The sequence below is a fragment of the Phyllostomus hastatus genome, unplaced genomic scaffold (genome assembly GCF_019186645.2).
Source record: "Phyllostomus hastatus isolate PE091 unplaced genomic scaffold, TTU_PhHast_1.1 phas_contig_34, whole genome shotgun sequence".
Lineage (NCBI taxonomy): Eukaryota > Metazoa > Chordata > Mammalia > Chiroptera > Phyllostomidae > Phyllostomus > Phyllostomus hastatus.
The window spans coordinates 46,103,666-46,166,630 of NW_025333857.1; the positions used below are offsets into that span (position 1 = coordinate 46,103,666).

At 45.4% G+C, this 62,965-nt stretch overlaps 2 protein-coding genes, 1 non-coding gene and 2 pseudogenes across 9 annotated transcripts; 3 read left to right on the top strand and 2 right to left on the bottom strand.

Annotated features, from left to right (window-relative positions):
• The first annotated feature begins 18,642 nt into the window (after positions 1-18,642).
• Positions 18,643-41,892, top strand: PHF24 (PHD finger protein 24). Of its 5 annotated transcripts, none has more exons than XM_045840895.1 (9): positions 18,643-18,698; positions 18,814-19,053; positions 32,032-32,417; positions 33,285-33,470; positions 35,373-35,451; positions 35,744-35,949; positions 36,286-36,446; positions 36,764-36,859; positions 37,441-41,892. In XM_045840895.1, exons 3-9 carry the CDS (start codon positions 32,043-32,045, stop codon positions 37,535-37,537), a joined length of 1,200 nt encoding a protein of 399 aa, XP_045696851.1. In that variant the 5' UTR covers positions 18,643-18,698; positions 18,814-19,053; positions 32,032-32,042; the 3' UTR covers positions 37,538-41,892. The 5 variants fall into 5 exon arrangements, with proteins under 5 accessions (XP_045696851.1, XP_045696848.1, XP_045696850.1 ...); XM_045840892.1 differs by lacking the exons at positions 18,643-18,698; positions 18,814-19,053 and adding exons at positions 19,161-19,336; positions 31,480-31,566; XM_045840894.1 differs by lacking the exons at positions 18,643-18,698; positions 18,814-19,053 and adding exons at positions 19,161-19,336; positions 31,483-31,566.
• Positions 22,131-22,245, bottom strand: LOC123820326 (annotated as a pseudogene).
• A 2,019-nt stretch (positions 41,893-43,911) lies between the features above and the next one.
• Positions 43,912-44,014, bottom strand: LOC123820344. The gene has a single exon (XR_006785960.1). It is a non-coding gene; the product is annotated as a U6 spliceosomal RNA (small nuclear RNA).
• An 871-nt stretch (positions 44,015-44,885) lies between these two features.
• Positions 44,886-45,076, top strand: LOC123820354 (annotated as a pseudogene).
• A 4,776-nt stretch (positions 45,077-49,852) lies between these two features.
• On the top strand, positions 49,853-58,635 carry DNAJB5 (DnaJ heat shock protein family (Hsp40) member B5). Of its 3 annotated transcripts, XM_045840869.1 has the most exons (5): positions 49,875-49,988; positions 50,869-51,010; positions 53,357-53,601; positions 56,471-57,072; positions 57,204-58,635. In XM_045840869.1, the coding sequence occupies exons 2-5, from the start codon at positions 50,943-50,945 to the stop codon at positions 57,435-57,437; spliced, it is 1,149 nt and encodes a 382-aa protein (XP_045696825.1). In that variant the 5' UTR covers positions 49,875-49,988; positions 50,869-50,942; the 3' UTR covers positions 57,438-58,635. The 3 variants fall into 3 exon arrangements, with proteins under 3 accessions (XP_045696826.1, XP_045696825.1, XP_045696824.1); XM_045840870.1 differs by lacking the exon at positions 50,869-51,010 and having other exon boundaries at positions 49,853-49,988; XM_045840868.1 differs by lacking the exon at positions 49,875-49,988 and having other exon boundaries at positions 50,829-51,010.
• Positions 58,636-62,965: the final 4,330 nt, after the last annotated feature.

A 62,965-nucleotide genomic window follows, 5' to 3' on the forward strand; every position in this document is an offset into this window, starting at 1 on the left:
TTGTGCAGCCATTTTAATATTGAAGATAGAAGAAAATACACAACACCTTTGGCATATTATGCTTATTTCAAGAAAGGTAAAAACACACTGACATGCAAAAAAAGATTTGATCGAACATGTCAAAAGTGGTTTGTGAAGTTTTGTGTTGGAGATTTCTCACTGAATAATGCTCCATGGTCAGGTAGACCAGCTGAAGTTGACAACAATGAAATTAAGACATTAACTGAGAACAAGCAATGTTCTACCACACAGGAGATAGCCAACATACTCAAAATATCCAAGTCAATAAAGTTATTGGTGAAAAAGAAAACTGTGTCTTTCATTTTGTGGAAAAAAACATATAGACTTATTGGCCAACCAATACACTTACACAATGGAATGCTACTGGGCCATAAAAAAGAAGGAAATCTTACCTTTTGTGACAGCATGGATGGATGTGGAAAGTATTATGCTAAGTGAAATAAGCCAGTCAGACAAAGACAATTACCATGTGATTTCATTTATATTGTGGAATCTAATGAACGAAATAAACTAACAAACAAAAATAGAAACAAGCTCATAGATACAGACAATAGACAGAGGGCTGTCAGAGGGGAGAGGGGAGGAGGTTGAGCAAAAAAAGTGAAGGGATTAAGGAAAAAATGAAAAAATAAAACAAGAACAAAAACCCTCATAGACAACAGTATGGTGATTACCAGAGGAAAATGGGGTGGGGGAGATAAGAAAGGGTAAAGGGGAGATAAATGGTAATGGAAGGAAACTTGGCTTGGGATGGTAAACACACAATACACTATGTAGATGATGTATTATAGAATTATACCCCTAGGACCTATATAATTTTATCAATAAATTTCACCCCAATAAATTCAATTGTTTGAATTTCTAGCTATATTTAATACCTTTGAGGGCTAGAATATGGAGCTTCTACTCCCTCTTAAATCTAATATTGATGATTTTACATTGGCAATGAAAACTATTTGATATAAATGGTAAATCTTGTACAGAGGAACACAAAAATCTGTAGGTATCCTCTCTTTTTCATCAGAATCCCCACCCAGAAGCCTGGAAAATAGTTCTCCTTTCCCTGCCCTTTGCAATCATTTGTCCAAGGTATCTAAAGGAAATTTGCATAAAACAAAAAAAAAATCCAGAAACCAAGTAAGGTCCTCAATAGGCAGAGTAGGATAAGGAAAAGGCTCTTTATTTTTTTCTCTGTTTTTAAGATATTTAGTATAAGTCATCATTGTCATTTGTTATCTCAGTGACAGACATCCATTGGACATGTGGAAAACCTTGGCTGAATGTGATGTGCTCACCAATTCCCTCTAATGTGGACATTTATCTGGCTGCTAAATTTTGGCAGGATATATCACAGAATTCCCATTACCTCCCAGGACTGTTCAGCATGGTTCCTGCCACCAACATCTCCACTGAATTTGCTCTTGCCATCTCCAGCAACACCCATGTTCCCTAATCCAATGAGTACTTTTTAATGCTTACCATTCTAGAATTCAGCAACAGTTCTTGAGTTGATCACCTTTTGCTCTGTTCTCCTGCCTTCCTCTGTCTTCCTTCTAGTTTCATTCTCTCCCAAGACTTCCTTCTTTCTGTCCAGTCACTCCTTCAGTCTCTTTCCAAGGCCTCTTAAGAGAATTGTCCTGGGTTTCTTTCAGTGCTTGGTCTCTACACTCAGCCTTGATGATTTCAGCACTAACCAGGTCTTCAAGAACTTCCTGATAATTCCCAAATCTATGTATCTCCAGTCCTGACCTCTGTCATGAACTCCCAACCCATATATTCTTCATCTCCATCTGGATATCCCACAGGTATTTCAAATCTAACACAGCATAAATGAACACATCTTCTCACCAGTACCTTAACCTTCTATCTATATTTCCATTAATGTCCTTATGGTCCACAGTCATCTCACTCTGGCTTCAAGAACTCATTCCAGAAGCTTTCTTCACTTGTGGAACTTTCATTCATTCTTCTTTTTTCAGCTTGGACATAAATATCCTCAGGAACTTTTTCTCAACCCCACAAGTCTGTGTAAGTCTATATGTTCCTACAACATTTCACACTTTCCCTCTCATAGCACTTATCACAATATAATATTGTAATTGCCAGGTTACTTGTCTGTATCTTTCACAGACTCCAAGCAGAGACCTTATCTAAATTTTCATTGGTATATTCTCAATGTCTAACACAATCCCTGACACTGTAGGCACTCATTAAATATTCATTGAAGCGAACAAAGGAATAACTAAAGTCTTCAGCAGGATTCAACAGTTCAAAAATGTTCACAGTTCATCCTGGCCAGGTGGCTCTGTTGTTCAGCATCATCCTATACACCAAAAGGTGTTGGTTTGATTCTCTGTCAGGGAACATACTTAGGTTGTGGGTTCAATCCTCGTTTGGGGCACAAACGGGAGGCAACTGATCAATGCTTCCCTCTCACATCCATGTTTTTCTCCCTCTTTCTCCCTCCCCTTCCTCCCTTTCTAAAATCAATAGACATATTCTCAGATGAGGATAAAAAAATGTGCACAATTCAATATGCACTGTGACTATCATGTACCATGTTACTTCCTAAATGGTTTATTGGATGTGTTCCCTTATCTATAATGCTATTGTCTTAGCTCAGAATCTAATAATTTCTTGACTGGACTACTGCAAAAGTTTCCTAACTCAAACCTCAACCCCCCTGTTCTGTTCTCTACAGTGCTTCCAGGGCAATATTTCTAAAATCAAATTAGAGCTCTGGTTAGGTGGCTGTTGGTTGGAGCATCATCCCATGCACCAATAGGTCTTGGGTTTGAGTCCTGGTCAGAGCACATACCTAGGTTATGGATTTAATCCCCATTCAGAGCACAGACAGGAGGCAACTGATCAATGTTTCTCTCTCACATCAATGTCTGTGCATATCTGTTCTTTTCTTCTCCCTCCTCCTCCTCCTCCTCCTCTTCTTCTTCTTCTTCTTCCTCTTCTTCTCTCTCTCCCTCTCTCTCTCTCTCTCTCTCCCTCCCTCCCTCATCAATGGCCAGCATGCCCTGGGGTGAGGATTAAAAATTTCAAAATAAAATTAGGAAAAAATCAAATTAGATCATACCATTCCCAAACTTAAATATTTCAGTGGATTCACTATAGCCTGTAGGATAGTCCAAAACTTAAGCACGGTTTAGCAGAAACCTTCATGCTTTGGCTCCTGCTTACCTATCTCCAGCCACATCACTCACCACTCTCAGGCACCTACCTCATCAGGCTGCTAGTCCCTTCACACAGACACTATCCCCAACTGTCTATTCTAAATCATTCATATTTTTTTCAACAGAATGTTTATTGACCACTTCATATTTGCCAGGCAATGTTCCAGGTACTAGTGATGACATAGTGAGTAAAAAGATAAAAATCCTTGCCCTTCCAGTATATAAATTCTCTCTCTACTCATGGCACTTTCAATAGGATGCCTTTTTTCAGTACCTCCATAGAACTATAAGAATATTTTTATATACTTGCCACAACATGCTGTGGCTGTTGATGTAGTTGAACACAAGGGTAGATCTAGGGTTTATAGTCATCTAAGCTCATTTATGTCATTTGGTTTTGTGTGTGTGAGGGGGTATCTTTAAGAAAAAATATTAATATAATAATCCTAAGCCCTTTCCAGGGCCTTGGAAGGAACTGTGCAAGTCACTTCATAAGACACATACTCCTATTTACCTGTCTTTCCCTCTAGACTATGCACTTTTCGTTTCTATACCCCCACTCTATAGTTACACTCAGGCTGGATCAGAGAGTCCTTTATCCCAAGTCTATAATCATTGTTTACTGCTTTCTCAGAAAGGCCACTACATAACAAGCATCTTGCCTAAGAGCTATGTCTACCTGTCTTGTCTTAGGGGTGACAATGCCCTGGGAGTTGCTCCTGAGTTAATCACTAATTCTTGCACTAATTCTAGCACTTCATTCCAATTCTTGCATGCTTTAATTGAAGTAGGAATCCTCTCAAGGAGCCACTCACTGCCTCTCCAGGGCCTTCCAGACATTTGAATTAGTTTTCAGCTTATTCTCATAAGGCACAAGACCTCTTAAATCAGATTGAGAACATGTATAAGAGTGTTCCAAACAATCACCAAAGGATTTCAAAACTGCTTACAACAGGGCCTCTCATATATACAGAAAGCAGACCCAAAGTCCAGACTTAGAAAAACTTCCTGGCTTCTTTACTCAGTCTACATAAAACATTAGGGCTATCTAAATCTGCAGTCTTCTTGGTCCAAAATCACTTTACCTGTTTCTTCTAGAAGTATATATTCAAATATTTCCTGAGCTGCCCAGAATCAGAGAATCAAAAAAATTTAGAGTAATAAGGGACTTAGAGTAAAATTAATTAAAAATATATAGCCACTTCCAGTCAAGATGGCAACATAGGTAAACATGGCTCACCTCCTCACACAACTACATCAAAATTATAACTAAACCATTGAACAACCATGATTCAGAACCATCAGAAATTGAACTGAGTGAAATTAAAGAAGAAACTCATTGAGACTGGTAGGAGGGACTGAGATGTAGAACAGGCTGTTCCCACAATCAAGAGTAGCAGATAAAAACTGGGAGGGATATCTCAGGAGGGATCCCAGTCCCACACCCCAGCCCAGGGATTCTGTGCCAGGAGGATAAATCTCCATTACTTTTGGATGTAAAAACCATCAGGGATTGAGGATTTGGAAGACAGATACTTATGGAGTGCCCTTAAAGGGCCTAATCACAGACTTATTCAGATTCACTCCCTCTGAGCTCCAGCATGGAAGCAGCAGATTGAAAGGTATCAGAAATATACAGGGATGAAATGAGTTGTCTGGCATCAGTACAAGAGCTGGGGGTCAGCTTTCTCCCAGACAGTAATGCTGGCAGAAGCCATTGTTCCTTTTCTGAACCCCCACCCTACCACAGAACTACACAGCCACACAGCCAGCAGGATGGTGCCATAACTCAGACTCCATCAACCTGGTTCATACAATTTGTCCCACTCTGGTGATTCCCTGAGGCCCTGCCCCACACAACTTCTGGGCCCATCCAAGCTGTTCCCAGTGGCTTCTCATACAAATGTCTTGTCTTGGCCCGTGGTTCAGACTTTCCTAAATTCACTCAAACAAGCAACATCTGGCCTCAGGGACCACCATACCTCTCGCTAAGTTGCCCCATGCCTGGCATTAGCAGTAGCCAACCTAGGTTTACAGCTTGGCCTCACCAAGTCCAGCACAAGTAGCAGCTATCTGCAGGTGGCTTTGTAGCTTATGCTGTGTGACTTTGGACAGAACACCAGGTTCTAGCTGACCTGAACATGCCAACAGAAATCAAGTCTCAGTTGGGGAATGTACACAGCTCACACATTGGGCATACCTTGAGTACCCAGCTTGGGCGATATGTCACTCTACCAAACTTGAGAAATGTGGCAGCTCTACCTAATACATAGAAATAAACAAAGGCAGGCTGCCAAAATGAGGAGACAAAGAACATGGCCCAAATTAAAGAACAGATCAAAACTCCAGAAAAAGAACTAAATGGAGACAAACAATCTACTAGGTGCAGAGTTCAAAACACTGGTTATAAGGATTCTCAATAAACTTAGTGAGAGCCTCAACAGCATAAAAAAAGATCTAGTCAGAAATGAAGGACACACTAATTGAAATAAAGAACAATTTATAGGGAAACAAGTAGAGTAGATGAAACCAAAAATCAAATCAGCAATATGGAATATAAGGAGGCATAAAACAGCCAATCAGAATATCAAGAAGAAAAAAGAATTTAAAAAATGAGGATAGTGTAAGGAGCCCCTGGGACAGCTTCAAGCATACCAACATTTGTGCCATGGGGGTGCTGGAAGGAGAAGAGAGAGAACAAGAAATTGGAAACCTATTTGAAAAAATAATGACAGAAAGCTTCTCTAGCTTGGTGAAGGAAATAGAATGCAAGTCCAGGAAGCACAGAGAGTCCCAAATAATATGAACCCAAAGACACACCAAGACACAGCATGATTAAAATGCCAAAGGTTAAAGATAAAGAGAGGAGCATAAAAGCAGCAAGAGAAAAGCAGTTAGTTACCTACAAGGGAGCTCCCAAAAGACTGTCAGATGAATTCTCAAAAGTAACTTTGCAGGCTAAAAGGGAATGGCAAGAAGTATTCAAAGTAATGAAAACCAAGGAACTACAACCAAGATTACTCCACCCAGCAAAACTATCATTTAGAAATGAAGGACAAATAAAGAGCTTCCCAGACAAGAAAAAGCTAAAAGAGTTCATCAACACCAAACCAGTATTATATGAAATGTTAAAGAGTCTTCTTTAAGAAGAAGAATATCAAAAAACATGAACATTAAAATGGCAATAAATACATACCTATCAACAGTTGAATCTAAAAATCAAAATAAATGAACAAGGAGAACGGAAACAGAATCATAGACACAGAGAATGTTTTGATGGTAGCCAGAAGGGAGAGAGACTGGGGGGATAGACAAAAAGGTGAAGGGATTAGGTAGTTACAGAATAGTCATGAGGATGTAAAGTACAGCATAGGAAATAAAGTAGCTTAGAACATATATGCATGACCCATGGTCATGAACAATAGTGTAGGGATTGACTGAGGGAATATAGGGGGTGCTGGGTGGTAGGAGTAAAGAGGGAAACATTGGGACAATGGTTATAGCATAAACGACAAAATACAATTAAAAATAAAATATATACCATATTTTGCCATGTATAATGTGCTCTTTTTGCCCAAATTTTTGTGGGAAAAATAAGGATATGTATTATACATGGGTAGTACTAATGTTGTATGTATATAAATGGGTTTTTTGTTAAAAATTTTATTTATTTATTTTTAGAGAGGAAAGGAAGGAGAAAGAGGGAGAGAAACATCAATGTGTGGTTGCCCCTCACATGCCCCACACTGGGGACCTGGTCTGCAACCCTCTAATGTGTCCTAGACTGGGAATTGAACTGGTGACCCTTGCATTTGCAGGTCAGCACTCAATCCACTGAGCCATACCAGTCAGGACTATAAAAATGTTTTTAATTCTTTTATTTATGTTTATGCATTAAAAGTGTAACTCTAGAAAGCAATAATGATATCTGTATGCAAAATAATACCCTGGAATATGATAACTGGTTGTGTTTCTAAATATAAATAAATAAATAATTGAATTAAAAATTAAAACAAAAGATTGTTTTCTGAAAGTTTGGGCCAAAAACTTGGGTGCACATTATACATGCAAAATACAGTATATTAAATATTAGTATATATATTATATTTGAGCTATTGTGAGGAATATGAAGAATAACATGATTCCAGTTCTCAGTGAGCATATAAACAAGCCTTCAACAGCCAGATTTTTATATCCTGTATTGTTATTTTCCCCCTCTTTTCTACAGCTCTAAACATTTTCTTTTTCTAGGATTTTACTGAACTTTAAACCAGTACCATTAATAATCACATGCTTCTAGCACAAATTAGAAATAACTGCACAAAATATAGCATATTTATCAACCACTCTCCTAAGAGTGGAAGACATACTGAAAAAGAGAAAATTGATTTTTTAATATCCTAGAACCAGTCTACTCTACAAACCCTAGAAATTAGCTACATTTCATTTGCTGAAAATTAAACAACTGAGCTCTAAGGAATGACTAAGGGCTTCCATGGGCTTCTATGGCCTCAGTTAAGTGGCAAATAATAATATTTAAGGACATAAAAAGTAATGTCTAGCCCTATCTGGTATGGCTCAGTTGGTTGGAGAGTCATCCTGTGGACCAAGGGGTCATGAGCTTGATTCCCAGTCAGGGACCATACCCAGGTTGCATGTTTGATCCCTAGTCAGGGTACATATAAGAAGGCAACCAATTGATGTTTCTCTCTCACAACAATGTTTCTCTCTCTCCTCCTCCTCTCCCTTCTTCTCTCTCTAAAAGCAATGAAAAGATGTCCTGGGTGAGAATTTTTTAAAAAAGTAATATCCACCAAACATTTAAGTTAGTACCTCTGAATACTCACTAAATCTGAGACATTGAGAATAAAACATGTTCCCTGCCCTTCAGAAATTCATGTTCTAGTAAGAGGGGCAGAAATGGTAGAAATGTTAATAGGGATAAGCACAGGGTGCTACATAAATCCAGAGGAGGGGTACTAACCTACCTGGTGTGAAGGAAATAATACCTCACCTGATTTTTGAAAAAAGATTAAGTTTTAGGGAGCAAAACTGTGAGGCAAGGTAAGGCAGGGTGCATATACCAGTCAGCTTACTAATCAATCAACAGAAAACAACTTCGGTTTAATTAGAAACAGAGTTTATTGGAGAAGTACTGTGTAGCTCAGACAATCCCTAGAATGACTGAAGACCCGAGATTTAAAAACTGGAACAAGAGGATGCTGCTGAGAGTAAACACAGTCAAAGTCACACAAGAGAACCAATCAAATGAAGATGCTGCTGCTGCTGTCATTGAGCCCTGGTTCCTTCTGCTGAAATTGCCAGTGCTATTGTACTGGACATTGGAATGCTGGTACTAAGCAGTGGGTGCTAGTACTGGATACTGGATGTCCAGAGCAAGACAGTGGCTACCCCCTTGGCAACCTTCAAGACTGATAGAATTGGTGATCCTAAACCATTGGAAGGAGTTTCCAATGTTGATGGTTTAAAACGGAGCACTATAGCAACATTCTAAGGAGATGAGAAGGCAAGAGGAAATGCACAGCTAAATGCCTATAATTGAAAAAGAATGACCCCAAATCAATCACCTAAGCCTTAAACTTTAAAAAAAAATTTAAAAAATGAGTCCTATTTATTTATTTTTAATTCTCACCTGAGGATATGTTTATTGATTTTAAAGAGAGAGGAGGGACAGAGACAAACATTGATATGAGAGAAGAACATCAATTGGATGCCCCCCAAACGTGCTCCAACTGGGGATCAAACCCATAACATAGGCATGTGTTCTGGCCAGGAATCAAACCCTCAGCCTTTTGGTGCATGGGATGATGCTCCAACCAACTGAGCCACCTGGCCAGGGCCTAAGCTTTAAACTTAAAGTAGGAAAAGGTGAACAAACTAAATCCAAACCTCACAGAAATTAAAAGAGTTATAAAGAAATTATATAAACAACTTTATGACAATAATTATGACAACTTATGCAATATAATTCTATATAATCCCTAGAAAGACACAAATTACCAAAATTATCTCAAGAATGAGTGGAAATAGATCCCTAACAAGTAAAGAAATTAAATGTAATTTAAAATCCCTCCACAAATAAAAGCCCAGGCTCAGATAACTTTAGTGGTGAATTTTATCAAAATTTAAAGAATAAGCCCTGGCTGGTGTGGCTCACTGGATTAAATGCCAGCCTGTAAACCAAAGGGTTGTCGGTTCGATTCCCAGGCTAGGGCACATGCCTGGGTTTTGGACCAGGTCCCCAGTAGGGGGTGTCCAAGAGGCAACCACACATTGGTGTTTCCCTCTTTCTCCCTCCCTTCCCCTCTCTAAAAATAAATAAATAAATAACAGTCAAAACAAATATTTTTTAAACATTTAAAGAATAAATAATGCTAATCTTTCACAAACTTTCCAGAAAATAGCAGAGGAAGGATCGATTCCAAACTCATTCTGTTAAGTCAGTATTATTAGGACACAGATGCTGGACCAAGACATCAAAAGAAAAAAATCATAAACCAATATCTTTCACAAATATAAACACAAAAACCCTCAACAAGATAACAGGAAACTGAATCCACCAAAGTATGAAAAGGACTGAATGACAAAATCAAGTTTTGGCAAAGATATGGAGAAAAAGGGACACTTGCGCATTATTGTTGGAAATGTAAATTGGTGCGGCCACAATGGAAAACAATATGGAGGTTCCTCAAAAAATTGAAAGTAAAAGTGCAACATGACCCAGTAATTCCATTTCTGGGTACTTACCCCAAGAAAACAAAAATACTAACTCAAAAAGATACATTCACTGCCATGTTCATTGCAGCATTATTTACAACAGTCAAGATGTGGAAATAACCTAAGAGTACATTGGCAGATGACTGGATAAAGAAAATGTGATATATATATATACACACACACACACACACACACACACACTATATATGTAATATATAAATCCAGCCATTAAAAATATGAAATTGTGGACTTCTGGCAAGATGTAAGCATAGGTGGACGCACCGTACCTCCACGTACAACCAATATTAGAACAACAACAATTTAGAGGCAGAATAACACCCAGAACTGATAGAGAATTTATCTGAATGGAAGGTGGACAGCCAAGAAGTTGAAGTAGACCCATTCATCCAGACCAGTAGGAGGGGCTGAGAGGAAGAGCGGGCGCAGGTGGCGCAGCGCAGAGATCGGGGAGAACTGGGCGCGTGGGGCAACTGGGAGTACGTAGGCCTTCCAGGACACAGCGGTGGACCATGAGTACGCAGGCGGCAGCTGGCGGACCCAGTGAGGTGGCATTGTGGACCAGGGCAGAGCGTGCAACCCAGGATCCCAGAAGGGGGACAGATCCCAGGAGGACAAAGCTACCGCCATTGTTCCCTCCCACCCCCGCACCCGCGCTCGCGCCCACATACAACATCACAATCTAGCGATTGGGGTGCCCAGCCCAGGGGAACACCTAAGGCTCCATCCCTCACCGTAACAAGAGCGACCAGACCTGGAAAAAATTTTTTTTTTAAATTTTAAAAAGGAGGGAGAGAAAGAGATATGTGTCCAACAGAAGAACAGATCAGTCCCCCAGGACTCATCCTTTTGAGCAACCAGGAAATAGCCAATCTATCAGATGCACAGTTTAAAACACTGGTGATCAGGAAGCTCACAGAATTGGTTGATTTTGGGCGCAAATTAGATGAAAAAATGCAGGTTTACCATAAAAGAGATGAAGGAAGATGCATGGAGAAACAAAAGTGAAGGGAAGGAAACTGGGACTCAAAACAATAGAGTGAACCAGAAGGATGAAAAAAACAATCAATCAGGAAAGAATGAAGAAATAAGAATTCAGAAAAATGAGGAGAAGCTTAGGAACCTCCAGGACATCTTTAAACATTCCAACATCCGAATTATAGGGGTACCAGAAGGGTAAGGGGAAAAGCAACAGATTGAGCACGTATTTGAACAAATAATAAAGGAGAACTTCCCCACTCTGGCAAAGGAAATAGACTTCCAAGAAATCGAGGAAGCTCAGAGGGCCCCAAAGAAGTTGGACCCAAGAAGAAACATACCAAGGCACATCATAATTACATTAGCCAAGGTAAAAATGAAGGAGAGAATCTTAGAAGCAGCAAGAGATAAGGAGATAGTAACCTACAAAGGAGTTCCCATCAGACTGTCAGCTGATTTCTCAAAAGAGACCATACAGTCAAGAAGGGGCTGGAAAGAAATACTTCACGTCATGAAATACAAGGACCTACATCCCAAATTGCTCTATCCAGCAAAGCTATCATTTAGAATGGAAGGGCAGATAAAGTGCTTCTCGGATAAAGTCAAGTTAAAGGAGTTCATCATCACCAAGCCCTTATTTTAGGAAATGTTAAAGGGACTTATCTAAGAAAAGAAGATAAAGAAAAAAACATGTATAGTAAAAGGACAGCAAACTCACAATTATTAACAACCACACCTAAAGCAAAACCAAAAAAAACTAAGCAAACAACTAGAACAGGAACAGAACCACAGAAATGGAGATCACATGGAGGGTTAGCAACAGGGGAGTGGGAGGAGGAGAGAGGGGGAAAAGGTACAGAGAATAAGTAGCATAGAATGTAGGTTGAAAATAGATAGGAGGAGGGCAAGAATAGTATGGGAAATGTAGAAGCTAAAGAACTTATAAGTATGACACATGGACATGACTAAAGGGGGGGATATGGGTGGGAGAGGGTATACAGGGTGGAGGGGAGTGAAGGGGGGAAAATGAGACAACTGTAATAGCATAATCAATAAAATATATTAAAAAATAAAAATAAAAATATGAAATTGTGCCATTTGCAACAACATGGATGGACATTGAAGGCATTATGCTAAATGAAATAAATTATACAGAGAAAGACAAATACTCTATGATCTCACTTATATGTGGAATCTAAACAAAAACAAAAACAACTAAGTTCATAAATACAGAGAACAGATTGGTGGTTGCCAGAGGTAGGATTTGGGGGGATGAATAAAATGGGTATAGGGTGTCAAAAGGTACAAATGTCCAGTTACAAAATGAATAAGTCATGAGGATGTAATGTACAGCATGGTGACTACAGATAATAATACCATATTGCATATTTGAAAAATGCTAGAGAGTAAATCTTAAAAGTTCTCATCACAAGAAATAAACCTCTATAACTATACATGAAAACAGAACTTAACTAAACTTATTGTGGTGATCATTTGGAACATATACAAATATTGAATTATTTTGTTGTATACCTGAAACCAACATAATGTTGTATCTCAATTACACCTCAAAAATTTAAAATATAAGGATCTTAAAATGGGGAGATTATTCTGGGTTATGTGGGTGTTTCCAATATAATCACAAGGGTCCTTGTAAAAGACAGGCAGGTAGGTGAGTCAGGAAAGGAGATGTGACAATGGAGGGAAAAGTTAAAGTGATGTGATGTGATGTGAGAAAGATTTGGCTAGCCATTGCTGCTTTGAAGACAGAGAAGAGGCCACAGGCCAAAGAACATGTGGCTTCTAACAGCTAGAAAACGTAAGGAACTGATTCTTCCCCAGAACCTCAAGAAGGAATACAGCCCTGATGATATGTATCAATGTTGATTTTAGCCTTGTAAGATTCATTTTGGACTTCTGAACTTCAGAGTTATGAGATAAATTTGTGTTGTTTTAAACCACTAAGTTTGTGGAAATTTGTTACAACAGCAAAAGGAAACTAATAATCACTGAGGAAGAAGACACTTAAAAGCTCGCTCAGACTGTTGGCAGAACTCATTCCCTGTGGCTGTAAGAACAGAGGCATTGAATTCTTGCTAGCTATTGGCCAGAGGCAATCCTCAGCTTTTAGAGGCTCCCTTAAACTGATAAAAAAAACTTGCCTGATTCACTTAATTTTCTCCAGGCCCATCCATGAATGTTGCAAAAATATAAGAGTTTCCATTGTGTAAATGTACCACAGCTTTTTCATCCACTCATCTACTGATGGGCACTTAGGCCATATACGAAATAATCTCAATTTATACCTCATACCTTATGCAAAAATTCATTTGAAATGGATCATAGACCTAAGTGTATACAAAACTATACAACTTCTTTTCCTATGAAAGATAGGACAAAATCTTTTGTGATTCTGGGTTAGGCAAAGAATTCTGAGATGTGTCACCAAGGGCATAACCCATAAAAGATAACACTGATAAAATTATATCAAATTAAAAACTCTGCTCTGCAAAATACACCATTAAAAGAATGAAAAGACAAGCTATCAAATGGGAGACAATTTTTGTAAATCACATAACTGAAAAGGGACTTGTATCCAGAATATACAAAGAACTCTCAAAAAAAAAGAACTCTCAAAACTCAATAAAATAAATACTCAATTTTTTAAAATGAGCAAAAATCTCAACAGACACTTCAGCAAAAATGTTATGTGGTTGGCAAATAAGCATAGGAAAAGAAGTTCAACATTAGCAACTATAAAAATCCAATGAAAATCATACTAATATATACTTGTTATAATGGCTAAAAACAAAACAAAAAAACTGACAATATCAAGTACTGGAGAGGATGTGGAGTAACTGGAACACTCATACATTGATGATGAGAATGCAAAATGATACACCCATTTTGGAAAACACTTTTAAGTTCTTTATAAAATCAAACATACACTTACCATACCACCTGCAATCAAATGCCATGGTATTCACCCACATGAAACGAAAACTTACCATACAAAACCCCAAAAAGTCACTAGAAACATTTATAGTGATTTTATTCATAATCACCAAAAACTGGAAACAGCCTTAAAGACCTTCAGGTGGCTGGCCGAAGCATAAGAGAAAGGGATGTAAGGGGAAAAAGAAGAACTAAGATTCAGGAATAGCAGGGACCCTCACAGCTCTGGGGTCAGAGCCGCAGCAGCGGGTGGGTCTTCTCTTCAGGATACACTCTCACTAACTCAGGTCCAGCAGTTCCAAAGATCTGTGCTGCTAGTTTCAGAGTTTCAAATTTCTAGGACAGACCATGAGTGCAATTCAAGTTGGATGTCTACCTCTGGATCAACTGGAGGCAGCCTAGGGGCAAGTTGACTAAGTCTGAGACCTTGTTCCTGTGCACTGGAGCCACTCACTGTGAGGGGGAGATGTGTGCTAGGTAGTTGCCCAGAAAGATGTATATTATAATCAAAACCAGTCATTGGTTCTTTTCCACTGAAGGTCACTATCAGGATACGAAAAGAACAAAACAGGGTTCATTGGCATTCTGATTACCTTTTTCCCCAAATCTCTTTAATAGCCCAACAGGTTTTTTGTGTAAGGCCTAAGAAAAATTATCCTCATTCTCATATTAATTTTTTAAATTTTGTTTAAACTCCTGACAAAAGTCCACACATACCCTCATTCAGTCCTTTATCTGAAAGGCAATGCTTAGGATGATTTTTAACAAGCCACAACCATGCTCAAAAACTTGCAGGGGCTCCCTACTACCTACCATATCAAAACATCTACAATGTGAGTTCCTTACCAGATAGTTCTCCTCTGCCTTTCTCAACTCATCCATTAAACGTTTGTTGAATATACAACTACTTTCTAGACACTGACATGGATATGGCCATATTTGTCAATCTTATTGACAGGGATTTATGGGCACATATTTGAACTCAGACCCTTCCAGAATATCTGTGGCATATGTTTGCCATACTGAAGGGTATGCCAAAAAAGAAATAGCATGAACACAGTCTATCTTGCAAAGGCAGTTCTGTGTGGTACAGGCTACTCTACAGCAACTTTTGACCCTGTCCAGAAAGAGTCCTGGCTGCCCCCATACCTACCTTATTCACTCCCAACTTGCTTTTTCTTTGACTTTGGAAATCTTATATTGTGTGTTATCATTCTATTTTGTGCCCTGCCACCTTGAGGAGATAAGGTAAACTATCTTCAGAAAGTTTGTGTGTGTTAACCTCTCCATACTGTGAACAATCATTATAACATACTAAAAAACTGTCTTCTCTGAACATGAGAACTTTGCATGTGATCTTTTAAAGAAAAAAATTTAATAAATTTTATACTGCTTGTAATACTTTAATATCAAAACTAAGTTTAATAATAATTATGCACTTTCCTTAACCCACACACCTCCCTTTATGAAGTAATCTCTCTCTCTCCTCCTTAGAATTTCCATTGCATTATATTCCCCTATTGAGAACAACTCATTTCCTGTTTTGTATTATGGTTCTTTGTCAATGCTTGTTTCCTCTGAGATTATAGCTCCTTGAGGAAAATAAAGTACTGTGTCTTACTATGCCTGGCCTTCTATAGGTGCACGATACACATTTTTTGAATGAAGGAAGAAATTAACCAACAGAGATCTCTATGGTGATGTTATACCCTTGTCTCCCACATAGGCCTCACAAACAGCATAGAAATAAAACACTCATTGAAAACAGTTCAGAGAATCCTGTGAAAATTGTTGATGTGATACAATTTTAAAGAATGTTAGGGTCCTCCAGGCTATATGGAAAGCTGTCTGTGCTTTCGTGTTACTTTTACAAGCAAAAAAAGTATAGTGGTTCCTGAGAAGTATGCACTAATTTTAGAACTCCATATATTTATTATTGGTTAGCAGCCTCACCTTTCTCAGTGGCAGTACAGTAAAATGGTTAGGAACTTGTAGTCTGAAGTCAGAATACCTGGATTTCAATCTCATCTCTATTACGTATTAGCTATGTGACCTCAGGCAAGTTGTTTAATCTCCCTGTGCCTCATTTTAATCACCAGCAAACTGTAGAAACAATACATGCCTTCTGAGGTATGGTGTGAAAAATAATGACTAACTTATTTAAAATGTTTAGACTAGTACCCGGCACTTGGTTTGAAAGTGATAGAATATGTAGTACCATATTTACCTTATATCCCTCATTGCTAAGTTCCATGATGTTAAGGACAAAACCAGATCCTTGTTTTTTGTTTTTTTTTTTGTAAACTCTATAGCACCTAGAACAGTGTGTAACAAATACTTGCTGTTCAAACAATGATGTTGTGATTTGTATTTGATATAGAAACTGAATGCACAAGAAAATGAAGATATGTTTAAAATGTAAATTCAGTTAGACTTCTGGTCAAGATGCAGGTGTAGGTAAACACACTTGGCCTCCTCATGCAATGACAGAGAGAATTACAACTAGACTTCAAACAAATAACACCCAGAACCATCAGAAAATCAAGCTGTATGGAAGTCAGACAACCAAGGATTTAAAGAAGCCACATTCATCCCGATGGATAGGAGGGGTGGAGATGCGAAGACAGGTGAAGAGACATGGAGACACAGTGTAGTGTAGAAAGGTGGCTGTGGTGGAACAGGTGACCCCACATCCACGTGTGGTGTATAAAAATCAGTAGGGATACCTTGGGAGTATGCAATCCCAGCCCCAGGCCAGGCTGCACAGCGCACAGCTCCCGTGCTGGGAAGATAAATCCCCATAACTTCTGGCTGTAACAACCAGTGGCAGTTGGGGTGGTAGAAGAAAGTGCCGGATGTTCAGGAGACTGTGATTAAAGGGCCCACGTGGACTTAGAATGTACGCAGACTCAGCCCCACTGGGATTCAGCACTAGGGCAACAGCTAGAAGGGCTCCAGTCACACAGGGAGAGTGCCCAACAAATCTTCAGAAGCCAGGCCTTTCTGCACCCTCACCCCACATACAGCCACAAAGTGGTGAAGCATATTGCCCCACCCTGGCAATTACCTAAGTCTCCACCCCACACAATTTACAGATGTCTTTTCTACAATAAGTCACACTACCAAGACAGGGGAGTCAAAGCAGCTTACCTAATACACAGAAACACAGGGAGGCTGCCAAATAGAGGAAACAAAGAAATATGGCCCAAACAAAAGAACAGAACAAAACCCCAGAAAAAGAACTAAACAAAACGAAGATAAGCAAACTATCACATGCAGAGTTCAAAACACTGGTGATCAGGATGCTCAGAGAACTCACTGAGTATGACAACAACACAAAAAAGACCCAAGAAGAAATGAAGTTTACACTAAGTGAAATAAAGAAAAATCTACAGGGAACCAATACTGGAGGGGATGAAGCCAGGATTCAGATCAATGATTTAGAACATAAGGGAGAAATAAGCATTCAACCAGAACAGCAGGGAGAAAAAGGAACTTAAAAAAATGAGGATAGTATAAGGTTTCTCTGGGACATCTCCAAACATAGCAACATCTGAATCATAGGGATGCCAGAAGGAGAAAAGAAAGAGAAAGAAACTGAAAACTTATTGGGAAAAAATAGTGAAAGAAAATTTCCCTAATTTGGTGAAGGAAATAGAAATACAAGTCCAGGAAGCAGAGAGTCCCAAACAAGTTGGACCCAAAGAGGACCACACCAAGACACATCATAATTAAAATGCCAAAGGTTAAAGATAAGGAGAGAATCCTAGAAGCAGCAAGAGAAAAGGAGACAGTTACCTGCAAAGGAGTTCCCATAAGACTGTCAGCTGATTTCTCAAAAGAAACTTTGCAGGCAAGGACTGGCAAGAAGTATTCAAAGTGATGAAAAAGCAAGGACCTACAACCTAGGTTACCCTATCCAGCAAAACTGTCATTTAGAATGGAAGGGCAGATAAAGTCCTTCCCAGACAAGGTAAAGCCAGAGAAGCTCATCATCACCAAGGCATTATTACATGAAATGTTAAAGGAATTTATTTAAGAAAAAGAAGAAAACTAAAACTATGAACACTAAAATGGTAACAAATTCACAACTATCAACAACTGAATCTAAAAAAACTAAGCAAACAAGAACAGGAAAAGAACCATAGATATGGAGATCATTTGGAGGGTTATCAGCTGGGAGGGGGAAAGGGGAGAATGGGAGAAAAGGTGCAGAAATTAAGAAACGTAATTGGTAGGTACAAAATAGCCAGGGGGATGTTAAGAATAGTATAGGAAATGGGGAAGCCAAAGAACTTATATGCATGACCCATGAACATGAACTAATGTGGGGGTTGGGGGGATTCCTGGAGAGAATGGGGGTACTGGGTGGAGGGGTACAAAGGAGGAAAATTGGGACAGCTGTAATAGGATAATAAATAAAATATATTAAAAATGTAAATGAAGTTAATTTAAATAAAAAGGGTTCTTGGCACATCATTTACATATCTTCATTTTTTTTTCTTTATAATTAGTTGCTAGGTGCTTTATAACTCGATCTTTTTCTTGCCTCTTCAGAGCATGTAGTTTGGTGTAGTGCATGTTATATGCATTTCAGAACTGCTGGCCTCCTGACAAGCTGGCTGTTCAGACAGTCTGAGGAAAGCGGTTGCTGCAGCAAAAAGTGGGTTACATTTCCTACAGTCCTGTTTTGCTGTTGGAAACAAAAGGCCAATAAGTGAAGAAAACACATCACGAAAAGTTGGGCCAGCCAAACATTTCGTGACAGTTCATTTGGACACTCTGTAGTCGGGTACTTCGAAGGTGAGTGCCTCAAGGCCAGAGTCGTGGGTCCGGATTCCCGAGTGAGTAGCTGGTCTTGGTGGGGGAGGTAGAGCCCAGGGCGAGGCCGCTGGATGAGTCATTCGCATTTTCCTAGCCAGGTGCGAGCAGGAGCTGGAGCAGCCTCGCCCCTGGCCGAGCCCCCTCCCGGGGCGCCGCCTCCCCGAGGACACTGACCTTGCTGCGGGCCGCCCGACTGGCGCAGTTCCCGCGCCGCAGAGCCTGGCGCTGGTGGGGGGCGCCCATTGGCATCCGGACCGACGGCTACTCGGAGCCCGCCGCCGTCCTCCCGCGATCCCTCAGCGCGTCATTCTGGTGCCAGATCGCCAGCTGAGCGGTGAGGGTTGCTCCTCCAGGCGCAGGGGGCGGGGCGGGGCGCACCCACTGCCCCGGCGGGGGGTCTCGCGGGCGCACGCGCCGCAGTCGCGCCGGGCGGAGGGCGGAGAGGGTGGGTGTGCTCCAGGCGCGCTCCGCCGCCGCTGCAGCCTGCTCCTCCGCCCGCGCCGCCTGCTCCCGGCTCTCGGCCCCAGCACGCCGGCTTCCAGGCGGCCATGGGCGGCGAGGGGCCAGAGGTGTAGTCCGCCAGCCCTGGACCCGCGTCCCACACCCTGACGGTCCCGGTAAGCGGGGTCGAGGGCGGCGGGGACCCGGCAGGTACCCTGCGGGGCGGGTCTTCGGGCCGCGGAATACCCTCCAGGGACTCTGAGGTGTTGTGTGGGAGCCGCCCCCAGGGGCCCCTGTGTAAGTGAATAAATCCTGTCTGCTGCTGCCACCCTTTGGGGGAATCCCGAGGCGGTGTGTGGGAGCCTTTCCCATAAAGACCCCCTGGGTGAATGGGGACTCCCAGGGCTCGCTCAGCCCTCCTGCCAGGGGGAGGCCCGGTGTGGAGGGCACAGTCCCAAAGACAGCGTCTGTGTAACTACGCGAGGGCAAGGGTAGTCTCTGGAGTTGCCTCAGTGGAAGACCGTTTGGGAACGTGAGGGACCATAGGGGAGCCTCGGGAGCCTGCGCGGTGGGGGTGGACCCCTACAGAGGGCCCTGTGTAAAGGAGGACCTTAGAAGGTGCCCTAGAACTGTCTGGAAGCAACCTCTGCTTTGGAGGAGGGGATCCTGTCATGGGATCCAGGCCAGGAATAACTTCTTATGTGCCCAGAGGACTTTGGCCTTGACCTCCCTTTAACTTTGTCCCTCCAATGTGGTCCGTAGGTGGGGGACCTTGTGGGGCTGCTGCCTTTGTCCATTACCCCTCATTAGGATTTTTATTCTCGATAGTAACCCAGTTGGCTGCAAGCTGAATTTTAGTAGAGGCAGGAACTTCTATAAAAGCATAGAATGCAACGAAGGGAAGGACCAGTGAGGCCTCTGAGGCAAAGAAAGATTTGAATCCCTGGGTTTGACCATGAGGAAGAAAAAAGTAAGCTCTGGTGGAGCAACTGACTCTGGCAGGTCCTGTAAAGAAAGTCCTTTGACAGAGGAAAGGAAGGATATGTAGGATTCTTGAGCACCAGTGTGCCAGGTTCTATACCAGAGATGTTCAACATCTTATATAATCCTTACAACAGCCTTATGAAATTATCTCCCTTTAAACATTAGGCACTTTAAACTCAGGTTTAGCAATTTGCCCAAGGTTACAAAGCTTGGAATCATGAAATCTGCTTTTTGAAGTATATTTGGGAAGAAGTACCAAGGAGAGGCAAAAGCAAGAATATGTTTTTATATATGTTGCATTAAGGTACCAAGCATAGGGCTTTACAAGAGTATATGCTCAGTAAATGTGATGATTAAATAAGTGGATTAGGACATTTTAATTGAGGATGGGGCTGCTGCAGGGACTGATTTCCACTGAATCTCCAGATTTCAGGGTGTGGCATCCTTTACCAGCAGCCTCTCTGTCAAGATGCCTTTGGGTGGCTCTGGACTTAAGAGGGTCTGGGAGAGGCCTCTGGGTGTGATCTTTGACTGGACTTGCTCTGGGGAACTAGAGGGAACCCTTCAGAGGATGGAGTCTCCTGATATAACCCTCCCTGCTACAGATGTCTTGAAGGTGAGGAAGGAGAGACAGGATCACTTTTATGAAGCATGATCCACACTGTCCTGTGGCCATCAGAATACATCCACCAGCAGACACTGATCCACAGATACCACTCAGGATATTTTTGCCCCACAGTGCCTCAGCATGCGGAGGAAGATGGTGCAGAACCAAGGAAGGCTTAACCTCGTCTGGGAAGTGCAGAGGGTCTGCACCTGATAACAGTGATGCACCCTAATCTTGTCCCCTTGGCTGTGGTAGGACTTTCCTTCCACCTGAACCCTAAGCATGTAAATTTGGGATCAAGGATAGATTCTAGGTTTCTTGTCCAAAACCAAACAAACAAACAAAAAAAAAAAACAGAGTAGTGAGGAAGCTAAGCAATGGAATTCACCACGGTGACACTCTGAGAGCTCTTTCCTGTTCCTCTTCCACCTGGCCAGACATAGTGACATCCTCCTCTAACAGAGGTGGCTTTCTTGGGCTCCTGGGGTTACATAGTGAGAAGAGACATCAGCCTTGTGAAAAAAACAGAACAACCTGGTTTGCTCATTGTTAGCATTTCTTTTTAACTTGATGGCTGCTGCAGCCTGGGTGTGGCACCTCCTGCACAGTGGAGCAAACTGACGGTTTTATATTAGTTTAACAGCTCCCCACTACAGAGTTGTTTACAATCCCCTTTCAGTTCAAACCCATCTCATCAGCTTAACACACCAAAGTAAACAGGGCTGTATACTTTTAAAGAAAATCAGAAGAAGCAAGCCTGCAAATATCCTGGCTCCAATTCAGAGATTTGTCATTAAGGTTTTATTCCTAAACTGGTTTTTTCATTGTGGGCCCTTGGTATCACACTCATTCATAACCCTGGAAAAGTTATTACGTGCTCCAGATGCTCCCCAAATATTGGACCTTGGATATCACTATCTAAGAATACTGTGTAACTATCACCTAATCACAACATGAGTTTGCAAATCAAAGCATTCTAGAATAGGTGTGAAGAATGTAACCAGGTGTCTTAATCTTCTCAAAGCAAAACAAAACAAAAACTGATCTCTACAAAGGGAGATAAAGGGGAAAGAATGGCTCAACCAATTTCACTTGAGTGGATACCAATATATCTGGATTTTCCAGCCTTTAATCTTCCAAATCTTCTCTGACCACATTCTTATGATTTTCTTCCTCACACATTTGCCATCTTTTTGACAGTGCTTCTTTTTCCTGGAACATGAATAGTAGGACATTCCCTAACCCATTTTCCATACTCCCTGTATTTTATTCCCCAGTACACCTGTTTCTAAGTGGATCATATTTATGAAAATAGTTTCCTTTTTTTTAGCAACAGACTCTTATTTTCCAGTCCTGTGTGCTTTTCCCCAGTAGTGCTCTTGGTTTCTGCTACCTTTGTTTCCCAAATTGATTTATTCATTTCTGATGGGGCTATTATTAAACTGAGAAGAACAGATACTACACTTGATCTTAGCCAAAAGGCTGAGAAGCGATTGATCAAACTATTATTATCCACTCTCCCCCTCAGTCTTAATGACCAGTTCTAACAGGAATTGCTTACCAGCTTTGGACCAAGAAACCAAGTCCATCAATGTCCAGCTGGAGACAGGATTATTTTTTCCATCTCCCTCCATCCTTCTTCCCCTTCCAGCAATCTCCTCAGAGAATCACATACATCTACTAAGTGCTACCTACTTGCCAGCCACTAAGCTGGATAAATATGAGACTTCCTTGCCTTTGAGGAGTTCACAAAAAATCAGTCTGCATTTCTGTAGTTTACTATAAAGAGTAAGAAAAGTAAGGGGAAAATTACAGCCTTACAGATTATCCACAGGAATTAATGTAGAGTATGCCTTTTTCCAGGCGTCATTGAAATGCAACTGTTGTTCTGTGCCTCCTCCAGCAGCCACATTCGTAGCTCCCCTGCCATTGTCCTACCCACATTACTTTCACCCATATGTTTTGAGTAACCTGGCCACACTGTTGGTTTCTATGATAATTGTGACAGTATCTTATATTTGAATAACATGTTACAATTTACAAAGCCCTTTTAAGTACATGATCTCTGGTTTGAGAAATGTTTCATAAAACAAATGTATAAGCTCACCAGCTTGCTTTTCCTTTCCTTTTCTTTTTTTTAAATATGTATTTATTTTAGACAGAGGGGAATGGAGGGAAAAAGAGAGGAAGAGAAACATCAATGTCTGGTTGCCTCTTGTGCTCCCTCTCCTGGGAACCTGGCCCAAAACCCAGGCATGTGCTCTAGACTGGGAATGGAACCAGCAAACCTTTGGTTCACAGGCCAGCACTCAGTCCACTGAGCCACACGAGCCAGGGTTCTTTTCATTTTCTTTTCCTTCCTTCCTTCCTTCCTTCCTTCCTTCCTTCCTTCCTTCCTTCCTTCCTTCCTTCTTTCCTTCCTTCCTTCCTTCTTTCCTTCCTTCCTTCCTTCTTTCCTTCCCTCCCTCCCTCCCTCTCTCCCTTTCTTTTTTTTTAGCCTTCTAATTAGGCTTTGAGTCCCCCAGAGGGGAAGCCCCAATGATTCACACCTCTTACCAGCTCTTAGGCTATGAAGAGGAGCTTCCTGTTAGGTCCAAAGGCCAAGCAATGCAATCCCTGGTCAGCCCTGGGACTTACCCAGGCTGCCCTGCTTCCTAGCCTCAGAAAATCCAATACTCTGTTCATTTTTCTCCCTGAAATTCAAATTTATATTCCCTTTTAAACAAGTATCTTAAGCATACTATCTCAGACCAGTTCTCTGAGCTGATTCTTATGTGAAGGCAGGTTTCCTCACCTATTTATATTCAGCACCCGGCTGGCTTCATACCATCTGAGCCATGATGGAGTCCCCATATAGCTCCATGCCTTGGCATGTGCTTTTACCTCTTCCTGGAATGCTTTTTTTCCCTTATCCACTAGGGTAACTCCCACTCATATTTCAAAATTTAGCTCAAGCAACACCTTTTTTTTTAATCCCACACTTATGCCCCCTACACATGAACATACTCACAATGCATTCTCAGGCTGAGTAAGGTTCCCTTTGTCATTCTACCAACAGTTAAGTACCTGATTTGTGCTTGACACATAGTAGGCTGCCCTCAGCAAATATTTGTAGACTCAACAAACAAGTCATGATAATTATGGTGTAATAAGTGCATTAAATGAGGCTGGATCTGTGCTTCAGGGCCCGAGAGCAGGGAACAAGGAGTGCCTCTCCATCTTGCTGAAAAGCTCTGCTTGCTAAGTGCAATCACATCAGCCAATCACTGATGGTGTGCTGTTCCTAAACTGTTGCTCTGCTTCTGTGGGAAGCTAGCACTGTAGCTTTTCATGAAGACTCATCCTAGGCCCCCGGAAGCTAAAGATCATACCATAATTTTGTCCTCATGTATATTAGGCCATGTGGGCTTTCAGTAAATATTAAACAACAGCAGGAACTTCCTCACATCTTATTCTCTTGAGCTGAGTGCAGGAAGGCAGTTTTACTCATTCTTCAGCCCTTCTCCTTGGAAGCCCCTGAAGAGCTCCATGCAGTTGGGATGACTGTCTTCCCGGGCTGACTATGTCTTCCTGGGCAGACTGAAGCCAGTGCTGCTGAGCTGGATAAACATAGGCAAATGGAGGAGAATAGGAAGGTACCAGGCAGACCCCTTCAAGGTCTGTAGACATGAAACTAAAAGTAGTTTGTAGGCTACTGCCAGGCAACAGAATGGCTGGCTAGGAGCAGCTGCAAGAGCACTGTGGTGAGGTGCTGGATTCCTAAAACAACACCTCCCTGTTTTAGGAATCCAGCTGGAGAACAGCCAGACAGACCATCTTGGTCTTAATTTTCCTCAAAGACCAGAAGAGGGTAAAGGGACTCTTTTTTTATGTTTTTTTTTTGTTGTTTATTTGTTTAAAGTCTCAAGACAGATGTTAATGTGCATGGTGAGCTTAAGGTCTATGCTGTACATTCTGCATTTTTAGACCCTGGTTCTGCTTGTATATCAATACCTTCCTGGCTGGTCACCTTCTGTGTTAGGTGTGTGGCTTTCTGTGAGGCTCTCAGACAATCTCTCTGGCACACGCTTCCTGGAGCTGATTATCCAACATCTTGAAATTTTCACCTTATGTGCAGATGCTGCTCATGCTAAGTGTCTCCAGCCCAAACCAAGCCTAAGGGCCTCCTACATGTAGCTGTAGGGCGGCTGCCCACCCTCCCATGGGCCAGTCGACAGTGCTCCGTGATGTAGCACAAATGCAGGGGATCTTAAGTTTGGTAATATGAGCCTCTCGTTTCTTATCTTTGTGGTTGTGGACACTGACTAAATTCCAAAATCCTGTAGCTCTCTCCTTTGTCAAAGAAATTACCCATAACTACTGTACGGTTCCCTGTTCACACCCCTGCTGGCCCTGTTAGGGTCCACCTCTGGGAAAGCAGTAGATGAGATGAGCTGGTGACTGCAGTTTCTGGAACTGAGTTTTGAAGATTTGGTCTGATCAGTCTCTCTGGCCAACCTTGAGGAAGAGAAAGGCTACCGATACCATGATCTCAAATAAACTTAATGTTCCCCAGTCATTTCTGCAACATTCATTCAAAAAATTTATAGAACACACACTCTATGGAAGGCGGGGGAACCATCTAGATTTTTCTCCCTCTCGCTCTCAGTGAAAAACTAAGATTCCTTTTTGCAACTGCTCAGCCCACTCAGGTTGTTTTCCCTGTCCCCTGACTCAAAGGTTTTCTTTGCCTTGTTCCTACCTGAGGAAGCCCTCATAACCTCCAAGCAATCACTTTTAATTGCTTTTGAGCCTTTTTCACACAGCTGCCATTCCCATATCAAGAATCAGCTGAAAGCAAGTAAGTAATATGCCAAATGTGGAAACTCCTACGGGTTAGGAGGGTTGCTCCCCAGGCTCATCCAACTATGAATCTTTATTGAGAGCTTCCAAAGAAAGGTCCCCTAGTAGCTTTCCCCTCCGTATTTCTCCACCAACTCTGGCTGTGGAGCAACCCCTCCTACTCCTACATCCACCACGCTGACCTTATACATAATCCCACTGCCGTTGTAAGCCTGTGCTCTGAAGAGAATGGGTGTGTCTCACACACACACATTCCAAGCTGCCCACATACATCTTACTGCCTGACAAATGCATCTAGACAGACTTCTCTTACCCGAAGAAAGATTCTGGTTGTCATCTATTTCATTTCCTCCAGATCATAAAGTCAGACAGCCCTATTTTACCTTCTGCCTGCTTGTCCCTCTGTCATTCACACCACCTGCTCCTGAGCCCTGCGGATTTTTCCAAGCCTTCCCTAAGATACCCCAGATTCTCTGACAGTCACATCATTCTTGACACAATGTCTTTTTATCCCTCTTTCATCCTTGTTAGGGAGGCAGAAAACCCCAATTGCACTCACCAGCCGAAGAAGTAATCGTTAGGTATAATTTATGGGATCTTTGCAACTTGATTTCCTTTTGAACTCACTTTTCTTCCCAGGATTTCTTCCTGCACAGGAGAGGCCATGGTTTTCTCACTAGGCATTTGTTTTTACCCATCACTAATCACCACCACTTGTTTTTCTAGAAATTAGAGCTGATTATGTTAATTGCTCAAACACCACAGGTATGCATTTTGGATATTTCAACACATTTTTGCTTTTAATCAACGGGTCTTTTGTGTACAGGTTTGAGCCTCTCCATTAAGCATTAACGATTTTAGCCTCAGTTTTGAAATCCAGTTTTGTCGCGTTCTCACAGTTTGTCTCAAAATTAAAGCCATGTTGATTCAAAATGACTTGGTGTCTTGTTTGGATTTTGATGGTCTCTTTTGAATGGTTCTGTTCTATATTATCTGCATTATGGGCCTAGAAGATTGAACCATCACAGGTAAAATGGATAGCAGTACTCCAAGATCCTGTGGCCAGGACTGGAAAGTCCTTTTTATTTGTTTTTATGTATGTTTGTCTTGCTGGTGGATGTCATCTTTAGTCTTCATTGAAATTCTTTAAGGATAAACCCCAAACCACTGCTATGTCATGATGAAAAATTGAGATGGCTTAATAGTGATTCTTGTTATCCTTACAGAGAATAATGGTTGTAGCATTGTGTTGGGAGATATCTGTGGTTCGTTTGCTGATACACTATTAATGAGTCAGTTCACTTACAGAGTAACCCTCCTAAATTGGCTAGTCTTTGTTCAGAACCCCTCTTACATTATCTGAAAAAGCCAGTAAGAAGCAAATGCACACCATTGATTTTACTCCAATGTACAAGTGAATTTTGTATAGTTACCCCAGGTCTCCAAATAAGTGTTTGTCAATTTTTTTTCAACCTATGCCTTCTTGCTGATAAATACAAATGTCACGACTGCTCCTTAAACTTCTGATACAACTTCTGGCAGGGCCTTCCCCAGAACATTTAGGGAGCTAGTAACTTCTGTGTATCCCCAAGAACCAGGAAGATAATACAAACCTCTGATGTTATGTAGTCTATGTTACAAAAAGGCGGGGGGGGATGGCTTTTAATATTTGTTTTTCATGTTTGTTTGGAAATAGTATAATTGATGTACTTTCTCAATCCACCCACTTCTCCCCCTATTCCAGGAGCTTCTTTCTCTTTCTTTTTTTTTTTAAGATTTAATTTATTTTTAGATAGAGGGAAAGGGAGGGAGAGAAACATCAATGTGTCGTTGCCTCTCACACCCCCTACTGGGGACCTGGCCTGCAGCCAGGCATGTGTCTTGACCGGGAATCAACCCAGGACCCTTTGGTTTGCAGGCTAGCACTCAATCTGCTGAGACTCCAGTCAGGGCTCCAGGAGTTTCTTATAGACACCTCCCCCTGCCCAGGGTCCAGCAAGTTCACCATTTAAGAATCATTGCTCTAGACTTTGTATTCCTATCAAGGTTGTTTCCACCTTTAAATAACTATAAACAATGCTTTAATAAATATTATTGTAAATATATATGTCCACAGGTCAGAGAATCAGCCTTTCATATAGAGTAGGGTTTTCTTCAAAGATATATCAGTAGCTGTCCATCTCTGCTAGACCTTTCAACCACACAGATCCTTAAGACAAGCTTAGGAATTCTGTTCTTACATCACTTCAGCCAAGGGGAAAGTTATCTTATGTCTTATGCCTCACAATGTTCTCCTTGTCTTTTACAGGTGACCATCTTTAAATCAAAAGACAAAAGTATAGTCCTCTAATCAAAAATGTAAAATGATCCTAAGACTGTATTTTTAAATTGCAGGCCCAGACCCATTAGGAAGTCATGCAATAATTTTAAAAAGTCATGACAAGGGTCATTTTAATAAAGTAGGGTAGAGAGAATAGAAAATCTTAGGGAGGCCCCGGCCAGTGTGGCTCACTTGGTTGGGGCATTGTCCCATCAATGCAAATGCTGTGGGTTTGATTCCTGGTCAGGGCACATGCCTAGGCTACAGGTTCAGTCTCTGGTTGGAGTGCCTGTAAGAGGTCTCCTACTGGGGCATAAAGGAGTAGCAACCAATCGATGTTTCTCTCCCTTCCCCTCTAGAATCAATAAGCATGCACTTAGGTGAGGATTGAAAAAAAAAGAAGAAGAAAATCTCAAGGGAGCGTTTTTTGTAACTTGCCTTTTTCATGAATATATTCATATATTTTAAACACCTTTCCACATTAATAAATATGCTTTTTATTTCAATATGTTTCTTATTGTTCATTTTTCCGTTGTGCCATAATTGAACCATTCTCTTATTGTCTCATATTTTTTTGCAGTTGGGGAAAAAGGATTTTTAAATTATAATTTATTATTAATTGCTCACTGGGACATGAACACATTAAACGATTTCCTGAAGTTGATCAATAATATTTTCTCAATAAATCTCCTTTGCCAGCACCCTGTAAAACACAGTTACTTATTCAGAGTAAATATTTCTTAGCCATATACTTTAATTTTACAAATAGATTTTACAAATGGGGATGGGGATCTTTTCTCCTCAGTCAGTTTTTAAATTCAAAAATAAGGATTGGGTATCTTTGCTAACAGTAGATGGTAGTGCAGGCACCCAGGCAGGGTAGGAACCTGCACCACCATAGCACATACAAGAGTTATTTCTGGAAGGAAGACATGGCTGTCATCAGATATTATGTATATTAAGAATTTATGAAATATCAAAAAGACTTCTTCACAGTTACAGTAATTAATTGGGAAATGTTTGCTGTCTGTTCACTTCCAAACCATTGCTAGGGAGTGGAGATGGGCACTGTGCAGGGTGAGAGCAGTCTAATACAGGAAACTGACATTGATCGGATACTCACCCTGCTGAATACGTAATGGGAAGATAAGTGCTCCAGAACAGGAGAGCATGGTGCTGTGAGCAGTCCACCCTGGACTGGGGAGGCTGCACTGACTTCCCCGAGGGAACGGTATTTGAGCTGAGCTCTGAGAGATGAATAGGCAATTCAGGAGAGAAGGAATGTTCAGAGTTCCCCAGAAATAGAGGGAGCATGCCAAACAAGGACTGAAAGAAGTCCAGTGGGGTTGGAACAGAGTAAGAAAAGATGGCAGACCAAGCAGAGCCTCATGGCCGCCACAGAGAGACTGATTTAGAGGACTTTATCCTGAAAGCTATAGAAAACCATTGAAAAGTTTTAAGCAGGGGTTAACATAACACCTGAATGTCCCAGAGACATCTTTAATTCAACATGTACAAAATCCAATTTCATTGTCCCTCTTTCTTATTTTTCAGTTTCTGCAAATGGTGCTACCCTTGTTCTAGTGAGTCAGTTTAAAACTGCCCTCTCACCCTGACTAGTGTGTGTCAGTAGATTGGGCATTATCCCACAAAGTGAAAGGTCACAGGTCATTCCTGGTCAGGGCACATGCCTACATTGTAGGTTTGGTCCCTGGTCGGGGCACATGCGAGAGACAACCAATGTTTCTGTCTCACGTTGATGTTTCTCTCTCCCCCCCACCCCTTCCCCTCTCTCTAAAAAAAAAGGAGGGGGAAACACCTACCCTCTCAATAAATCAGACTGAGGGGTGGGACAGTTAGAAAAGGGAAAAGGGAGATAAATGGTGATGGAAGGAGACTTGACTTTGGGTGGTGAACAGATAATACAGTATGCAGATGATGTATTATAGAATTGTACACCTTATTATCCAATGTCACACCAATAAACTCAATAAAAATTAAAAATAAAGACTGAAGTACTGTCTAATCTCACTTATATATGGACTACAGACACTGAACTCATAGAAACAGATGGTTGCCAGGGACTGAGGGGTGGTGGAAGTGGAGAGATGTTGGTCAAAGGGAAGAAATATTCAGTTATAAGATGAATAACATCTGTGATCTGACTTAAAAATTGCTATAAGAGTAGATCTTTAGTGTTCTCAGCACAACAATATGATAATTATGTGAGGTAAAGGTCGTAGTAAGCATTTCACAATATATATTTGTGAATATATATATTCACAAACCTTATTGTGGTAAGCATTTCACAATATATATTTGTATCAAATCATCACATTGTGCACCTTAAACTTATACCACTTATATCTCAAAGTTTTATGTCACTTATATCTCAATAAAGCTGGGAAATAAATATAAAACTACCTTCTCTCCCTTTACCTTCGATCAATCAGTTATTCTATTCCTAAATTTCTCTCATTCCATTTCCATGGAATCAAATGGTCTTAGTCATCATCATTCCTGCTGCCATCATTTCAGCTGAAACCCTTTCCATCTTGCCTGAACTATTATAGCAGCCTTCTACTTGGCACTAACCTTTCCTCCTATCCTCTGTCACCTTTCCCCCCCCAAAAAAAGGATAACTTCCTGCCCATCCTCTAAGGTCCACTTTGACTCCCAGTAGTGTGGTCTGTCCTTCCTTTAACCACTTCCAGCACTCTGTCTTACTCTTCTTTGAGTCCTGGTATTAAGTAGTTTGAGTGGTAAGACTGTTCTCCTGTCTTCTATTTCCTGTGATGAGTGATTAGTGCCTTGCACATAGTACTGTTCAATAAGCCTTGATTATAATGGGTTGAGAGCAAGGCTGAAATGGACTCTGCTCCACTTTACGGAGAACCGGCATTCCCCAGTTGAATTCCACTAAGACCCTTCAGACTAGGAAATAGCAAATGGCTTTGCAGTACGCCCTCACTTTCCAATGCTGTGCCCTGCTGAGGAAGAATAGACATGTTAATACTTTTTAATCTATAAAGGATATGGACATTTCTCGAACAGTTTAGAAAATCAGAGCAGAAAAATGTGGGAGTCACATTTGAAGCCTTAGCAATGTGAGAAGCACCTTAGAGCTTGTAATGGGCCAGTTTGTCTGTTGTTGGGTCTGTTGATAGAAAACAGACCCATAAAGAGGTATAGCTGCTAATTAGACAGGCAAAGGAGTGTTTGTAACCTGGACCACATGGATCGAGTGGTCGAGTTTCCTAACTCCCTATTCAGGAGTCCTCTAAAAATAGGAGTTCATTCACTCTGACTCAAAAAGTAGGCATTTGAGCCCTGACCAGTGTGGCTCAACAGGTCGAGCATCAACCGAAAGGTCACTGGTTTGATTCCTGGTCAGGGCACATGCCTGGGTTGTGTGTTTGGTCTTCAGTTGGTGTGCATACAAGAAGCAGCTGATTGACTCACATGGATGTTTCTCACTCTCTCTCCCACCTTCCCCTTGCTCTAAAAATAAAAAAAAATAAAATCTTTAAAAAATTAAATCTTTAAAAAATAAATCTTTCTTTAAGTAGGTATTTGATGTGGATTACCCCTGGATGGATTGCGCACAGCACTTATTGGAGGAGCTTTCCTTCTATCAGAAGTCTGAAATACGAGTATGTTGCTGTAGTCTTGCTTTAAGCCTTGAGTCATCTTGTGGGGCAGAGGAGAGATTTGGGCTCTTGGGTCTCCCTCTGTCTCAAAGTAGTAGAGGCCTGGGACCCCTGGACTTAATTGGCTTTGGGACAGGAAGGAAGACAGAAATACCATTTCACATTTGTAGAGTGCTTTCCAGTCTACTAAGCACTGTTAAGCTCATGAATGAATGTCATTTTCGTGACAGCCCTCTGACGTGTGCTGAGGAGATAGCCCTCATTTCATAGATGGGGAAGCCAAAGCCACAAGGCCAGTAAGAAATAGAACCAGGTCTTCTGATTCCTTAACAATTACTCTGTCCACCTCACCACTACTGAATTTTAGAATGAGAAAAACTATGTAATAGTGTCACTTAGGTAGTTTCTTGAAATTGATTGGCTCAACATGGTGAGCCATTGCCTGAGTCTTGGCCCCTCTGCTTTTAGTTCACAGAGCCATGGGGGTGTTGATGTCCAAGCGGCAGACAGTGGAGCAGGTGCAGAAGGTGAGCCTGGCTGTGTCTGCCTTCAAGGATGGGCTACGGGACAGGCCTTCCATCCGACGCACAGGTGAGCTTCCAGGGTCCCATGGCACTGTAGAGGGCTCGGTGCAGGAGGTGCAGGAGGAGAAAGAAGCGGAGGCAAGCACCCCAGTGCTCCAAGAAGAGAGCAGCATCAACCGTGCAGCCTGGGAGAGGCTCCGCGATGGGCGTGGAGTAGAGCCTGAGGAGTTTGACAGGAACAGCCGTTTCACACCCCCTGCCTTCATCCGCCCCACCCGGAAGCTGGATGATGACAAGCCTCCAGATATCTGCTTGGAGCCCAGAGAGCCTGTGAGTGTCCAGTCAGGGCAGATTCCTCACTTTAAATTTTTTTTAATTTTTAAAAAGATTTTATTTATTTTTAGAAAGAGGGGAAGGGTGGGAGAAAGGGAGAGAAACATCAATGTGTGCTTGCCTCTCATGCACCCTGCCCCTGGGGACCTGGCCTGCAGCCCAGGCATGTGCCCTGACCGGGAATCCAACCAGCGACCCTTTGGTCCACAGGCGTGTGCTCTCAGTCTACTGAGCCGTGCAGCCAGGGCAGACTCCTCACTTTAGACGTGAGGAGCAGGCAGCAGGACAGGGAGGCCTGGTAATAGTTGACTTCAGAACAATCTTTGAGTTTCTTTCACAAGGATAACAATGTTAGTTACATTCTGGATTAGTCTTAGTGAAAGACGGGGCAGTAGGTGACAAGGAATGAGACCGTGGCAGGCCTTCTGCCAGCTTTCCCACCTAAGGATAGTATTACCCCTTGTAGGGAGCATTTGGAAATTTGTGGGGTAGGAGACTTTGGGGAGGTCACAGTAACTGTAGAAGTTGCTACATGTATTTGGTGCCAAGAAAACCAGGATGCTAAGTGTCCTACAATGCCTGCGACAGTCTTTCACAACAAATTATTCTTCCCCAAAATGGTAGTAGCATTTCTGTTCAGAAACATGGTCACAGAGGCCTGAGCAGCTGGAAGAGCTTGCTGGTTCTTGCCTTCCAGAGAGACAAGACAGGAAATAGTGCCTTAACCCTGGCTTTAATTGGAGTTGTTCCTCTGGGCTGCTCCAGGGAGTTCCAGCCCTATATGGGCAGCTCTGTGCTTGGTGGCCATTGGATCTTGCTTCCTGTACTTACACGTCCCTGTTCGTTCCTGCCATCTTTCCCCAGGTTGTCAACGATGAGATGTGTGATGTCTGTGAGGTCTGGACAGCCGAGAGCCTCTTCCCATGCAGGGTCTGCAGCAGGGTTTTTCACGATGGCTGCCTGCGTCGCATGGGCTACATCCAAGGAGACGGTGCAGCAGAGGTGACCGAGATGGCACACACGGAAACAGGCTGGAGCTGCCACTACTGTGTGAGCTTGGACTGCAGGGACAGTGGGCTGTTGCATCACAGGGGACATGGCACTTTTTCTGGAGGCCCAGTCTTGGAACACTGGTTACTAGGCAGTGACCTAAAGAGTTTTCCAGTAGCAGACATAAGGGTTCTAGAGCTAGGACAGGATTTCTCTACCTCAGCACTATTGACACTTTGGGCATCATAATTCTTTGTTGTGGGGACTGTGTGCATTGTAGGATTTTTAGCAATATCCCTGGCCTCTAGCTACCATCTAACACTGATCATTTTCAAATCCGTGTGTCCAGGCCTAAATTCTCTCTGTCTCCTGCACTTTCATTCATCTCTATGCTTCACATGTACTTCATAGTCAACATGCCCCCCAGTGAACTTATCTTTCTCCCAAAAGCTGCATACCACCTGACCTCACCCCCCCCCCACCAGTTACCAATTCCAACTCATTTTTCTCCTTCGTCCCCCTAGTAAGTTAACAGGTCCTATTGATTCTACCTCCCAACATCCCTCAAATCTCTCCCCTCTTTTCCATTCTCTTGTCTTGGTCACTCATCTTTTCTCATCTCTACTGTTGCAACAGCCACCTCACTGCTGGTCATGCCCCCAGACTTTGCCCTTCTAGTCCATGTTCCACACGGCAGCCAAGGATCTCACCATGGCACCCCACACCTAAACACCCTTCAGTGACTACCCTCGCCCTCAGCACAAAGGCCCAATTTGAGAGGCTCCATATAGGGCATTTGAGGCGCTTCGCAGTCAGGCGTCTGCCTGCCTCGCCTCCCTTTTATCATTCCTTCTTGCTCTTACTCCACACGTGTGCTCGACACTCAGCCACAGCGAACACCTCACGGTGTTACACAGCATAGACTAAGTCCTCAAAAGTGGTTATTGAAGGAATGGTTTGACTTCCTTATGAAATCCACAAATGAATATTCATGAAATGTCTGCTCCTGTTCTTTGCTGGTATTTTAGGGGAAAAAATAACCTACTAGAAAGAACCTTTGATATTTTAAAGATTGTGAATTAATGTTAACAAAATAACCTATCAGTACTCTTTTGGAGGTAAAACTTTTCACCTTGGCTGGTGTGGCTCAGTTGGTTGGGGCATTGTCCCATAACAGAAGGGTTGTGAGTTCAATTTCCAGTCAGGGAAAATACCTGGGTAGCAGGCTTGATCCCCTGTCTGGGCACATACAATCCCTGGTCTGGTCCCGTACAGGAGACAACCAATCGATGCTTATCTCTCACATCGATGTTTCCTCTCTTCCTCTCTCTCTAAAAAAGCAATGAAAAAAAATGTCCTCGGGTAAGGATGAGAAAACAAAACCAACAAAAACCTTCTATGGCACCACAGATAAACCTCATTTGGTTTGAGGAACGTTGTCATGATGGCATCTCTTTCAAAACCACTCTGGAGTAATTTGAAGGAAACAACAACCCACCAAGAGCAGAGTTACAATTGAAATTATTTTCAACTAAAATACCTCCTCGAGCACAGTCTAACACAGATGGCAAATCCATAAAATGGATAAAGATGTAGCTGTTCTGGTTAATGGGGCCAGGGATTCACAACCACTTACAAGCCCCCTTTCTTCCTCACAGCAGTTTCCTAACGCACTTCAAGGAAGCCCAAGGATATATCCAAAAAATAATTTTAAAACCACTATTTTAGTAAAAGGGACTCAGGCCTGGAGTGAGGATACCTGGGTTCTGGGTAAGATTCTGCCCCACAGTCGAGCAACTCGAAGCAAGTCCTTTCCCCTTCTGGGGCTTCAGTCTCCTCAGTTACAAATGAGAGGCTAGGATTAGGTGATCTCAGAATTGGCTTTCAGTTAAAATACTATTCCCATTTCTCTTGATCTTTGGCCTATGTGGCCCCTGACTCAGCTCTTTTTCCCCCCTCCAGGATAACCTCAACTTGCTGCTAACTGAGGAGGAAATGTACAGCCTCACAGAGACCTTTCAGCAGTGTAAAGTCATCCCTGGTAAGGCCGGATGGTACTGCTGGGTGGAGAGGTGCTAGGAAGATTTCCCCATCATACCTGCTAGGATGAAAGGAGTATCCTGGAATTTGGGGGGCAAAGGGAAAATAGGTCCCTGTTCCCAAGCTGTTGGCTGACGGACACCCACACCTGAGTTGTCTTGGTTGTTGGAGACAAAGACTCTGCAAGAACTGTGGGTGCAGGGGCTCTAGCGGGTACCCTACATGGTGGAGTGGAGGGCCCCATAGGCTGAGGAAGGAGTGGGCATGGCAGGCATGTGGTGTATCCTCCCTAGATTGCTCCCTGACATGGGAGGACTTCCTGCGCTACCGCCACCAAGCAGCAAAGCGGGGGGACAGTGACAGGACTCTAAGCCAGGAGCAAGAGGAGCAGGCAGCCCGCCAGTTTGCAGCCCTGGACCCTGATCATCGAGGACACATAGAGTGGCCTGACTTCTTGTCCCATGAGTCCCTCCTACTCCTGCAGCAATTGCGTCCCCAGGTAAAGGCCAGCTGGGGTGGTATGGGATGCTGGGTGACAGACACCTGGGAAGCATGCCGGGCAGGTTGGAGGAGCACTGGGTACTCCCTGAGCAGGACTCAGTACCAGAAAAGACCTCAGGTTCCATCCAATGACAAATGACTCAGTGTCTGGCTGAGGAAACTGCCCCGGGAAGGCTGGTTGGCAATGGACACCACCACAAATGTTGGTGCTACAGGAAAGGCTCTGGGCAGCTTCAAAGGGAGGTTCCAAAGGTGTTAATGGAGGTAAAATTATCTGTGGCTTGACAGTTTATAAAATATTTTCACTTCCAAGATCTTGTCTCTTCTTCCCCAGAACTCTCTTTTAAGACTTCTGACAGTCAAGGAGCGGGAGCGAGCCCGAGCCACCTTCCTGGCGTGGGGCCGCGGGAGCACCATCAGTGAGGCAGAGTGCCGCCATGCACAGCACTCGTGGTTCTGCAAACACCTCCCAGAGGCTCCTTCCTCCAGTGTCAGGTCTGCTCCTACCAATCCCTGCCCCCACTCGTGTACCTGCCTCCTTTTCCCACGCCACAGGCCTCTAAATATGAAAGGTACTCTCTGTTTTTCCGCCAATAGCCAGGCGAGGATCCTCCTATGTATTAGATGAGGCGGTGACTCCTGTTGGCTGAGGCATCAAGTGGCCTCTACTCCACACTGTCGCCCCGTGTCAGAAAGGATGTGCCCTAGACATGCACATCCTCTAGAGCCAGGGGTTCACTGGAGTTTGGGAGGGGGCCAGGCCTTTCACTGTCCCACTCCTAACTACATGTCCATGTCCTTGTGCCCGACAGCATCAGTCATGTGGGTCCCATAGCAGATAGCAGCCCAGCCAGCAGCAGCAGCAAGAGTCAGGACAAGGCCCTGCTGCCCACAGAGCCTGAATCCAGGTGAGTGGGACTTCCTCTTCTGGCTATCTGCTCCTTTGACCTCCCAACACACACAAGTAAGAGAGGGCGTTACCTATTGCCACCTCAAAACAGCAAGTGCCAGCCCTGGCTGGTGTGGCTCAGTGGATTGAGTGCCAGCCTGTGAACCAAAGGGTCACCAGTTTAATTCCCAGCCAGGGCACATGTCTGGGTTGTAGGCCAGGTCCCCAGTAGGGAGCACATGAGAAACAACCACACATTGATGTTTTTCTCTCTCTCTTTCTTCCTCCTTTCCCCTCTCTCTAAAAATAAATAAAATATTTTATCTGGCAACCTAAAAGGTCCAGAAAAAACAAAGACAAAAAAACCCCAGCAAGTCCCCACCCAAAGAGCAGGCTCCCCTAGTGCACACTTGACCCCAGATCCATAGGGCCAGCCAGCTGGTTTGTCACCTTGGAAGCACAGCTGGCCATAACCATGTCAGGCTTCCAAAGCTTCCCTGGGTTTTGTCCAGCTCAAGCCATGCTGACACTGGGTCAGGTCTCTTCAGCCTCCGGGCTCTGCACCCAGCCTCACAAACCTGTGCTTTGATTCCACTCCAGGTCTGTGGACTGGCCTACCTTCCTGCGGGAGAATGTCATCTACATCTTGGCTGCTCGCCCAAACAGTGCAGCCATTCACCTGAAACCCCCTGGATAGCATGGAGCAGAGAAATTCAATTCAGGGACAGTGGCTTTCTCTCCTTTTCCTCTCTCTCTTTCCCCCACCAGCCTGTGGTAGAGACTCACGAGGATGGGGCGCTGCCGGCATCTCAGTTTGTCACCGAGATTTATGGCACTGAAACCACCATTCACCTCACAACAGAGGCAGTAAATGCATCACCATAGGGAGAAGCCCTGGGAGCTGTGGCAACACCCAGTCCTGAAAACACCCCCCCCCCACCTTCACATGGTACACTGGACCTGCCACGACACATGGGTGTGCGTGCACACACACACGTACACTCCTAGCTGTCCACCCCTTCAGAGACCTGGTTCTTCTGGTTAAAAAATGTCCAAAGTTCCTTTGAGAACACACTGGTAGAGACGAGGGGGTCCTGACTCACCCTATTCTATTGGCCAGTTCCAACTCCTTTACATGAGACCCTGACCAAGTGATTCCTAATAAGGGGCATATCAGATTCCCATGCTCTCCTGGAAATAGAGGTTCCATGTTCCCCCATTGAAAATCCCTTCTGTGGTGAGCCACTGTTCTGGTAGGTGTGTATTATATCCCTCGGATGTGCTGAGGTGGGAAAATGGTTAAAAACCACCACTGCACTTCAGCCCATTATTTATTTAAATTTCAATTCCTGGCAACAGAGAAGGTAACTAGTCTGTGGAATCCTAATTAGAAAAGGGGGAGGTAGCCCCTGCCAGGGACCCAGAAGTCTAGAACCTCTCAGCCAGGACATTCAAGTCAAAAAGTCTTTAGAAGAACAATCAAAAACCAAAGTGAGCCATCCTGGCCCTTGTTTTTCAGATGTGAACTCATGGCCCACAGTCCAAGGGGTCTAAATGGAACCAGTCTGGTGGCAGGAGTTACAGCCCTGCGTGTTAGATGCTTCACCCAAGTCAGCTACCACGGAGCCCTACAGCCTGGGCTCCAAACAGGACCAGGTCTGGATGGAAGAGAACAGGAGAAGGCCCATCTTTTCCATCCTCCCAGTTTGGCTCAACTGCAGACCTAGAAAAGTGTGCCATTGTGCAGAGAACAGAGCCAGCCTCTGCTGTAGCTCCACAGAGGCCCTGAGCAGGGACTCCTTTCAACCACCCTGAAAATGAGGATAAGAGGCAGAAGCTGAGAAGAGAATTGGCTTCTCAGGTCTGTTAAGCAGATAAAGTCCCAGCAAAGCCTCACAGAAGGCATCAGTTTTCCCTTCTCCCCATCACTGAGATAAGGCCTCGGTTGCTACTTCTCCCCGCTGTTAACTACATGTTCTTCCCCACCAGGCTAAGGCCTGGGCCTAGAATGGGAGGACTTTGGGGACAAGCAGAGGCTGCCACAAGGCCACCACACCTGGCCTTTAAGTCCCACTTGTCCTAAGTTCTCAAGTTCTCAAGTCAGTGCATGTTGTGGATCAGCCCTTGGGTTGAGGTTTCTGTTTCCAACCTAATGGCAGGTTTAGCCGGATCTGACTATGAAGAGTTACTTGAGATGGGGTTAGTTCAGTCATACAGAAACTAACATACCCCATTGCTGAAGTAACTTATACTAAATAGGATATTTACAGAAGCAGCAGCATCCAGCTCATTGTTGAGGTGCTCAGAAGAGGAGGGAGCTGCAACCAGGAGTGTGGTGTATGGCCTCCTCCTGCAGAAACTGCTTGAACTGGAAGCAGGGGAAAGCTTCTGGAGTTGGATTACTTAGGACTGAAATGAAGCAGACAGAAGATGGATCTGGGTTCATGTATATGACCCTGAGCATTTCAAAACACAGCTTTTGGTAAATATTCCTTACCCATACTCAGGACTGATCAGTAGGAGGGGTTGTTGTTCAGTCCAGGCCAAAAAAAGCGAGGAAGCACATGACTCAGGTACAAGGACTGCATCTGAAGCAGCCTGGCCTGAGATTAAAGCACATTAAGCATAAGGCCTCTTGCTCACTCTCCTGGCAAATCACTTTTTGCATCAATGGCCTTGAGCTGCTTGATCTTATGAACAGATCATTTTGAGTAAAGACAAGCTCTGGACTTTTAGGGCTGAACAGCTTTTTTCTCCTGCCTCATCATCAGTCACAGGGACTGGAAGTCCACCTTCTCATTTCCTGCCCTTCACAGATCAAGGAGATGCCTACCTCTCTGGAGCCACAGCTTCTAGCTTTCTGTGGGTGAGTGGTGAAAGACCATATGCCAGATCAAGCTAGCGGATCCCAGGGCCTGACAAAGCAGGCCCAAGTTCTTCCACAACAAGATCAGGCCCATTTGGGGTCACCTCTGCCTATTCCAGGACACCAAGCTTCCCTGGTAGGGGTATGCTGCAGAGGGTCCAGAGGACACTGCTCCCACCCCCACGAAGGATAGAGTCCCAAGTCCAAGAGAGTCCTAGGAAGCAGAAAAACAACAAGCTTCTCCATAGGCATCTAACTTTTTACCACAGGAGAGGTTCAGTAGCTCCCCCAGTTCAGAGTGCAGAAGACACACCCCAACCCTCTGTCCGGGATCTCCCTTTGCAGTGTCTTAAGCCATGGAGACCTTTAGCAGCATGTAAGGAGATGTTCAAACTTTCATAAACCTAGTGGACTCAACTCTCCTCCTTTTTATACCCTTCCACCACTATGAGTGTCTGAAATTCTGCCAAGCACAGAAATTAGTGTCTGACTTTAATAAGGGTAGGAGAAACTGTTTGTCTTTTCTTCTTAAGATCAGTGCTTTTCCCAGGTACCACCCACCCCATCCCTCAACCAAGAAAGGCCGGGGTTATAAATACACTCCTCTGAAGACCATCTGCCCTAAGCCTGTGTTTCACCCAGCAGTCCTCTTCCCCACTTTCAAATTTAAAGACGGGTAACTCAGTGAAGCCTCAGCAACAGAGCGTCGGCTGAGGCAGTAGCTATGGCCTCATTACCTCTCCAGGTATGCTCCATAGCTTCCTCTCCTAAGACCAGCCTTCCCCAACAGATGCAGGCTCTGCACTTTTGAGCAATGACCCCTTTGGATCCCAGGGATGGAGCTGTTTGCTTACTCCTAGGTACTGACTCCCTTTCAAGTGCTCTTCCTTTGAGGTCAGCCAAAGCCATGAGCACATCACCTCTTCTTGCCCTCAGCTCAAATGGGGCTGCAGGGTTGACACTGGCCTTTCTAGCCCTGGTGCTCCCTGAGGGGTGTCACCCTGGCCTTGTTTCAGTGGCCAAATCTGGGGATTCCCCCGTTCCTACCACCAATATGGGAAGCACAGGATCAAACTGCCTGGGAAGAGGGCACCTCACTATGCGGTAAGCCCAGGATGATGCCTAGGCCTCTCAGCCCGAAGCATAACCTCAACAATTGCAGATCTCAGCTTCAATAAGAGTAGTGCCAGGAAGGCCTAAAGCCAAGAGGAAAGCTCAGCAGAAGCTGTCTGGCAGGGGCCCAGGCTAGCCATGACCACCCCAGAGCCGAGAGTAACCTCCAGGTAGGACTGTAAACAGGTTCTACTGACCTGCAAGCATGTCCCGTTCCAACCAGCAGAGTAAAGGGATGTATACTTGTCACTCAAAGGCAGAACAACCTTGATGCCAGAATTTCAGGACATCTTGGCAGCACCTATAACCATAACACCTTTATACCCCTCTATTACAGTGGAATAAAATTACTACTCCATGCCGTGGAGTTTGAATTGGCCCAAGATCTCTCTGGGTCCCCGCTTGTAGCCCAGACAACAGAAATCTTGCTGAGTGGGGGATATCAATGCACTGTGCCTGTTCCTGACAGCCCTGGAGTGGGGTAGGACTGGGCACTTTCCCTGTTGTTGCTTTCCGTCTACCACTGCTTTTGGCAACCTTGAGAGGAGAAAAAACAGGTTAGAAAATTTCCATTAGACTCAACTAGCACTAAGGAGAATCTCTCTGGGCCACATACCCTGATAGCCAGATCATAGAGAGAGTGTCAGGTCTGGTCTGGGCCAGTGACTGAGAACCCAAATTGCAATGTGTCTACGATGGGTTGGTGTGACCACACCTGTGAACAAAGTATAAGTAGCAAGTCCTTTCCATATCTGTGGTGAAACACAGGACTTCATGCTTAGCCTCCTGCAAGAGATGGCCTATGCTCTGTCTCCCAGCCACACTCAGGCTTGTGAGGGGGTTCTGAGAGCACTCAATGACAATGGAGGATCCAATGCCCTGTGGTCCCTCGTGCCTTTCCTACATGCTTTCCCGAGGAAGGTAACTTGGCAGTAAGCTGAGGGGGACACGTCCAAGCCCTGTCTTCCCATCATTCCAGCTGCATGCTTTTCCCCATGGCTCAGCCTTCACTCCAGAAGGAGCTGATGATCTCCAAGGCTGGGCACAGTGGAAATCCTAATAAAGAGATTGTGATGCTGTTTCGGCTTCCTGTTTCCTGTTGTTTGGGGCATCTGGTGAGTTTCTGTGTGATTTCCTATGGTTAGCCAATTCCTGAGTCTGAGTCTAAGAAAGTCAAAGCAGAGAAGCTGTGGCCTCCAAGATCACAGTACACTGTGTCTCTCCCTCTAGAGCTTTCCTGGTACTGACCTTCCAAAGAAACAAGTGCTTGGTGGGAGTAGGAGGATGCGGGGGTTACATGGAGGTACTGAAGAGAGGTGCCAGAGTTTTTGGAGAAATGGAGGAAGAGGTGAGGCCTCTAAGCCTGCCTACTATGTATTGCCCATTTTAAACACTTCTTTTCCCAGTTCCAGCTGAGCTACAAAGTAGGGAAGCTAGTTGGCTTGTTTTCTCCTTGTCTTCTGGGCCCTCCTTGGTCTGAGTTTCCTACCCATTTTTGTTAGTTGTTTTAATGTGATATAATAGGATTGGGTAAACTACAGCCTGGAGAAGCTTTTGGAGGACTATGGAACCCCCACTCACCCCTTTTACCTGGAAAAAACAAAACCAGAACCTGTAGCAGGAAAGCATCTCTAGACTGTGGCTCAGAGGCAGAAACTTGACCTCTAACCCAAAGGGGTCCCAAATACAAATATTTGTGAACATTTTTTTTATTATTATGCACTGGGAAGTTCTAAGTGCTTTGCATAAAGTAATCAGTTCATCTTCAAAGCAGCCCTATGAGATTTGTATTACAGACAAGAAAAGTGAAGAAGAGAGGATGAAAGTTTCTCAAGGTCATACAGTCACACAGCCAGGAAGCAGGGGAACCTGGTAGTCTGGCTGCAGTACCCATGTTCTTAACCCACCCACAGTTCTAGGCATAGCTGGAGCCACAGCCAATGGCCTCTGTCTAAAGTACACTGACGACTGCCTCTCAAAGTACACCTCAAGGAATCGGCTGCTCTGTGGTCTAGCACCTCCCCTTTCTACTCAGTGGGAATAGACAGACACAAATAGCCAGGCCTATAGCCATGTCACAGGACTTCTTGCCACCTGCACAACTCACCCCTTTCACTCCCAGGGCTTCCATACCTCTCCTCCCTGGAGTTTTCCCATGGAGGTCTATCAGGCTCAGAGGCATCTTAATAACATCCTACAGGTTCCCTTCTCCTTGTCTCCAGGCTCACTGAAGCCAAGCATCCGGACAGAAAAGGGGGCATAACAGCTTAGTCCTCTGTGGGCCCTAATGACCCACAGACATCCCCACCCTCAGTCCAGCAGTCATGACTGGCCCTCCCAGAACTCTTCCTTCTATCAACTGCCACTTGTTCCTGGGGCTGGCTAGAGCACAGGTGGCAAACACAAGGCCTGCAGGCCGAATCCAGCCCAGCACCCTGTTTCTACCTGGCAGCAGCACCAAGCTCCTTGCCCCTAGTTAAGGAGTAGTTACATTTATACAGTCCTAAAATTACATTCGGCTTTGAAGGCAACCACAAGGCTAATGCGGCCCCTGGTGAACTTTGACACTAGAGCCTTGGTTCCACACGGACTTCCACCCACCCTCTCCTGCTTTGGCTCAAGTGCACTCCTCTTTATCGCTAGGGAAACTCATCGCCCCGAGGGAAACAGTGGCTGCTACATTTGTTAAACATGGAGTAATGTGTTTTCTGTCCCACCCACCCAAAGGGTTATTTGAAGTCTGACTTGGCTAAACCTTAGTTTCCTCATCTGTAAAAATCTAGAAAATAGTCCCTTTTCTGTCTGCCTCCTGGGCTGATGGTTGAGTGAGGACAGAATGAGTTTGATAAGGGGAAGAGCTTTATACCCTGTGAGATACTGAGTGAGCAGCATGGCTTTCTGGCCCCATCTGAAGGTTATGTGTGTATCATCTTCCACCCAACCAGTCCCAGGCATAGCTGTGGAACTGCCTGTGGCCTCTGTCCACAGTGCTGAAGTCACAGCCAAGCCAGCTGGGAATCTTCAGTCCTTTATTTTTTGTTTTGTAGTTATACTTATTCATATATACATCCATTTTACATTTTAATATTTATCAAAAAATCTAAAACTTCACAAGTTTTCATGTCATCCTTACACAGGGGCCATGCTAATCTTCTCTGTATCATTTCAATTTTAATATATAAAGGAGGATCCAAAAAAAAAACTGGAATTATCTTCTGGAGGGCAGGTCCCCTGTAGTACAGCCTTCCCCCACTAGGTAAGTGTTCTAGGAACCTGTCTGCATCAGTACCAGCTGGCATTATTGTGAGGAGCTGCATTTGGCTTCAGTGAATTTTTTTTGAAGACTCTTTCAACACATTTGCCCATTTCATGATGGGTGATTTACAAGTGCACCTGCCCACACCACACTAAGTGTTCAGCAGTTTTTGACCAAAAAATGGCATGATCCCCATGCCCCACCCTCTCTATTCACCCAATCTTGCCCTGTTGCTAGTGACTTTTGCCAATTGGAAGAGGTGAAACAAAAAACATCAGAAGCACTAAAAGTCATTAAAGTAAACACACTCAAGAACTGTTGTGAACAGTGGGAAAAAGTCTCAATAAGTGTGTTGCATCAAATGGAGAGTATTTTAAAGGTGATTGAAGTTTAAACATGTAAAAATAAATACAGAATTTTAAATAAATTATGGGTTTGGGGGGTCCTCCCTTGTATGTGCTGCCAAAGCGAGCTCGTCAGTCTCTCCTTGTCTCACCTTTAAATAAGCATCAAGTACAGAGGTTTTCAGGGATTGCCCTGAAACTACGTATTACCAATTTTTAAAATTAATTTATTTCAAGTATTTTTGTTTCTAAAGTAAATATAACACTCCTTTCAAAATCATAACAGGTACAAATGGATAAGATGTGATTTAGAAGCTTAGAAAGAAAAGAAATTGTGGTCTGCAGTTGGTATGGGTAAACAGTTGGAGGTGGCTACCAAAAAACTGATGTAACATGAGGCTACATGCAACCAAGTTCAGAGTCAGAGGAAGGAGCAGGCTGGCTCATTTGTAATTGCACTGGCACCCCAGGAAAAAACTAAGCCAGGTGCTCTGTCCAGGTGGTGCAGCAGAGCACAGGGCTCTGCCCTGTGATGTACAGTCCCTTTCCACAATGTTGGAGAGAAAGCCAGGTCTTGAATCTGTGCCCACATATTCCTACAGCTTCTCAGAGTCCTTTAGACAATGACTGAGGAGATGAACCATGCAGGAAACATCTCTAGAAAAAAATAGAAAAAATAGAGAAAAGAAAAAAACATAGAGAAAAACAACTAAGCCAGGTAATCCAAAAGCTAAATCAGGCTCTGTGAACTCAAAACAGGCAGGGAAACATGGTCTTAGTGCCTGGAACAGAATGAGGCAAAAGAAGAGCCCATGAAGGCCTGAGGGGTGTTCACCCTAGGGAGGAGCAAACAGACTTGAGGGATGCAGAGGCTGATACCTGGCAGATGGGACCTATAAGGTCAACGTGACCTCAAGCACAGAGCCAAGGCCAAAGGTGGAGTAGAGGCAGATCTCTGCTCAATAGGACCGAAAGATAACTGGATACCAGGGAAGGTGGTGAAGATGTATAAGCATACAACAGAAGTGTTGAGTTGGGCCCTGGTTGGTGTGGCTCAGTGGACGGAGTACTGGCCTGCAAAATGAAAGGTCGCTGGTCTGATTCCCACTCAGGGCACATGCCTGGGTTGCGGGCCAGGTCCCCTCTTGGGGGTATGCAAGAGGCAACCGATTGACTTATCTCTCACACATCAATGTTTCTCTCCCTCTTTCTCTCTCCCTTCCCCTCTAAAAATAAGTAAATAAATAAAAATCTTTTTTTTTAAAAAAGAAGCATTGAGTTTGGGCAGGGGGATGCCTTGAGACCTATGATGCCAGTAAATGGTTAAGGACCTTCTGAGGAGTGCCCAGCCCTGAGCCCTGCTTATTGTAGGGCAATCCATGATTGTGTGAACCCACATGACCCCCAAAGCATCCGCATCACTGGATTAGGAACTTTAATTTATTTACACTTGACCTTAGCCAAAAAGCCGAGAAGCGATGGAACTTTAATTTATTTAGTTCAACCTTTTAGACCATCTGTTATGCCTGCAGCTCTGGGTCTTGACCTGAAAGAAAAGATCCAAGGTCTCAATACCCCTGATTTCTCCTTCCCAGGTTGGCTCTGGGAAACTTGCCTCTAGAACATGATGTTGCACGCCCTCTGCTGGTCATTCTTAGCACTGCCCTCTCATCCCAAGGCAAGAAATGACTTCTTTCACCCTTATGGTACTAGTCAGTGTAGGTTCACAACATGCAGAGAGATTCCAGGCAAGTACCAGGGAGGTTAGATCACTATTCAGTGTTCAGTCAGAATACAGTATCAGAATGGAATCTTCAGATGAATTCAAATGTCTGTAATGAAGATGAGGGCTGATCCATGTCTAGGAGGAGGGCTTAGGCTGAGGCTGGGTTTGGGGAACTATCTGGTTCAGGACTAAGACTAATAAGGTCAGTGTCTCAGGCTGAGGCCCAAGTTGGGACTCAGAGTGGGACTGAAGTCTGTGCTCAAGTGTCGGCATGAAGTATGTACCCAGATGAGATGTTAAGAGACTGACCTCATGAAGTCAGTCTGCATCCAGGGTAATGGGGTCAATGTAGCATTCCTATACAGGTAGAAGCATTAGGTAATAAGCACCAGCCACTGCAGAAGTCAAGCAGAGATGTTTCCAGGGGAGAAATATAAGGTATGGGGAACAAAATGAGGTAGTCACTAATTTCTAAGGGCCTCCTAACCTTAAAGATAGTAATGCTCAGGCTAGAGCCCCTTTCTCCTCAGAAGATAGATCTCAGTATTCCAGTTACAGCTTCCTGTAAAAGCCTGCCCCTACCAACTCTAGTACCATCACAAATGATACATACAACTTGGGGACAGGAGAGGTCAAAGGGCTAGTCCTGACACTGCAGAGAGCTGGCAGCTGTGGGAGTAGTCTTCCTTTCCCTCAGGATTCTCTGTTTCTACCGGCAACAGTGCCCGGCAGCCTCCCACATCCAGATCTTAGCAACCGCGGGAGCGCCTGGCAACTGCTGCCATGGTGACAAGACAGGGACCCGAGAATGAGCTGAAGGGGGAACACTTCCTCTGGAGCCTTCAGAATATGTACAGAATTGCAGATTCCCCCTCCCATAGGCAGTCTGGGAGGGAACATGTGCTCCTGTCTAAACACCTCCTCACTGGTACCCACCCCCACCCATGCCCCCAGGTTCCGGTTCCTTCAGGGTGAGGAAATGAGGGACATTTTGGATTATGATGTCTCCATGGGGAGGGAGAGTGAGTGAGGTGTTGGCAACTGACGTGATCACACATGCATGCAGACACCGCAGACACGATGTCAGTGTGACAACAGCCATGAAGCCACACTTCATCCACTCCATCATGTAGACACAGGCCTACACAGTCATTTAATCACATGTGTACACTAGCACAAAATCACACACCTACAGCAAATAGCACAGAATCAGGCACACCACCACACAAAAATAATTACACAGATAGACTCTTACAAACTGCATTACAGACATAACAGCACAAATAACTCCCAATCAGAATCAAACATTTACAGATGCACTCACACACCAAGATTATCTGTGAACATTCAGAGTAACAGTTAACTTTGTAAGCATCAACTATATGCCAAGCTCAGAACTAGGTGCATTACGAGTTACCTTAATTAACCCTCACAATAACCCTAAGATGTACCACTACTGTATATCCCCATTTTACGAAGAAGGAAATGAGGCACAGATGCAGCCTCACAAGGTCGACAGTCTGCCCCCAGAGCCTGCATTCTTCTACCCTATGCGTCACCCTCATTCATCACACACACACCTGACACCCAGGGCAATGGGACAGAGGGCAGCAATAGGGAGCCCAACAGACAATGGAGTCTGTGCCACCAATACTTGAAGGCACAGCCCTGTACCCTCCAAGGTCTAAGCCTACACTTTAGCATTTGCCGGGACCAGGTTGGGGGCCGGTGACTAAACTTTCTGCCTCCATGCTGGCACAGGCAAGACTGGAGGAGGCAAAATACACAACTGAAATAGGCGGAAGCAGAGCCACCCACAAACCAGGCCCCCATGAATCTGGAGACAGAGTGAGAACCCCCAGATCTAAGGAGGCAGCACCAGTCCTAGGCCCCTTATCCCACCTTGCCCGTCTCTGTGTCACACTATTCCTTTCCCTCGTGATCCCACCTCCCCTCCCTTCCTTATTCTTCCTCACCCCATATCTCTTTCCCATCCTTTTGCTGTTCACCCCATCTCCCATCCCTTCTATTCCTTGTTCCCGACTCCCCCTTCTCCTTACCTCTTACCCAATCTCTTCTCCCCAACTCTCCTCCTCCTCCTCATCCCATCTTCCCTCCCTCCTCTCCTCATCCAGCAAACTACTTCCTTTCTTCACACTTCACACCCCTTTACACCTGGGATCCCCATAGTGAGTACTAGAAAGAAGACAGGTAGTGGAGACTATGCAGACCTGACCTCAGGACCCCCAGACGTCCCTCACACTCTGCTCTGCTTTGTTGGCTAGATACTGATTTTCTCCCACCCTCAGTTTCCAGCTCTATCTAGTTCGCATGACCTCATGGGTGTCCGCCTCTGCTCTGGCCCTTTCTTTCTTCTCAAACCCTCCAAGAATTCCTTCCCCCTCTTCACCGGAGGGTTACTCTCTCCCCACCCCCGTTCCCTCTAGCACAGATGGGCCTGGGAGACAGTGACGTGGGCGCCAGGCACCAGGCACCGTGTCTGCTCAAGCGTCGGCTTCCGCTGGTGACCGCCTCCGCAGCCCTGCCTGCTCTGAACAGCGGGGACACTGGGTTGAGATTTAATGGGGAGTGGGGGTGGGGGTGAGACTGAGATGGGAGATTCTGAGGGTGTTAAGAAGGATCATGTGGAGCTGAGATGAAGGGTTAAAGAGGGAAGCTAGAATAGGAGAGAGCTTGGGAGCAGAAAAGATTAAAAATAGGATAAGCCAGAAGATCTTGGGGGAAAGGTGGGAGATTAGATGGGGCAAAGAAGAGGAAAGAGCAAGGGTGGGGGTGGGGCAGGGGGCGCTAAAATATAGGAACTCAAAGGGGAAGTAGGATGGAAGATTATAGAGAGAACTTTAAGGGGGTTGTGGGGCTTGTTGAGAAGAAGCTGCTAATGAGGGAGCTGGGACGTGCGGATTATACAGAATGAAAAGGGGACTCAGAAAGGGAATCACGGAGGTGTTAGGGCTGGGGAGAACTACCCGGTTACAAAGGAAACAACATAAGGGCACTTAAATTCTGCAGTCTACCGGGGCCTGTTTTGAAATTCAGTTAGGTCACGTCAGGCCACCTCGGGGTCAAGGTAAGGTAAAGCTAAATTAGGTCAAGTCGAAGTGAGTTCACAGTTCGATGGAAGACAGGTTAAGAATGGGTGACCTTTTGACCCTAGTCCAGAGACTACACCTCCCAAAGTGCACTACTCTCTCCCTTACCCCGCTAAATGATGAGAGGAAACCGCCCAGAGTCACCGCCAACTGGTGGGCGCAGTTTTCCTTTAAGGCTCCCTTTGATATTGCACGGGTTCCAGAAGGTTCTCTCCCGGGATTCCAGCGGTGGCCAGTACGTCCCACCTTCCCAAACCGGAGATTGGATTAATGCAGTTGTGCAACCCACCTCCAGGCTCGGGTCTGAGCCCCACAGACCAACCAATAAAATCAAAGGGCGCGTGGAGTTGCCGCCCTCTGTCCTTTTCACCAATGACATGACGAGACAGCGAAGAGGTGTGGTTGACTGATCCCAGAGTCCACCAATGAGAGCCATACCAAGCACTGCCAGGAATGTGTGCGCGTGTGGCCGGGTGACAGAGGTGGGGAATGGGCGGCTATCACTAAGCCACTTGTAGAAAGCTGTCCAATTACAACTGAGATTGTGCTGAGTGACGGGCAGAGGACGCAATGGGCAGTGCGGAGGCGGAGCCGTGGGGGCGGGTTCCCGGGCCCGCTTTCTGCGGCCGGCGGGCAGGCGACTCCTGTCCAGAGTGGAGGCGGCGGAGCCGGAGCTGGGGGAGGGGGCAGCGGCTGTCTGACGGACCGCGGAGGCACCCGCCGCTCCTCACCGGTGAGGGAGCCGAGCTAGGATTCGGGGGTCCTGGGAGTGTGGGCGTCGCGAAGCCAGGGGTCCTGGTGTCAGGGGGTTGGGACACTGAGGGCCCATCGGCTCTTCTGCCGTAGGGGTGCGGGGACTTGGACTCTGCAAGGCATTCGTTGTCCGCGACCCTCTTACAGGGGGAAATCAGCGTCTGAGCCGGGGGGAGGGTCGGTCGAGCCGGGTTGGGTTGGGTTCCACCGGGCGGAGGCGGTTCTGAGACGGCCCAGCCAGCCAGCACCGGTGACATCACCGACCCCCCTCCTCCGCCCAGGCCCCCTCCTCTCTCCTCCCTTCCCCTTTCTTCCCCTCTCTCCTCCCCTCCTCTCCTCGCCGCGCCTTTTGTCCCAGCGGGGCTCGGCTCTGCCCCGCCCCTCCCCTCCTATCTCTGAGGGAGGAGACTCCCCATCAGTGACTTCATTGAGTAGGTTCTTGGGTCTTAGGGTCGGGTCCTCCCCGGAGAGAGAGAGAGAGGCGCGAGAGGAGCTCAGTGTCTCTCAGGCCCTCACAGACAATCACACCTGTCATAGGTACACACGCTGCCACTCACAGCACACGCTCGCACTGCCAGCCTTACTGTCACACTGTCATTCAGCCATTCACAATCAGCCAGACATTGCTGCACCTGAGAGCAGGTGGCCTCTGGACCCTATCACTTCACTCTCCACACCTGGGGATCAGGTCCAGCTCCTGCTGCACTGGACAGGCCTTGATGGGCAAGTGCCTCTGAGAACCCGAGGAGGTGACTTCCAAAGCTGCAGCTTTCCAAGCAGGCTCCCGTGGAGCCATCAGAGGTGAGGGGCTGGGCTGGGCATGTTTAAGCGCACAGTGCTCTCCTGCCCATCCCCAGCAGCAACCCCACTACAGGCCCGAGGAGCTTTCCGGAGCTTCCCACACTTCTGGGGAGAAGACTTCTTAGCCAGCTTGATGTTTAAAATTCAGCTGGAGCCCTTAAAACTTCGAGCGTGGACGCTGAATGGGTTTGTGAAGTTTCGGTAAGTCCCTCCGGAGAATGGCACTCATCCCATACCAAGTCAGTTTCTCCACATCACATCCCCCACCCTTGCCTACTTCCTTCATCCACCTCATCCTCATCTCATCCTCATTACAACAACAGCCTCCTACCTCACCCCTACATTTGAATGAAGTGTACCCCTTTATCATTTGTCTCCTGTACCAAACCCTTCAGGCATCCACCCATTTTCCACAAACATCTCCAGTATTTTCACTCTCTACATCCCTCCTTCAATCATTGGCAACTCGTCTCCTACCTCAGCCATTTCCATTTCTACCTCATTCCTGTCCATCAGTACTTCATTTTCTGTATCAACAATCTCCCCTCCCTATACCAGTCCCCTTGCTGTTTCTCCTCATTTTTCATTCCTGTCTCTGCATTAACATCCTCTCCATTCTTCTCCATCAAAGGCAGTGCCATGCCATGGGGCTCCTTTGTCATTCCAACACGTGGCTCGTGGGTAGGGGAGGGAGGGAGGAAAGAAGGAAGAAAAAGGCAATTCCTGAAAGAGATTGCCCTGTGTCTGTGGAGGCAAGTGTATTACAGGTCTAGAACAGCTAGCAGGTGGGTGCCCAGGAGGAAGCTGGCTGGATGAAGAGGTAATGTAGGGACAGCAAGAGGAGGGTGGGAGAATTGGCAAGTCTTTCATTTGCCCTCTGCCTAGAAGCTGCTATAGTTTTCTGGGGGTACCCTTTTGGTGTGCTAGGATTCCTTCCCAATCCTAGGGGAAAGAAGGTGTGGGTCGTGGCAGAGATGGCAGACCACCCCCAGCTCCCTCTCAGACGGCTTTTACTGCTGCTTCCGAAAATGGCTGCCCTCCCCCAGATGCTCTTTCTTCTCTGCCTCCTCCATCCCCAGCCTCCCCCATCAGGCATGACATGCTGGTAGGGGGAGAAGGGGAGGACCCGCCTTTATGGAGCCTTCTCTTCATCAGAGTGAAGTGACTCCCAGAACCATGAGTCAACTCAGCCACCTGCTACGGGCTGTGTGGGGGCAGGAGGTGGGGCCATTGTCCCTACCTACCTGGAGCTTTGAGGCCACCTTTTACCAATTATAGCCCTCATTCCTGCCAGGAAACCCTGTACCCCTCACTGAAGTAGTCAAGAGGCAGAAAAGCAGGCCTTAGCTGGAGTTGCTAGCCCAGGACATTGCTAGAAAGACTGGTTCTCTGGGCTTTGGCAGGGGTTGGCCAGATCTCAGAAGGGCTGGAGAATGGCTTCTGGCCATTCTCCCAAATAGTTCTAGATAGAGAGAAGTCCCCTTCCTTTCATATACAACCACAGAGACACGGGTGGCGGGAAAATAGCATGGAAGAATTAGAGCCTTATATTTCTCCCTCACATAACAAATGCCCCTGCATCCAGCTTAGAAGGGACTCAGAGGAGTATGGGCCCAGCACTGGGCCAGATCCTAAACCACTGGGCAGGTGAGAGGGAGGGACTGGTAGGGAAATATTAAGGAAATGGTGGTTAGTGCCCAATTGTCTCCTAACAACTAAGGTTTAAAAAGGCCCTACCACTGGGATGTTTTTGTTCACTAATATTGGTGCTTAGGTGGCACAGACATATCTTCACACACAGTTTTGTGTGTAGACACTGGGAAATGAGTAAAGGGAGCTGTTGCCCTGGTTGAGGAAAGGACAGTGTCACCCCCTACAAATGAGGGAGTTAGAAATGGCAGTTTCCAAAGGCTGTGAGTCATCCTCTGACTTGAGTCACACGTGAGAATTAGCATAGTCTGGGGGTGGGGGCAGGGAGGCCTGGGGTCTCCAATGGCAGAGAGGACTCCAGGCACCCACTCCCTGACTCAGCCTGGCTGGGCAGGACAGCTGGCTGAAGACCCAGGCCAGTCCCCAGTCGTAGGCCACTGCCCCAGCTGCCCTTAGCCTGGGCACCATGCCTGAGGCATGGCGTAGGCGACCACGATACTCAGGTGACCTCACCCGGTACATTGATCTCCGCCAGCTTCTGTGCACGGGTCTGTCAGTCCATGGTGCTACCTCACTCGGCAGGGCCTTTTGGGGATCCTCAGTCTGGCTCAAGGACGTGGGTCTTAGTCTAGCTCCAAGAAGTGGGCCACGGCCCCCAGCTTCCTGCTGGAAAAACCCAGGAACTGAGGAAAGAATCACCAAATACTACAATGTCAGAGCTGGAAGAGATCATCTAGTCTAAACCTTTTGCTTTACTGATGGGGAGACAGAGGCCCACAGAAAAGGCATGACCTGCTGAGAGTTACACAGTGACTTTAGGGACTGCAGGGCCATCAGCAGCAGGGCTGGGGCAGAAGGGAATAGAGGCATCAAGGATTGGCCCTGGATTTCTTTCAGAAACAAGGAGACCAGTGCTGGCCCAGTGGCTGTGATGGGAAAGGACTATTACAAGATTCTTGGGATCCCATCGGGAGCCAACGAAGATGAAATCAAGAAAGCCTATCGGAAGATGGCCTTGAAGTACCACCCAGACAAGAACAAAGAACCCAATGCTGAGGAGAAGTTTAAGGAAATTGCAGAGGCCTATGATGTGCTAAGTGACCCTAAGAAACGAGGCCTGTATGACCAGTATGGGGAGGAAGGTAAGAGAGCAGTGCTCCAACCTGATATTGGGCCCCTGTCCTTGTCTGGGGTCCTGGCTGACCCAGTTCTCATAGCAGGGAACTGGAGACTGAGGAAGGGGTGAAGGAGGCACTTGTTCCTAACACTAACACCCAGAGGAGAGAAGAGACCACCTACTACCCTGCCCGCTTACCACAGTTCTCCCCGCCTCTCTCTGCCCCTCTCTGCCCTTCTCCCTGCTTAAGTTCAGGCCTTAGAGAGGCCTTAGAGAGGTCTGAACTTAGAATCAGAGGCCTTCCCCCTCCTGTTTTTCCCTCCCAACCTTATTAGTCCTGCCTGAAGTCCTTGCTGCTTCATTGGCTGATGGGGAAGGTTAGAGAAAGGGAGTATATGGTTTTTGGGAGGACAGCATTTACATTCATCAGCATAAAAGCTTGACCCTTAAGCAGCCTGGGAATTAACCACTGAAGCACTGAGTTAAAGAGATGGTAATTCCCTTCTCTGCTCCCTCCCTGCCCACTTCTGGCCACCAGAACAAAGAGGAGCTTTGCTCCCTGAGGAAGTGGCAGGGATCCACGGGTGGCAGGGAAACTGCTGCTGGCATCTTGCCCTGTCCCTGGGGTAGCTGGTGGCCACACACAGGGTGGCAGGAAAGGCCCAAATAAAGCCTCTAAGAGGGCGGCCCCTCCCAGCACATCCCACTGGCATGATGTAGCTGCTAATTCTGGGCCTGCCCCTCAGGGCTGCCTGCCACCCGCCAGCCACAGGCACCTGTCAGGCTATATTAAGAGACATAGTCACAGCTGAGGACTCTCCTTCCCGGGAGGAACTGTCCTTCCTCCCTGACTGCATCTACCTTTCTTTTACATTCTCCTCCATACTTTCGCCACTGTTGCCTCAAATTATATAGGCTAACCATATGCACTGTACCCGATATAGGGTAGGCACCCAAAAGAACGTTCTTTTCCTCTGTTCTTCCTTGCTGTGTGTTCCGTGCTGTTACCTTCTAAGCACCCCAGTCCTCCCAGTCCTTCTTCTCATTCTCCATGCCACTACTTTCTTCCATTTTTTCCCCGTTCATCTACTAAACTTGCCAACTTCCAGATTCACCAGACATCTTCTGGAATCCCCAGTACTCTCTCAGCTAAGATTCTTTTTCCTCTGGGATAGAGGAGTGGGAGAATTAGAGGTAGGGAAAGGGGGAAGCCGTGCAGACACCATGCCACCATGTGACCTCTCGAGGAACTGCACTCATCCTTGCACTGGGCCTCACCTTTGTTCAGGAAAAAGGTGGGAGCTGAGAGAGAGCTACCTGGAAACGTCACCCCTCCTGCATGACCAAGCCTAGTGAAGGGCAAAGCTCAGCCCCTAGGCCCAGACACTGAGTTTTAATGCAGATCTGCATCCCAGGAAGGGCCCCTGAGGATGCAGCACAACCTTAAAGAGACATCCAGAGCCTGGGGAGGGAAAACCAGGATTGGAAATGTGGGTTATATTTCTGTCTGCCCTGCCTCCTCCCCAACACCCAGACAGAACTGTTGTGCGCACAGACTCCGTGCTCAGCCCCAGCTGAGGACAAGTCGTTCCTGGCTTGAAAAGGGGGTGGTAGCGGTACAGCAGGAATCCCTGCAGAGAAATTACCCCTTTCTTTTGTCACCAGCCCAATCTCCCTCTCTCACTGAGCTCTGCAAGCTTCTCAAACTCACCTGATAATCAGACCTCAACAAAAGGAAAGAACAGACCCCGAGCCTTAAGGAAGGGGTGAAAAGGCAGCCACCAGGAGTCTCTGAATAGCCTGCCACGTGGCCTCTCTAATGAAATCCAAATCTGCCCTTGTGGTCCCGGAAATAAGAGGCTAATGTAGACTCGGGCTTCCACAGCCAATTGAAATTCAAGATAAAAGAAAGTACTCAAAGAGAAGAGTCCCTTCCTCTAGCTTGGGCCCCACCCTACATATTCTAGATCAATTCTCACTCCTTCCTATGCCCACTCTTTTCCCCACTACCACCACTACCATCCCCCCGTAAGGCTGCCACCAGGAACATGAGCCCCTTAGAGAGGACCTAACTTCAGAGAGAGCAGCTGGGGTCACCACCCACAATGTGCCAGCTCATTCATGCATTTTAGCTGCTCTGGCATTATGAGATACAGGGCTTGGTGTTATATAACTCCAGGGAGCTTCATTCCTATTGTAGTCTGTATCTATCCAATGTGTGAATGGCACCCCCTGGAGTTGTGCAACAGTGAATCCTAAATGTGGAAACAAAGCATTTGAGAACTTTTCCTAGAGAAGTAGCCCCTCATCTCCAAGCTAATGAGCTTTCTTGCTTTTGGGGATCCTCATTTCCTATTTGGTCTGAAGTCAGGGAAAGGAGAAACTATGCAAGAAGCAGAGTGAGAGTGGGCCTCCTCCAGGATTATATCCTCACCTTATTTGGGACACTTACTAGCCCCCTATGGGGTCAAATCTTATCCAGTTACCTCTTGCCCTGTGTGTCTTTGAAGATAAGCAAAAACTTTGGAGCCAGATGTTACTTGTAATGTGACCCCAGGCCAGCCACTCAAGGCTCTGTGAGATATGTTTGGGCCATTGGTACCTGAGAGAGATTACAGGACTGGAAGTCACATCCTCTAAGGCTTCTAGTCTTAGCTTTTCCACCTATTGGATAACAGCCTCTTTAAATCTCAACTTATGCTTTATTAAACATATCATTAAGAGCAAAAATTAATCTCACCAGACTTTTCTTACTCTATTAAGGCAGCCCTCTCTTTAGGAGTTAAAGATTTCTTCTTTCTCTAGGCCCATGAGTTGGGAGGTAGAAGGCAGGGAGAGGAGACTGGGGTGGGGCCTGGATCAGCCACACCATCCCTAACTTCTCTTCCCTCCAGGCCTGAAGACCGGCGGTGGTTCGTCAGGTGGCTCCAGTGGCTCCTTTCACTACACCTTCCATGGAGACCCCCATGCCACCTTTGCCTCCTTTTTTGGTGGCTCCAACCCCTTCGATATCTTCTTTGCCAGCACTCGCTCTACTCGACCCTTCAGTGGTTTTGATCCAGATGACATGGATGTGGATGATGATGAGGACCCATTTGGCGCTTTCGGCCGCTTTGGCTTCAATGGGCTAAGTAGGGGTCCAAGGCGAGCTCCAGAACCACTGTACCCTCGGCGCAAGGTGCAGGACCCACCAGTGGTGCATGAGCTGCGCGTGTCCCTGGAGGAGATCTACCATGGCTCCACCAAACGTATGAAGATCACAAGGCGGCGCCTCAACCCTGACGGGCGAACTGTGCGCACTGAGGACAAGATCCTGCACATTGTCATCAAGCGTGGCTGGAAGGAAGGCACCAAGATCACCTTCCCCAAAGAGGGTGATGCCACACCTGACAACATCCCTGCAGACATAGTCTTTGTGCTCAAAGACAAGCCCCATGCACACTTCCGTCGAGATGGTACCAACGTGCTCTACAGTGCTCTGATTAGCCTCAAGGAGGTGCGGCCTTGGTCAGGTTGCATGGGTGATGAGGGGGATAGATAGGGACATTCTTTCCCCACTTTAATTTTTTTCTCTCTTCCCAGTCACTCTACCTCACCTGTCATTAATCTCTGCCTCATTTTCCCCAGGCGCTGTGTGGCTGTACCGTGAACATTCCCACCATTGATGGCCGAGTGATCCCTTTGCCCTGCAATGATGTCATCAAGCCAGGCACCGTGAAGAGACTCCGTGGGGAGGGCCTTCCTTTCCCCAAGGTTCCCACCCAGCGGGGAGATCTCATTGTCGAATTCAAAGTTCGCTTCCCAGACAGATTAACACCACAGACACGACAGATCCTTAAGCAGCACCTTCCCTGTTCCTAGGCTCTGCCCCAGCCAGCCCAGAGTCTACCACAGCAATACCCCCACACTCACCCTACTCAATGTGCACCCAACTTGATGTTCACTGGACACCGGCAACTTTTTCTAAAATGCAAAAAAAAAAAAAAAAAAAAAGAAACCCACCCACTGGTTTTCAGGAAAATGTTCCTGTCCCTGACCCCTTTCAGAGCTGGGCTGCCTTGGGGAAGTGGGAGGGAGGTGGGGAGAACTAGCCCAGGCCAGGGGTCAATTTTCTTATCACTAGCTTTGAATGCAGTTCCCACTCCAGTGGCTGGAGAGTGACCTGAGTGCTACTTGAAGGTATCGAGATTCCTTGTCCATGCCTGTACATAGCATGCCCTCTTTCCCTTCTCAGCTTTGCTAATACCTCTTCTCTCCCTTCCCTTCAGCCTCCTCCTATGGGGGAGGAAGAGGATAGAAAGGACACTGCTTTCCCACCCCAAACCCACCCCCAGGTCCACAGTGTCCAAGGTTATCACACACACATTCGCACCCACAAAGCACTCACCTAGAGCTGTCTGTGCCTCTCCAGGGTTGAGATAAAAAGGGAAGGTCCATGACCCATGAACCAGGCCTTTGAGCACGAGACACTTTTCACTTCGGGCAGGGAGGTGAACAGGGCCCTCAGCAGCCTCCCTGACAGCTCTCCTGCCCAGACCCCCCCAGAGCTGGAAGTTCTCTCCTCCCTGTTGCTCTCAGGAGTGTGTAAGGATAGGGGGAGGGGAAGGGGGCCTCCTGTATTAAAGCTGAAAGATGGGGGGCAGGCTTCGTCTCCCAGTCCTCATCAGGAAGGGAAAGGGCTTTGGGGTCAGGTGGCAGCTATTCCCCAGCAAGAGATTCAGGGTCACAGGTTTCTCCCCACATCTGAACTCAGGGCCTAGCCACCCCCAAACTTCCAAATCCCATTTTTGTGATATGTGAAGCTACTTATTTCTTACCCTTCATGGAGGCTGTGTGGGAAATTTCCAGCCCTTTGATGCCTGTGTGACTCCACCCCATTCCCAGAGTTGTAAAAAGAAATCTGATAGTGCAGGAGCTAGGAGAGGACTGCTTCAGCAAGATCCTGGGGTGGGGTCTTTAGGTTTTCTCACTTTGACAAGCCCCTGAATGTTTTTATAGTAGTTTTTTTGTATTTTTTTGTAATGACAGTATTATGGAAAAATAAAATATTTTAAAAATATGGCATATGAGCAGGAGCAATGAAGCTGGGTTGGAGGCGGGTGTGCAGTGCCACAGTCAACCTTCCTCCAGGGCCCTGGTCACTTTTGAGAAGCTCAAGCAGGATCTCAATATAAGGTGAAGCTTGATTCCTTCCTTCCTCTAAGTCCAGACTTCTGGGACTTCCAAAACATATACCCCAAACAGCAAAGACAGAAGATACAACTAACCTATTAGAAGAAACAAAGCTATTTGGAAAGAATAAACATCCTTGATTATAAGAAACAAAGACTATCCTCTTTGAAGGATGTGCTATCCTGAGAATGAATGGATTTTCTCTACATGGACTAGAATTTTCCTTTGAGAGAAATTTCCCTCCTAGGAGAGGTGGAGGAGGACTTCCTGGATAACTAGAAGAGACACAGCCCCAAGGACAGAGTCTGGGACAGTGAAGAGGAGAGCTGGAGGTACCTGGGATCTGGTCCGTACTGGTGGGGCCTGGCTGGGAACACAGGCTCCCTGGGAGGCATGAACAATTGTTGCTGATCCTTAAATCTCATAATTTTCCAGGAATGTGTATTCTGGTCTCTGAGCTGCCTGGCCTGCTGATCCAGCTCTGGTCCTTAGGGCCTGCCTGCTGTGCTGACCACATGATACACTTGTCCCTGTCCTTGGATCTTGGTAGGAGGAGTCCTGTAGTTGAAAGGATGCCTATCTGTGGGCTCTGCCTGGGCCTAGACTTCCTCCTGGTGCTGATTCTCCTCTGTGCCTAAGCCCTGATTCCTTTCTTCTTTTCTTTCTTTAAAATATTTTATTTATTTTTAGAGAAGGGAAGGGAGGGAGAGAAACAGTTATCTGGGGACCTGGCCGGCCACCCATACAGGTGCCGACTGGGATTTGGTCTGCGGGGGTGACGCCCAACCAACCCTCTGAGCTGCACCAGTCAGGGCATGAGCCCTGATTCTGCTCCAGGATCCGGCCCACGATGGCCATGCCCTCCTGAGCTTCAGTGTCCCCAGTGCCATGAAGACAGCTCTGCTTTCACCTGGCCCTGGGCTCCACACAGAGACTAACACTGACTAGGCTTTTAACACGAAACTTCCTGCCCGTGTCTTTTTTCCTGGGACAATACCCTCAAAAAAAGTTCCCCACACCTTTATCCATGGCACTTTTGGAAGAGAAAGGGAAGAAAGGGGAGAGAGGGAGGCAGAGGGACTAGCAAGTTGAGTGGCTTCTCGTGGGCGCTCGCAGGCTCTGTGGCGAGTCCGGAGCCCAGCAGCCCCACCCACAGGTCCCACAAACCGAGGGGGGGCGGGGGGTTGCAGTGGGAAGAGCCCTGGGACGTCCAGAAAAGTCCCTCTGGAATCTTGGCTGAGTTTAACTGCCCACCTCTGTTCTCATGAAAGCCAAGAAGGCTGACTGCGTCCTGAGGAGAATGAAGCCTCCTGAGGTGGCCAGTAAGAAGTCTGAGGAGAATCCTGAGGCTCCGCCCCACCACAGGCCCCGCCCCACAATAGAACCCCGCCCATTTCTCATTGCTTCACCCCTAAGTTACTGAGCCTCTGACCAGATACTGAGCAACAGGTGCTGGAGTTGTAAACTGGGTAGACAAGCCCTTATATAACTAAGATACAGATCAATCTAGTGTGGAAAGTGCTGGTCAGGGAGAGGAGGATAAGGGCGCCCATCCTTGTTGGGAAGGTCAAGGGAGGCCCCCTCGAGAGACACCTTTCACTGTGGCAGGAAGGAAGGAGGTTATATGCAATGGTTTTTGACGATGGAAAGTTCCCATCTGATGGCTTCTGATTCCTCTGAAAAGTGGAGGTCTAGCACATCAGCTAGGGGACAGAGAAAAGAGAAGTTAAGGCAAGTGTAGAAGGTTGGCTTGACTTTTTAGTAGAAAGTGAGAGTTTTTAAGAAATGAAGTAAGTTTTACAGGCAGGGAGCTTTGCCTGTTTTGATCACCAATGTATTCCAAGTACTTAGAACAACAGTATCCTAGCGCATAGCAGGCACTTAATAGAATTCATGAATAAATGCTTTTCAGGTGAACATTAGTTGTAGACCATGAGTTTATGGTGGCACCAGCTTACTCATATGTGTGATTTTATCCAATAGGGCTGAGCCGCTTCCTACAGGGCAGGTCTGGCAGAGGCAGAGAGTTGGGATTTTGTTAGGTAGAAATGATGAAAGGAGAATGAATTGAGAAGCATTTGGGATAGTGACCATACAGTCTATCATGGGGAGGGAGGAAATGAGGGCAAGAGGTTGTTCACCGATCAGGAAGAAGAGGAGGACCAATGGAATGGATGTCCTGACAAGCTAGAAGAATTATCATCTTCAGGACAAATCTGAAGGTTGAAGTCAGAGGGTGGGATGTCAGACTGTGTTATTTCAGAAGACAAAGCAGCTCCTGATGCTGAGACTTCAGATTTGACCATAGCTGGATTGGAGCACAGGGAAAGGACTCTGAGATTAAAAGATCTAGGAATTGAGATCATTGAATGGTCTATCCTCACAGATTTTTGGGTCTCCCGTAGATTCCCTCTTTTCAAGATTCCTGCCCTAGGCCCCATCCAGACTCTTCCCCAACCTTCAGAGGGACTGCATTCATACTTCAGGTGAAGCCTCAAATCATAAAAGAGTAATGACACAGCTCTGGGTCAGAAGACAGAATGGGAAGTTAGAGAGGGCTGTAGTGAACATCATTCTGTTTTACTTTGTTTTGATATCAAAGTAAATGCGCATACACCTTTTTAGAAACAGTATGTCTGTGGCCTTTAAAAAAATACCACACTCTCACTTCTTCAGTCTCAGTCCACATGCAGATGGAGTGGTCTTCCCTCCACACTCTTATTCTAAGGGTGTATATGAGACTCAGACCTGTCAGAAGAAGCAGTCTATTCCCCTGTGAACAGTACAATGAGGAGTTCAGGGATGGATACATGACCAATTGGAACCCATAAGTCACAATGTTGTCAGCATGACATCACATTTTTAGCATCACTTTCACCTGCTACCACATAAAACCTGAGAAAAGTCAGTACAGAAGACAGAAGCCAAGTAGTGGAAACTGAACCTTGATGACATTGAATTGAGTCCCTGCATCAGTCCTACTACCTGGAGCCAGCTTTACCCCTGGACTGTTCAGTTATCAGTCAATACTTCCCATTTTATTTACGCCTGTTGGATTTTATTTGCTGTCATTTATATCCAAATGATTCCTCACAGTACAAGGGGGGTTCTCAATCCTTGGCTCTGCCTTGGGAAGGAATATATATTCTCTGAGCTCCGTTTCCCCTTATGTGAACAGGGATAACAATACCTATTCAAGGAGTTGTAAAGATTAAATGGAATAATAATTGTCAGAGTATAAATTTGTTCCATAACATTGAGAAGCAAGAAATACCACATTACTTAATTTTTCTAAATTAAATTAAATTTAGCTCAAAACTCCCATTTACTAGGATTTGAAGACATCTACTATTAATCATAATTGGGTGGTCTTTTTCCCTCTTTAGTGTGATATTCACTGACCAAAAACAAAAAAAGAAGAGGAAAAGACAAACACTTAGGAAAAAAGCTCAGGATGAGTCTGTCATGGTTGCCCCAAGGATATGCATTGTCTAAACCCATCTGGCCCGTTCAAAGACAGGTGGCTATACAACATCTCTGCCAAGTATGCACCCCAGCATCTTTTGCTGCAGTTCCCAAGACTATGTGCTAGATGGTTAGTGGCCTAACCATTAAATCAGCCCTTCCAGTCAGAAGTCCTGTGCTTCCTAGCAAACTTTGTACAGTGTCTGTCACTCATGGGACCCATTGCTACATCTTTTTTCCCAAGTCCCTGGACCCACTGCTATCTTTGGGCAACTCCTCTTCCCTCAACCCAGCACATCCTCTGTCTTTCTCCTTCTCAAGAACACCAGCTAAATTAAGTTCCCCTCCCACACAAGAGCCTGGATAAGGTTGTAGATCAGGTGTCTTGGACTTTGTTTTGGGACTAGAAAATATAAAATCCATTAATAATTCCATGAGACAAGAAACCTAGAATTCCTGGGAGAAAGGAAAACAAAGTTGCCTTCTTATCCCACTGGCAAGGAATAGGAAACAGTAATTAATAACTTGGTAAATTATCCTACCATAAATATAAATTAACTAGCACAGAATACATATTCAGTATTGCCTTCTCTAGGGATTCAACTTATCTTCTTCATGCAGAGGTAGCAAACCCAAATACCAGCAATACAAATGAGTAAAACTGGACAAATATAAGAAAACAAAATCAAAGACACAATGCTAAACAGTAAATAACCCTTAGCCTTGGCATTAACAATGAAAATATGGTAAGA

Bases quoted from the DNA above. Each gene is read 5' to 3' on its own strand.
- PHF24 (XM_045840895.1), top strand. From the start codon at position 32,043: ATGGGGGTGTTGATGTCCAAGCGGCAGACAGTGGAGCAGGTGCAGAAG. The intron at 35,950-36,285 runs GTAAAGGCCAGC...CTTCTTCCCCAG, and splicing joins TGCAGCAATTGCGTCCCCAG to AACTCTCTTTTAAGACTTCT. The intron at 36,447-36,763 runs GTCTGCTCCTAC...TGTGCCCGACAG, and splicing joins GCTCCTTCCTCCAGTGTCAG to CATCAGTCATGTGGGTCCCA.
- DNAJB5 (XM_045840868.1), top strand. From the start codon at position 50,829: ATGTTTAAGCGCACAGTGCTCTCCTGCCCATCCCCAGCAGCAACCCCA. The intron at 51,011-53,356 runs GTAAGTCCCTCC...GATTTCTTTCAG, and splicing joins AATGGGTTTGTGAAGTTTCG to AAACAAGGAGACCAGTGCTG. The intron at 57,073-57,203 runs GTGCGGCCTTGG...CATTTTCCCCAG, and splicing joins CTCTGATTAGCCTCAAGGAG to GCGCTGTGTGGCTGTACCGT.